The 62,438-nt window shown below is 33.7% G+C and overlaps 3 protein-coding genes across 7 annotated transcripts in view; all 3 read left to right on the top strand.

The window, feature by feature from the left end:
• LOC145620342 (protein-tyrosine sulfotransferase-like) overlaps nucleotides 1-11,052 on the top strand; it is a 15,336-nt gene extending 4,284 nt beyond the window's left edge. For 3 of the 5 annotated variants that reach the window (XM_081675000.1, XM_081674999.1, XM_081675004.1), the window contains 8 exons: nucleotides 1,632-1,769; nucleotides 2,104-2,208; nucleotides 2,329-2,476; nucleotides 8,937-8,986; nucleotides 9,078-9,140; nucleotides 9,245-9,367; nucleotides 9,644-9,769; nucleotides 10,407-11,052. In XM_081675000.1, coding sequence (XP_081531126.1) covers nucleotides 1,632-1,769; nucleotides 2,104-2,208; nucleotides 2,329-2,476; nucleotides 8,937-8,986; nucleotides 9,078-9,140; nucleotides 9,245-9,367; nucleotides 9,644-9,769; nucleotides 10,407-10,562 — 909 coding nt within the window. In that variant the 3' untranslated portion in view covers nucleotides 10,563-11,052. The remainder of the gene's footprint in view (nucleotides 1-1,631; nucleotides 1,770-2,103; nucleotides 2,209-2,328; nucleotides 2,477-8,936; nucleotides 8,987-9,077; nucleotides 9,141-9,244; nucleotides 9,368-9,643; nucleotides 9,770-10,406) is intronic. The other 2 variants (XM_081675001.1, XM_081675002.1) reach the window with 2 other exon arrangements.
• Nucleotides 11,053-28,935: 17,883 nt separating this feature from the next.
• LOC145619101 (uncharacterized) lies at nucleotides 28,936-42,233 on the top strand. Its single transcript, XM_081673702.1, has 19 exons — nucleotides 28,936-29,322; nucleotides 31,026-31,129; nucleotides 31,281-31,367; nucleotides 32,130-32,205; nucleotides 32,298-32,372; nucleotides 32,481-32,534; nucleotides 32,886-32,945; nucleotides 33,038-33,154; nucleotides 34,044-34,138; nucleotides 34,441-34,646; nucleotides 34,931-35,028; nucleotides 36,967-37,070; nucleotides 37,165-37,330; nucleotides 38,249-38,371; nucleotides 38,501-38,583; nucleotides 39,667-39,808; nucleotides 39,918-39,947; nucleotides 40,080-40,150; nucleotides 41,137-42,233. Exons 1-19 carry the CDS (start codon nucleotides 29,284-29,286, stop codon nucleotides 41,948-41,950), a joined length of 2,544 nt encoding a protein of 847 aa, XP_081529828.1. The 5' UTR covers nucleotides 28,936-29,283; the 3' UTR covers nucleotides 41,951-42,233.
• Nucleotides 42,234-44,382: 2,149 nt separating this feature from the next.
• LOC145620281 (double-stranded RNA-binding protein 2-like) lies at nucleotides 44,383-47,951 on the top strand. The gene is made up of 3 exons (XM_081674927.1): nucleotides 44,383-45,040; nucleotides 46,265-46,484; nucleotides 46,721-47,951. Exons 1-3 carry the CDS (start codon nucleotides 44,795-44,797, stop codon nucleotides 47,641-47,643), a joined length of 1,389 nt encoding a protein of 462 aa, XP_081531053.1. The 5' UTR covers nucleotides 44,383-44,794; the 3' UTR covers nucleotides 47,644-47,951.
• Nucleotides 47,952-62,438: the final 14,487 nt, after the last annotated feature.

Genomic DNA, 62,438 nt, shown 5'->3' on the forward strand with positions numbered 1-62,438 from the left:
TGTGGTAGTGATGGCAATACTAGAAATGCTACTCCAAATGAAGCTATTGTAGTGGTGGTGATATAGGTATTGATTGGCTATTACATTTACAATGGCACATGTGAGCCTTTGATGATTTGTTACCAGATCATCTTTTGGCATGTGCTCAAGGATGCCTTGTAAAAGATTATTGGAATGCATTTAAGCTTTGTTCTCCTTTTTCTTTTCCGTCTGTAAAAAATAAATAAGTAAAAACTTTTCTTACTTAGGCCCCGTCCACTTCACCTTATTTTTGCTGAACTGAAATTATTGTTACTGAAACAAAATTATATTTGCTGAACTTAAATTATTTTTACTGAACTGAAATTATTTTTGCTGAATCGAAATTATTTTTACTGATTTTCTATTATAATTCTTCTTTAAGAAATGAATTTTACTGAACTGAACTTATTTTTACTGAACTGAAATTATTTTTACGGAACTTAAATTAATTTTACTGAACTAAACTTATTTCTACTGAACTAAACTTATTTTTACTTAATTCTATTTTTGTTAGGTGAAGTGAACAGGGCCTTAACGTATTTTTGCCTAACTGGACTTGCTTTTGCTTAAGTTTATCAATTTGCTTAACTTAATTTTGCTGAATTTATATTAAACTTAATTATCTTTGCTAGTACTTGTATTAATAAATTAGAGGAGAAAATAACCTTAGTAAAAATCAGTAATTTATAAAATAACCTATTTTAGTTGTCCATTGATATTTTGATTTGGTATATTATCATCTCCTTAAGCTTTTATCATGCATACTCCCAATCATGCTGTCTTCCTAGTGTCCACTATGCCTGCCACGGCAACCACTTTATTTATCTCACTATATAAGTATCTTGTTAGAAACATAAAGTGTTTGGTTGGGTGTTAAACATTTTCTTTTATTTGGTAACTAAGGGGATGGAAAGCAATATTCCCAAAGGTGGAAATCAATTTCCTTTTGTAAGTAATTAACACATTTTCTACTCTACTCCTTGTCTTTCTTATTCTCTCCTCCCATCCATCCTCTCCCTTTTACTTCCATTTTACTTTTCTCCATAACTTTTCTGGTATGCTACCAAACAAAGGAAATCTAGTTTCCAATAGTGCTTTCCCTTGAAAAATATCTTCCATGGAAGCCATTTCCCATTGAACCAAATGGAGCTAGAGGTAGGATTGGTGGACACTTAGACCATGTGATATGTTGATAATTCCTGTATGTTTGCTTTTATATAATGATATTCGCACATTGTTACTCCTCACTATCATCTTCTCTCTCTTACATTTTCTCCATTTATTTGTAGTTTGTGTTATGATTGCTGCTAGACATACAAGTGCATAATGCCTCAATTTTATGGCAAAATTGGTGTATTCTCATATAGCATGTTTGAGAAGTTACAAAGTTTGTAGACTATGTATCCTTGTATGCATTCTTGGAAACTAGATCATAGCAGTGGTCTTGAATTTATTTTTTTTTTTTGGTAATTTTCTAATTGTTGAAGTTAATGATATTGTTTTCAAATGCTTCATAAAGTTGGGATTTGTGCCTGATTGGGATCCTAGAATGTTTAGATTTAGATGCTCAACTCAAAACTCTTGATATTATTGTTTGTTTACATGGACAGAGAGATGCTAGGCTGAGGCAGAATCTAAATCATTTTAGTACAGACTCTTACAATATGGAAGACTTTGCTATGCCGCTGCTTCAATACATCAATGATCCAATTGCTTTGGATATCGTTCACAATGGGGCCACTTTTCAGGTATCTCTGCTTGGTTCTTCTTAATCAGCATTGTTCTTTTGTACAGTCGCTATACTGCTCTTTAAAAATGCGAAAGCTATAAGCCTCATTCTTTGATCTGATGGTTCGTTGGATCAGAGGTGGTTCAGTTTAACAGGCTATGCTCATTTACATCCATTTATTTAAATCTGAAAGACAGTGCAATTTTAAGGTTTTTCAGGGTGCAATGATATCTTACTATTGGATTGCTGACCTGTTTATGTTGCCATGGCTGTGTACAATTTTGGGATCTGCCTGTTCTTCTGACTTCATATTCTTGTTGACATGTTAAAATTTTCTCTACAATTGGCTGCAGGTTGCTGGACTAACAAATAATTCTAATTTAGCGGAGTCACATGAAGTGCGTACTTGTGTTCAGAAGTATCATTCTCTGGGGGATTCTGTGCTTGATGTGGCAAAGGTAGCATGGTTTCTTTGCTCTTGGATGTTTTGCTGACACATATACCCTAGAGTTTGCACCTGGTGCAGCCTTATATGCTCCCTTTATTATTCTTTTTCTTTTTTTTTTCAAATATTTCAGAGGAGGTTGGACAATATGTTATATGTTGGATTGACTGAAGACCACAAAGGATCTGCAACAACATTTGCACATGTAGTTGGTGCACAAGTCATTTCTCAGTTGGTAGGATCAAATTCTAGCATGGACCATCAAGCTAATAATATAACAGGTCAGCTGTAGAGAAATTTTTCAGTATTGATGAATATTTTATGATCATGATCAGAAGGTGGATTAGTTGTGGCAGGGGGTGCCTAGTTGGTAATTCTCTTAACCAGGCCAATTAATTATCTAACCAACCATGAAAAGTTTATATTTTATACAAGTATTTAAGTCAGTTCCTCTATAATCAGGCCCAACCCTTAGCCGGTGCGGCCTGCGCAACCGCTCAGGGCCTAATATTTCTTGGGGCCCCAAATTAATACAATATATACAATTTGTTTTGATATAAATGTAGTACAACTGTTGTATCTCAGTGGTAAATGGCTAAATGTTGAGACCTTTGTTCGGCTGGTACATGTTTCAATTCCCACTGATTTATTTCTTTTTAGATACTCCCTTTATTTTTAAATATGTGCCCTAATTTTCATTTTAGAAGGTTTAGATACCCCCTCTATCTTTAAATATGTGCTCTAATTTTTTTTCGGCCTTTTTTAAAAAATATTTTAATACTTTTTTCTCCAGTCCCCGACTCAATTACAAAAAAAAATTATTTTCCATTCTCTCTCTCTTCTCTACAATAACCTATTAATACTTTTATAGTTTCTTTTTTTGTTTTCAGCATGTTTCGCTTGAATATCAAGTTAATTCTAAACCTTTGTGAAAATCAAGTGGAGCACTTATTAAACGCGGGAGTATTATACATTTTATTAAAATTAAAAAAAGGCCCTAATTTTATCTTAACTACACAGGGCCTCTGTAGTAGTTGGGACTAAACATGGGCACGGGCCGTGCCCGTGCCGCCGCGGGCCGTGCCTGGCCGTGCCGGGGTGGTGACCGTGCCGTGCCGTGCCGTGTCGGTTCTACGGCGGGCCGTGCCGTGCCGTGCCGGCAATTGGCACACCCCGGCCCACGGCACGGCACGGCCCACGTGCCTAACGGGCCGTGCCGTGCCGTGCCGCGGGCCAAACCGTGCCTCTTGATATTTTTATTTTTTTTTTTTAAAAAAAAAAATGTTAAAAAAAACGAATTAAAAATAAAAATGCATATAATAAAAAAAAAAAAAAACACGAGTGCGATAATCCGAAAACATAAAAAATTGAAGAATAACTTATTTTATTATATGACGGTAGCCGGTACGAATGTACGATAATTCAATAATACAAAATTACAAAATAAGTAATGATAATTAAAAATCGTACAATAGTGTATGAATATTGAATAACTTCATTTATTATACGGAATACGAAGTTCGATAATACAAAAAGAATACAATATTGTATAATGTAAATATGTAATCATGTAATTATTATTGGTCGTCTTCGTCTTCGCCTTCGTCTTCATCTTCGTCTTCGTCTCCTAGAGGTTCAAGGTCATCCGCCAATTGAGTGGATTGAGAAGTATGAGAACTAAAAGAAGTCGACGTTCCTTCATCGTCGTTGTTTTGTGCATAAGTACGATCTTGAGAACGTGTTTCGGCATCCAACCAATCCTTGAAGCAAACACACATTTCAAGTGTTTCGGGTTTTAGTCTTGTTCTTCTATCGTCTAGAACTCTTCCAGACGCACTAAAAGCTCTTTCGGAAGCAACGGAGGAGACTTGGATAGCAAAAATATCACGAGCCATTGCCGACAAAATTGGATGTTTCACGGCTTGTGATTTCCACCAATCGAGGATGTCGAGGCCAAACTTCTCTTCGTCGTCCATGCCTTTCATGAAGTCGTAACTTAAGTACATTTGCAACTCCGAAACATCGCTTTGTGTTCTCCTAGATGATGATGATTCTGTACCTGAATACTTAGACATCAAGTTAGCAGCTTGTGCAAATAAACCTTTGGCCCGTTTACTTACATTTTTGGATGTTTGAGAAGGGGCAAATCGAGACACGGTTCCATATTTACTTTCATAAACATTATATAAATTAAAAAACTCATCCGTCACCTTATTTTTAAAAGTTTCAACATCATCTTCAAAATTCATGTTACTATAATAAATATCAATTAATAAAAAGGTGCCATCATATTTTTGTCTAGGATCTAAAATAGAAGCAAAAATATAAATCTTAGGAATATCGGTGTAATATTTACGCCATTTATCCTCCATGGATGGAAGATATCCACGATAAACGTGTTGTGATCGGTGTTCCGCAAAAAGTTGTGCAAGTAAACATGCATTGCTAAGAAAAGAATGAGCACAAGGATTATATACAGAAGAAAAACAATGTGTCATACCATATAGTAATTGTAAAAACTGCATATATTTTTCACAATTAGCCCAATCATCTTCAAGTAAAGCATTTTGTGGATATTTCATATTATAAAAAAGTATTAAATGAACCTTGTACTCGATTGCCCGACTCAACATTTCATAGGTGGAGTTCCACCTAGTTGGACAATCCGGTGCTATTTTTATGGTTTTTATCCGTTGTTGCCTGCAAAAACCTTTCCATTCTTGATATCTCATGTTAGAGCTATTAATAGTGCAAATAGCATTCCTTATTTTGTGATAAAATGGACCAATTGCTTGTGTTCCATCCTTCACACACAAGTTAAGAACATGACAAATGCATCTAACATGAAGTGCTTCTCCATCTAATACTAAATCGGTTAATTGGGGTTTAACCAAATTCGCACTATATGTCATAGAAGTTGCGTTATCGAAAGTCATAGACATGATTTTATCCCTAAGACTATATGCATCAATAGCTTCCATTAAATGATGTGAAATGTTAAGACCGGTATGAGGGTATTCAAGCATTTTGAAATGAATGATGCGTTTTTGTAACATCCACTCATTATCTAACCAATGACAAGTAACACATAAATAGTGAAGTCCGTACCCACCATCCCATGCATCGGCGGTTAAAGAAACTCTACAAGGAAGATTAGCTAATTCATTTACTAATTTCAATTTGTACTCTAGATAAGTCTTCATGGCAGCAGATCGAACGGTTTTTCGGGACATTTTTTTGTGTTTTGGTTGTAGTGCTCGGTTAATATAGTTGTTGAAGGCATCATTTTCGGCGAAAAGAAAAGGTTGTTCTGCATGTACAAGCATTCTCCCAAGTTCATCCCTATCTCTCTCGTAATTGTAAATGAAACCTTGTGGATGGAATTGAGAAATTTTAGGTTGGGTTGGATCACTAGATGGTCCACCACATTTTTTTGTATGCCTAGTAAGGTGTCCCGTCCCTCCCTTGGTATCGGCCGAGAAAATTTTACCACAAGTCCGATACTTGCATTTTTTTCCATCTTTACTTAATTGATAATGTACCCAACATCCACTCTTTCTTTTGGTTTGAGCAAAATCCTCTTCGGTACACCACTCTAATATGTTAGGATTATGGGTGGATGGTTCACTCGACCCGGAAGCTTGTGTTTGGCTACCTTGGGAAGGAGGAGGAGGAGGAAAAGGAAATTCATATTGTTGAAATTGGGTTTGTTGAAATTGGGTCCAAGGAGCCATATCATCCATTTGTTCTTGCCCTCCCGTGTTTTGGGGATGAAAGAAAGGGGTGGAAGTGTTTGGAAAGGGCATGTTAGGAGAGGGAAAGGGCATGTTAGGGGGGGGCATAGACATTGAAGTGTTTGGGTTTGGTGATTCCCTACGTGTTGACTTGGCTTTTCTAGAGGAGGAGGAAACGTTCGGGTTTGATGCCATGATTAATTAATAATAATAACACAACTAACAATAACAAAGTAACAATTAACAACAATGAGATCAATGAGAATTAATTAGTAAGTAGTTTTTATATAAATTAAATTTTCAAAAATAATTATAATAATAGTAGATTACTTGGATCAATGAGATCCCAGGTAGGAGAGGTTAGGAGCGACGTTGTCCAGAGCCCAAATCCCGCCTTAGACAGATTTCAACAATCCAAATAACCCACAATTAAAATAGAAAGTAGTTTTTATATAATTAAGTAGTTCCAATAATAATAATAATAATAATAATAATAATAATAATAATAATAATAATAATAATAATAATAATAATAATAATAATAATAATAATAATAATAATAATAATAATAATAATAATAATGATAATAAATTAATAATAATAACAATAATAGTAACAATAACAATAACAATAACAAATTAAAATAAAGTTGAGTTAGATCTTACAATGACGCTTCAATGCTTTCCCAAATTTATAATTTCCCGAATTTTTAATTTCCCGAATGTAAATATAACAATTTTTTTTTTTTTTTTTTTTTTTTTTTTTGGTAGTAGACTAGTACAAGTAATAATAGTAAAAATGTAAAATTTATAAGAGAGTAGGAATTTTTTTTTTCTTTTCACAAAAGAGAGGAAGATTGTATGTTTTTTAGGAATTTGAGAATTGAGAATTTGGGAGTAAGAAAATTAGAGAATAAGAGAGAAGAGATGAGTTGATGAATTGTGAAAATTTTGGAGGAAAATATGAGGTATTTATAGGGGATTTGGGTGGGAAATGGGGTGGAAAATATGGCCGTTTATAGCTGTTGGAAAACGGCCATAAACGGCCATATTCCAACGGCTAGTGGCACGGGCCGTGCCGTGCCGTGCCGTGCCGTGCCGTGCCTGGCCGTGCCGGGCCGTGCCTGGCCGTGCCTGGCCGTGCCGGGCCGTGCCACGTGCCGTGCCGGCGGGTCGTGCCGGCGTGCCGGCCCACGTGCCGGCCACCGTGCCGCCCGCCGTGCCACGGGCCGTGCCCGTGCCGGTCCCAAAAAAGTTGTTCACGGCACGGCCCACGGCACGCCGGCGTGCCGCCGTGCCGTGCCGGCCACCGTGCCCGTGCCGGGCCGTGCCGGAGTCGTGCCGGGCCCGTGCCGCCCGCGTGCCGGCACGGCCCGTGCCCATCTTTAGTTGGGACATTACATGTCATCTTCCAACTTCAATGCTTTTGGCTTCTATAAGTCCTCTTCTACACAATCTCATTTGTTTGTCCCTGTTGCCAATGTAGAATTATGCCTTTACATTTTCAGCTTTCTACCAGCTAAACTGTAAGTGAGAGATGCTTTCAGAATTAAACTATCTTTTAAAATTATGAACCTCATCTTTGTCCCTATATAAAACTACATTTCCTTGTGTTAATTTTGCTCTGCATCATAAACCAACAGAAGGAGCTATATCTAGGAATACTTAATTTTTATCACTTTAAGTTAGTTGGGTAACGCTTTTATATCTAAAGGGAAAGTGCCCAGAATGAAACCAGAGAGAGGCCAGAATTTTTATCACTAATTAATATGGTTCTGGAGTTTAACCAAATAGAGGGCGGACTTAGTGACTTACTGTGATTGGCACACAGGCCAGAGGAAGCATAGAAAGTGGTAAAATCCTTGAGCATTAACATAATTAAAGGTATATCCCTTTGAGCACAGGATTTTAGTCGACTTAATAATAAATTGAGTTAGGTGTTGTGGTGTTATACTGTTTACTGTTATATGGGACTATAGTAAATTAGTAAGTACTAATTATCTTTATAAAATATGATTTTGGCATTTCGGGAACTCTTTTTTAATAAACCTCAAAAGGATGAAATTTCTCTTAACTCAGCTGCCAGGTGGCTGATTCCCTGCCAACTTGATCCTCTAGAGGAATGACGGGTTTACGCCATCAGAAAATGTTGGTTCCCTTTTGAGTTTTTGAGTCGCTAATTGCAAATTAAAAATATTTCAAGTTGGGGAAAGTTTTTCCTTTCACCATGATCCAAGATAAATTTGAAACTGGATCTGGAGCTTATTTCCTATTCGTTAGGAAGAGGGGGGGGGGGGGGTTGGGAGGGACAACAACGCTCCAAATTTTTTTGAAGTGTTCCAAAGTTTTTGGATCTGTCTCACCATTTGTTTTCTAAATCAATTTTATAAAAATTTATTTATTTATTTATTTATTTATTTATTTTATATTAGTATACTAAGTGTCGCCATGCTCCAAGATGCATTTGAAACTGGTTTTGGAGCATATTTACTATCTCAACATTTGTTTTCTAAACCAGTATTTTCTTATTAGTATACTAACAGTGTGTTTGGATAGGGAAAGGGGAAGGAAAAGAAGGGGAGGGAGGGGAAGGATGGGAAGGGGAGGGAAGAACAATGAGTTTTCCTTCCAAGTCTCTCCATTGTTAAAGATCAATTTCTTACAATTTAATCCTTCCATTTCTCTCCCCTCCAATTCCTTTCCTTCCTCATTTGTTATCCAAATGAAAGATAATCCATACTTCCAATTATTTTCCCTTCCTTTCCCTCCATTTCCTTCGATCCAAACAAAGTGTAATATACAGTAAGATAGTCAATGTCTCAATGATATTAATTGTTGAAGTTGTGGGTTGGCAAACATGGAAGTCAAAATTGAACCTAAAAATAGGAACAATGACTTTGATAGAATGCAAGTGTAAACTCAATTCCAAGTTATTATCTACCTAATATGTAATATTAGGAGTCTGATGCATCAAAAGGATTGATTTTGACACTTCAAAAATTCTGCAGAACTAAGCTATTCACATGCAGCGTCTGAATCTCAACATGGTCAACACTTGGTTAGTTGTAATGCTGTTTTTAGTACTTCCATTTAAGAGCATATGCAATAGTTTTCTCAATTTGTCATGTATCATGCTGCCTGCTCTACAGAGCATTTCTATTGATGAAAGCCCGAGCAACATACCAAATGCGGATGGGGAGTTTAGAAAAAGTGTAAGCATTATAAGATTGATCTCTTTGATGATTTGATTGTCCTAAATCATTTACATCCTATTTCTATCTTGAAGCATGTAACTGACTGTGTTTAAGCCATTTAGGAAATGACTGTTGAAAAACTTATGGGAACGTACGAATCATGCATTGGTAATTTGAGGAAGTCGCAGTCACAACGGCGAATCACTTCTTTGAAAATAATTTCCCCTGTGAACTATACAAAAGAGGTGTGTGACAGTTGTAAGAAGGTCATAACAAAGTTTGTTAAGCCTTGTGAGCATTTTGGTTTATGTTGTTTGTAAACATTTTACTTGGGCAAAAAATACGGAGTAGTTTTTTTTTTTTTTTTTAATGATCATTTTTGCAATCCTGTAGGATCATAGGAAGACGAGGATTAACTGCTCTTACTTTCAATTTTATCTTGAGCAATCATATTTTGTAGATTACCAATGTGGGTAGTAGACAGTAGGTGTTCACTGACACTCTGGAGTCTTACATTACAGGCACGTCGTCAGGTGCCAGAATCAGTTATTGAGCAGATAATTTCACTGAATAGACTTGATATGGAGCTTTACAAGTATGCTCAAAAACTCTTTGCCGGGCAACATGAGCAGACTGTGCAGAAGTTGGTGAGTGCTGTAATCTGAGCCTCTTATTCTCCAAATTATAAAATTTTGCCCAAGAATACTAATTAGAAGAGACACAATCATGTTGCCTATATTCGTTTTTGAAATTTGTTATTTTCAGTCAGTTAGAACCAAAACCAATTCTTTTCCAGAATGTTCAAGGTGTATTTTTCCACGTCTTCTAATTTCTACCTTTCTTTTTTATGCCCAATCCTTAATTTCATCCTCTGGCAAGCTGCCATTTGCTTTTGATGATTCTTGCCTTTGCTTAAGCATTTTCTTGAGAGTCTCAGCTCCTCCATTATCCTGTCTCCTGTGGCCTTTGGACTTCGAAGTAATATGATGATGTTGATTAACATCTTTAATGACGGTTCAAAAGCTGTTTTATTTTCTTTTTTTGTTCTAGGGGATCTAAGAGCAGTCCTTTTTTTTACCTAAAGGCGGGGGATTGAATGTTGATTTGTAGATCAGCAATTCTACCCTGATAAAACTTCACTTTGTTGACAAATATATTGATATCGGCGATTCATTGGTCAAGTTGTTGCATAAATGCATTTAAATATTCCGTATGAGTTTTGCTAATGTAAGCTTTGTTAATTGCAAGTTTAAAATAACCATACTCTGTTCTAACAAAATGTAGCTCAAGTTGCAGGAAAGACAAAACAGCATCCTGATGAACTCATTTACGGCTCCACCATGGGAAAATATCTCGTTAATGATGGCTGTTGTTTTGGTGATTGTTGCTATATCAATATTTGTAAATGCTAGAAGAAGAATGTCTAAAGTTAAAATATGATGGAAACGCGATCATAGATTTTTATAAAGGTTTATAGCGAAAGGAACGGCTACCACCCTACAGTGCATCACCTGATCAAATCACTTGACGTGCTGGGAATTCGTCAATTTCGAAGGGATGGCAATTATGAACGCTGCTATTGATTTGCACAGCAACAGAGACTATAGTTGTTTAGGTGGCCTTGATTCTTACTGCTCAATTTTTCTGCCACTTTATCACCGCAAATATAAGGATATCTTTGTGGCTAATGCTGGCAAATTCTTTACTTCTCAAAATCTATTTGAGAGATTTCAAGATTACCAAGTTAAGACACAATAGAGTTTCTTTGTTTGTCTATAGAATTTGGCAACCAATTTTAGGCGTAGATGGTACTTTTCTCTCGTTTAGATGATTTGCAGTTAATCACATAGAATATCAAAAAATGTATTTTTCTACATGTATAACAATTTTTCACCTTTTATTCTCGTCAACATATTAAAAAAAGAACTATGATTCTATATTTCTATCTTGATGGATTCATCTCTTTTTCTTGTTTCTAGATATTTAGACTTTTTCAGAAAGGATGTCATATTTTTTTATGATTTTTGCAAATAAATAAATTGAGAATCGCCAAAAAGCAAATAGGAAAAAAGTACTGCATTGGTTTTCTAAGTACCCACAAGTGCTAGTCATAATCTATTGATATCGTGCATTTGATAAATTTAGGTGATAGATTATGTTTATGTTAATATTAGGTGCTAAGTCTTACTTTATGTAAGAGAGTCATAATTTTTGTAGTCGTTGAGGTGAGATTTATAGGTGGTTTGATAACTTAAAAATGGATTTTAGTATTACAGTATCAATTAACTATGAGATTTGTGTAATTATTTCAAAAAAAAAACTATGAGATTTGTGTAATTATTTCAACAAAAGTGTGGTTAGTCCAAAAGTGATGAAACGGGGTTTAGTGCATTTATTTACCCAATGGCATATGTGAGCGTGTGTTACGAAAAAGGTGAAAGCTTGGGAATACCTAGTAAATTTTACAAAACAGGAATTCAAATCACTCAAATTCACAACATCAGCATTATAACACGAAGTATTTAAGCAGGTATGACAGTAAGTGAAAATCAGAGGCAAAGTAACGAGTATTGAATGATTACAAGTTTTAGACAATCACATGTCTTAGAATGTATTTGACAATCACATAACTAGACTGCTTTGGCAATTTATTTGTTAACCAAATACAGTCAGTAACCATTTATACTTTTGGTTTTACAATCAGTAAAGAGCAATTCATTTCATACTTGACAGCTCCATCAGCCTGCATTAAGAATACCGAAAACATGAGCCATCTACTCAGCGTTATAAGGTAGCAAGTGTTAATAAAAGCAACTACATAGATTACAAGTGAATTCAGAGTTCATAATCCTAGAGTTCAGCCTTTTTCTTATAAAAATTGCTACCAAAATTAAATTCACATATCTAATTGATATTGGTTTGATGAGTAATAGACTCTAAATTCGTAGCATTGATGAATGGATTGACCCCAAAAAACTCAAAAACTCTCTCCTTTTAGTCCCCATAATCTCCAGGTTTCCAAAAAAAAACCCGCGCAATCACCAAAAGTCCCTTACATATGGAGGTAGCCCTCTCACTTAATAACTCTACTCAAAGAACCTAGGCTTAACACCATAAGATGACACCTTTAGCCACTCCTCCCAAATAATTGTTCCTGTTAGATAATTAATCTCACATTGGACCATATATCCAAAGAGGAACAAAGAATCAACTACAACACACCCTCTCACAAGGACGCGACACACTAAATGTGTATAAGCTCAATAGCACTCCGTATTTGTTAACACAGAAAACTGAGTACCGATTGCAAGGGATTAGGATCACTGAGAAAGCTATATCGAGTTTCGTATACATTAACATAACTCTTCATCTATAATTCTATATTGCAAAACAAACAATTTACATTGCTCACAACTTGCTGGCAAACCCTATATTTAAATCCTTCAAGACAAACAGCCGATAAGTTAGGGTTTATGCTACTTTCCGGCCTCCTTATCCAATTTAATTTTTCGATTTTTTTTTTTTTTTTTTTTTTTTTTTTTTTTTTTTTTTTTGTTTAGGGAGCCACAAGGGCTGAGAATCGATCTCAGAATCTCCTGCAACCGGGAGTTGAAGCTCTAAGCCTCTAACCACTTGAGCTATCCCTCACTCTCAATTTAATTTTTCAATTTCAAAGTATTATAAGATCAATAACCAACAAAAATCCAACCAAAATAGCAGACCCTAATAATTTTTACCAATCACAACAAACAAAAAAAACAAAACCCATAATTCCAAACCAAAAATTTCCATAACATAACAATCAAAGTTAACAAAAATTCAAATTATCAATCAAATATTCATAATTCGCAAAAATCACTCACAAAATAACATAAAAAACCAATCAAAATACAGAAAATTAAAAGAAAAAAGCGAAAAGAGAAAGAATCAAAACCATGAAGAAGAAGATCAATTGTAGTAGAGCTCAAGACCCATTCCATCATGAATCTCGTAATCCTCAAGAGTAATATGATCCTTGTAAATTGTATACCACTTCTGAATTCGGATCTTTTCAGCGCGAGTACCAGTTTGAGCAGCAACAAGCTTCTTCAAGTCTCCAATGGTGTCATCTTTGTTGCACTTCACTCGAACTTTCTTCCCTAACCTATCGTTCAACACCACCTCAATCATCTTTCCTACTTTGCACGATCTAATTCTTCAATTGAATTGGGGAATTTTTCTTCAGGAAACCCTAGAATTGTTGATTAAGGGGTTGTTGGGTTTTTATATTTTTATACCGTTGAAAATTATACGTACGGGTTATTCTAGAATCTTGGAAATTCTTGGTAAATTTCACGCGACTTAAGAAGGTCGGCGCATGATTTTAGATTTTATTTATTTATGGAAATTTTGAAAAATGCCACTATCGAATGTTGTCATTTGTATATTCTCACCTCCACATTTTAATTTATTTATTTTATTTTTTATTTTTTATTTTTTATTTTTTTACGCAAGTTATTGGGTGCGGACAACCCTGCACCCAAGTGTTATGTACCATTTTGCTTTCTCTTTCTCTCCCCTTCTTCTCTTTCTTTCTCTTTCTCACTCCTATGCTCCTCCTCCATTCTAAATCAAATTAAAATTAGAAATTCACATCAATTACATAAACAACAATTAATTCAAAGGGGGTATTGATTTGAAATTTGCTATTGAATCAAAATTGAGGATTTGCTATGTCTGAAAGTAAATGACGGATGCGGGTTGGCTGCGGCTGAGCTCCGACGTGGTGGTCGGTGGAGGTTGTGGCAGGAAGAAGAAAGTGTGTGATTGGTTGCTTTGGTGGTGGGTGGGGCTGCGACAGGAAGGTGTCATGGTGGTTGTGTTGGTGGTGATAGGATTAGAAGACAGACAGAAATCTTGAGCTCTTGGCTTATACTCCCTCCGTCCCCTTTTGATAGTCCTTTATGGGCAAATTATAGTCCTAAAATGTTCACCTAATTTGTTTTTTCCAACAACCAGTAATATTAATTTTTTACCAAAATTCCCTCCAACTCGCAACAATACTTGTGCAAATATAATTTTCTCATGTAAATTTTGTTTTCTCATGTACTTTTATTACTTTCTCTCTCTACTTTTTTGCATACCCAATATCAATTTACTTTTTCAATGAACTTTTACTATTCTTATTTGTGTTTATTAATTCCCGTTAAAAATGCCCATAAGGGACTATCAAAAGGGGAGAGAGGGAATATGTTTTGTGAATACAAAGAGAGAAATAGATGAAGTGTGGGAAAGAGGAGAGAGAATGAAATATTGTACCTATTTTGTACATAAGGTAATACAAGTAGTATATAAGCTAATTGATATTTCATATCAGTCGATATTAAAGACACTAAATAAAAACGTATCATCCATCAAACAACTTATCAGCCAATAAAAAATACATATAAGCAAACAAAGAGTATATCAGCCAACAAAAGGTACTTATCAGCCCACATAAGGAACATATCAGCCAACAAATGAAGCGTATCAGCCAACAAAATAAAGTATGAAATTAGCAAACAAAATCAACATGTAAGTCAACAAAATAAACATATCAGCCAATAAAATAAAACATATAAGCCAGCAATTAAAATATACATATCTTTCTCCAAAAAAAAATATACATATCAGCCAACAAAATAAATATATCAGCCAACTAAAGAAACATATAAGACAAATGATGTCTGATATCAGCCAACAGAAGGAACCTATCAAAAAAAATTTAAAAATATATTAGCCAACAAAGAATATATAAGCCAACACAAAAAAACATATCATCCAACAACTGAAACATATCAGCTAGCACATAAAACATATCAGTCAACAAGCTAAGTAAAACATATCAGTTAAGTCATCCGCACAGAAATTTGCGTACGGGCATCCGCACGCAATACGGTCTCTTAAATCAAAGCTTCCTGCATTCAATTTTTATCGATTCGAATCAAGTATGAATGTATGATGATTTTCCCCAATTTCCTTTGTCAATTGTTAGAATTTGAAAAGTTAGGGTTTCAATTTAGTTCTTCGTAAATGTTGCCAATTCATCATCTCGTGCTTTAATTGGGTATGAGAAAAACTGATGAATATGATAAGATGAAAAGGAAGATGTTGACTGAAAAATATGTTGTAACACTCTAGAAATTTCTTCCATTTGAAATACCTATTTTGCTCTTTTTGAAATACGAAATAGGAGAATCTAAGTTTTTGACCGCCACCATGAAAACGGCTAAGGCACACAGCAGAAGACTATCTTTTTTTCTTTCTTTCTTTCTTTCTTTTTTTTTTTTTTTTTTTTTTGACAGAGACTATCTTTATACTAGTAGAATAAAGCAATTGGGAAGAGGTTCAAAACCCCCAATGGGAAGTGGTTTTGAACTGCTTGAGCTTAGGGGCTTCCCATTATCCATTTAAATGGGAAGCAGTTTGAACCGCTTTCCGTTACTGTAATCCCCCGTATTTTTAAATATATTATAAATGAAATTTTATTTTATTTATAATATTTATTTGTAGTTCCCCCCTACTAGTCTACTAGACCAATTATAAACGAAATAATGGATGAAGAATAATGTCATTTGATCAACTTTTGATCATAGAAATTTCCAATCAATTTCTTATATTCAATCATATTGAAGATAAGATTTTCTATTGGACTTCTATACTTGTCTTTTAGAGGATTTGTACCTCCCATCTCATTATATCCTTGAAACACTTTTCAAAATGAAGATGTGTTGCATTTTACTCAAACATTTTGAATGAAACCAACCTTTGACATGTGACATGGGTTTCTAAAACTTGTTTTTAGAACAAACTTAGCAAAATTGGAATATAGGTTTAAGGATTATCTTTTAAACTTTTGAGAACATTTCTCAACTTTATTTTCAATCGAGGAGATTATATATTTAAATAAAATTAGAACAAAATATTACTTATAAATAAACGCAAAATTCAATTATGTTAAATAAAATTTAAAGTACCATAAGTGAATTAATTTGGTAACTTTAAAACACTTCATTCAATTTAAGTGATCCCAACATGAATTAAGTGATTCCAAGACCCTTTATTTGTGCAATAATTGACCGTACTTTACCATCAACCATTACCAAGGTGAGTAAACTCTTTACTGATTACAACTCTTGTAACTCTTGGTTGAATAATGAACCATCACATGTTTAATTATTACCCTTTGCTTCAAGGTTCTAAACTCTTAAAGTAATATTGTTGAGTATAACCAATTAAAATTGTAAAACTTGATTTACCCTTACTCTCCCAAGATATAAAATGACACCCAGCTTTGGCATGACCTATCATAAATATCAAAGGTTTAATGGGTTTTTAATTGGAAAAGCAACCTCAATATTACCGGAACCTAGATTTATTATGTTTGTGATTATTTAGTGAACTCTAGCGCATCATCACAAGCATCAATAAAACTAGCATGCACAAAATACTGAATGCATAAATAAACAAGACATAGCATGACCCCTAATCCTAAGAAAACTAATAAAGTAAATGCTCCCATTTGAATCTTTATGGATCTCATCCACCTTACTCCTTTGGGCCTTCACTTCATTGGCTTCTTGGATTAACTGCAACCTTTAATTCTATTCTATATACTACTTAAATAAAATAAAATAAAATCACAAAAATACTTTATCTGTACGTAGACCGTACTTAAATAACAAAAATACATCACGATGCGTAGATCGTATTTAGTAATCTACTGGGCCATACTAGTCATTATATAGCAACATAATATCATATAATATAAAATTGCCACATAATAAACCACTTATCATGCTTTCCTAAACTACACCATCGAATGTTCATAATTAAGGAAACATGGCACCTAAATATCTCATATTTTAATCAAAATACTGCAATTTGATAATATCATATACGAAGTATTATTCATGAACATCAATAAAGTATCATATATTTTAAATAAGGCATGAGATAGAATCAAATCTTATTTTAATCTTAAATGATAAATTATATTTATCCTTAAAGATTATCCTAACAAAATTAGAAGATTCTATCCTAATTACTAGACAATCACAAAATTTAAATCAATTACCTAACTAATTATGGATAATCATATTACCAAGTCAATCTTTATCTTTTGGAATCTTGCTCAACAATCCTTAAAATATTCAAAGATTAAAACAAATTTTAAAATTTGAAATTATCTTTAACTCTTTAAAATTATTTTAGATAAAATCATATTTTATCTAAAATAAAATAAAACAAATAATTTTAATAATATTTTTTTTTTTGAAAAGCAGGGGCTGACCATGACCGAGCTTGCTGCCCAGCCAGGTCATTGCCGATGCCGCAGCCAGGTTCATAGCCCAGCCACCACGACCAAGCTTAAACCCAGCCTCAAAGCCAGGCCACAAGCCCAGCCACGCAGGGCAGTAGCTAGGATGTGCAACATTTGTACATCTAGCCACCACCACTGCAGCCCCAAAAACACTTGAGTTGTTCATCCGTGACTGAGCACTCCGTCCGGCCACCACTGCAGCTCCTGCCGCAGCCAGGACGAAACCTTGTCGTAGCTATGCCTAGCGCGGCAGCCTGTGCCAGCCACGCCAGCCAGGGCAGCATCTTCGTACTGAACCTCCCTTAGCTCCGCTTTCACTGCTGCCTTCCGCCCCACCTGACCACTAGAGCGACCACCGTGGCCCACCAGCAGGTGGTTCTGCTACCCAGCCATGGCTGCTCCCTCTCAAATCTTGATTTATTTTTTTTTAAGTTAAATCAATTTCACAACTTGTAAACTTAATTTAGTGATCTAATTAATTAAACATAAACACTTTTATGCCTAATTAAAATAAAATTAATCCAAAATCTCTATTTCAATTAATTTAGGGCTTTCATATAATTTAATCTATAATTCACATAAAACCCTTTTACGTAAATTAATTAATCAAACACAGTATTTTATGAATGAATAATTAAAATTGATCAAATTATATAAATTAATTACTTAAAATTCGAAAATTATTAGCATTTATTGTACATCAAATTTAATTTTCAAAAATATTTGGGGCTTAGGGTTTTGCTTAAGAAAAATTAAGCAATTTAAATCACATCTAAACAATTCCTAAATCTCCATTTAAAATAAATATTGAACCATAATTAGATAATTCTCCCTCTTAGGGCCTGTTCACATTTACTTAATTTCAATTCAATTCAGTTCAGTTTAGCTCTAATCAGTTAAATTCAGTTTAGATCAACTCCAATCAGTTCAATTTAGTTCAGTTCAGTTGAGCTCCTAATTTCCTTCTCTCATAAAATATTTGTTTCAGCTCAGTTCAGTTCAGTTCTGCTCCAATCAGTTCAGTTCAGTTCTGCTCCAATTAGTTCAGTTTAGCTTAGTTTCAGTAAATGTGAACAGGCCCTTAATTGATTAAAATTTGTGGACAGCAAAGAATTATGATCAATAGCGTAAATGTAAGAGGCTAACTGATAGCACTACAGGGTTTTAGGTACTATAATGCGGAATTTCACGAATCATATTCGTTTGCACCTAAACAGGATCTACAAGCAAAACACATAAAGAATCACATAATACATACCTTTGACGTGCAATTTCCACGTTGCTATCGACTACCAATTAGGGAGATAATAGAGCCCCAAGTGTTGCTCCTCTACTTAGTCCACGAGATTCGAATGAGCCGTCCACCAATACTAGATTGGTCGAGTGAAGGAGGAAAACCACGATCACCGCGTTTGCGGACAACCGGCCACCACCACGAACCACCACCATCGTGCACACACCACCGGCGCACACCAGGGAGGACGAACGAGAGTGAGAGAGAGTTGTGAAGGGTTAACTAGTGTTTGCTAATAATTAGGTTTGATCAATGATCACTGAATGTTATGTTTAACTCTAGGCACCTAGTCTATTTATAATCATATTATAATTAGACTAGGAAGCAAGCCCAATCCACCTAAACTCTTCCATATGGCCGGCCACCTAGAGGGAGAAGGTCCATCATGGGCCTCTTCCTCTAATGCTCAATTTAGGCCCTTTGTGTGACCTTATAGGATCCATTCAATTGGGCTTTAGCCTATTTTACTAGCCCAAAGATCGTAAGTACTTTAGCTGTGGTAATACGATGACCCAACAGAACAAACTTAATTATCTCCATAATCTGATCCAATAGATATCTAGTAATTGCACTTGACGAAGACATAAATCCTTCAGAAATAACTAATATTCAAAGCATTAAACCACATCATAGTCCTATGGAAACTAAGCATAATTCGCTCTTCACTCATGCCCATCATGAATATATATGTTTCATCACCTGAAAAGCTCCTCTACACTTGTCCCCACTACTCGCCATTATAAATGAGTCATCGTAGGGCCAAGATAAGACAAAGCCAAACAAACATACAACACCAATCAGCAAAGCTGAGTACTAAGCATAAGCATAAGCAGTAAAACACACTAATATGCTTTCATCGTATCATCACACAACTTATTTCGTTGCACATGTTTACAAGCATACAACCTACACAATAACCAACTATTATACCACTATAACATTTATTTAGTATGATTACGCATTGAACGGGTTTCCCGACCCCTTAACCTGCCCCAATAAAGGAGTACTAACAGGAGCTAACCGCCAGTATAGAGATCCACTCGTAATAATAAAAAGGAATATACAACGTCCTGTACACCCAATGGAAGTTATGGTCAAATATAAAGTCGAAACTCCCCCCATATGTTCATACTCAAGGTATATACGTTTCAAGAGTTTTGGTGCGTAATCTCTTTCACTTTATGTTGCTTTATATATTATTAGACTTGGTGATGACTCTCAAACCATAACACAATCAATCATTATAATCATTCAAGCAATCAAACATACCAATTTAATCTAGTGTATAATTAGTGACCACATAATCTTTAAATGTTGAACCCTTTTTAATCTACCTCATCAGTGTTAAAGACACCTTAAACGCATAATGTGCCATAAATCCTATCCCTCAGTTTTAGAAACACTTTAAGTGCATTAAGGCACCAATATATAATACTACGTATAATTCTCGTGTACATAGACACTTAAATAGCTCCAACCTCATGCTCTTAGCATCAATAAAATTTATATGAATCATAATAAAATATCTTTTTAATATTCCAAATCAAATTAAACATTTAGTTTAATTAAACATGTTATCAATCATGCCAATATTAAAAGTATGGTTCATATTCCACATGTCAATATAATTAATTCCAATCATCAATTCACCACAATTAATTCATGATTCACAAATCATTCATCAACATCAATCCAATCAACAACTCTAATCAATACCTATCATGATACTACCTTGGAATCAACTAATCAAAGCCTAGCATGCTTCTACATACTCAAATAATTACCAAGTACTTGAACGCACGTTCCTTTAATACGATCTCAAAATCGACATGACTACACGAAATCACTCACTTGGAATTCTCCTACAACCCAAATTTACAAAGAGACATTAATACCTTTCCAATATAAATTTCCAGCAATATATTGATACTTTAAATCACTTATAAACCTTTTAAAATAAGCTGAAAATTATTTAAAATCCTTACTTTTATTCCCCATTAATGGTTAATTAAAAATCCTTAAAAAAAACATGATTATAGTTTATATACAAAAATTTCAACTTTATTAAATTCTTTAAAATTGTTGTAATTGTGTTTTAAAACACTTACGTATTTCAATACTTTAAATCACCCATGATCAATTCCTTTCAATATATAATACTTTAGAAACCTAGGGTTTGTGGGGTTTTTTAATTCAAAACCAAATTTGAAATTTTATGTACATCATACTTATAATCAGACACCATAAAACCATCACACAACTCAAAATCAACAATTAATTAAAGGCTAGATTAGGATTTAAAACAAAAGATTTTTTTTGTTCGAACCCGCACAGCCCCGATACCACAGTAGGGTTGCTGCCGCGCTCGCCCTCTAGTGGTGTTGTTGCTATCGCCTGCGTTTGCTGGTGGGTGCGGTGGCACACAGGCGCTGTGTGGTGGTGGTGGACGGCGTGTAGTGTGAAGAAAATAAGGGAATGGGGGAAATTAAAGGGGAGAGAAAACAAGAGGAGAGAGAGAGTTACCTTTGGGTATTCTCCACCTTTGGCAAAGTTCAATTTGCCCATGTGATGGGTATTTATAATCTCTCTCAAAACCCCCTACTTAAATTCCCTTCTTACTCCTTTATAATCTCTCTTCTACTCAAACTTTTATTTTGACTTTCCTTTTGTAATACCCGAATATTTTAAGATTTTATAAAATATATTTTATGTCTAAAATATGAAATTATCAATTTTTTTATACTCTATTTTTTTTTGTTATCTTATATAAACTATTTTGAAACCCTAATAATTATCTAAATTACTTATGTAATGTATATATAAACCTTTATTTCGCTGCACACTTCATTTGCCGTACGAGTGTCCTCACAAGGTTGGTTGCAAGATGATTTTACATCTGATTCCACTTCTTAGTTTTCTAAAAGCAATTATCAATTACCTAACCTTATGTTTTCCTTTTTTTTTTTTAATTATTGGGTAACTTTGTTTCCTTTTATTCGGATCAAGCATACTCGATGACTTTTTGTTCCCCAAATCCAACAATGTCCCTTGCTCGTATGTAATATATTTGATGTTTCGATTTGAAAGGTAATCACACGATCTCAATTAATTTTGTGATTTGTTTGGTTACAAATTGTTAGTATTAATTATTGTACTTTGTATTGTTATGTTTAAATTTTATACTTTGTGAATTATATATGATCATGATTTATATGTATATGATTAGTATGTGGTATTATGTGATTTAATTGTCGAATTGATTGATTGTGTTATTTCCAGGGTTTTAATGTTGTCTCTATTTGGAGTATTGTTTTATCGAGGTTTTAGGGTTGTTAATGCAGACACTAGTAGAATAAACTAAATGGGAAGCCCCAAATGGCAAGCGGTTATTGAATTTCGCTTCCAATAACACCAAAAAAAAAAAAAAAAAAAAACTGAAAAAGCAAATGACAAGCGGTTTTGGGGTGAACCGCTTGCCAAAATGTAAATGGCAAGCGGTTTGAACATTGAACCGCTTGCCATTTACATTTTGGTAAGCGGTTCACCCAAATACCGCTTGCCATTCCTTTAAAAAAAAACCTACCTTCACATTCTCACGCCTCCTCTATTTCTCACTCTCTCTCCTCTCATATCAGAATTTATCACTCCTCTCCATTTCTCACCTCTTTCACTCTCTCACGCCTCCCTCCCTCTCAGTCTCCTCTCTCCATTTCTCAAGCCTCCCCTCATTTTCGAGCAAAAATATAATCCGAAGCAAAAATCGAGCTTTTTCAAGTTGCTTGGTGGTGGTAGTGATAGGAGTACATGCGAACCAAATTCGAACCCTAATTTCAAGTAAAAATCGGGGTTATACCCAAATTAATGGTTTTATGGTCAAGTTCGACCATAAAAACTCTAGATCTAGGGTTTTTATGGTCGAATTTGGCCTTATATAACCAATTTCGAGGCTAAATATGGTGGATTGTGTTGGAATTCTAGGTAAGTTATTGTTTTAATTTTGTTTTTGAATTTTTTGTGGTTGGTGGTGGTGGTTTTAGTCGTGGGTTTTGTGGTGGTTGCGGGTTTTGTGGTGGTTGTGGGTTTTGTGGGTTTTAAAAATCGGGGTTGTAGTCGTGGGTTTTGTGGTGGTTGTATTAGCGGGTTTAATTTCCAGATCTAAGGGTTTTCGTGGGATTGGTTGTTGTGTTGGTGGTCTTGGTTTTCGTGGGTTGGTGGTGGTGGTCGTGGACATGGTTTTCGCGAGATTGTTGGTGGTCGTGGGTTGGTGGTGGTGGTCGTAGTTGTGGGTATGCCGAGTTGGTGGTGGTAGTGGTATTGGTGGATTTTAATTAATTTCAAATTTCACGAACTATTTGCATGTATAAATTTTTTGAGCTATTTTTTTTAATTGTTCCAGGTGGCGTCAGTTGAGGTGGTGGGCTGGTGGCGTCGATTGTGGTGGTGGCGATGGCAGTCCGTGTGGTTGATTGTGGTGGCAGTTTATTTCTTTGTATTAATTTTTTTGAATATGTTTTTTTTTTATGAACATGTAATATTACAACAATTAATTAATAAAAATATTAAATTTTTTATATATATTTTGATTGTTTATCAATTTAAGTGAAAAAAACCCAAAATTTTTTTTTTTTTTTTTTATTTTTTATAGCCCAAATGGGCAGCGGTTTGGCGCCAAAACCGCTGCCCTTTCTCTTCAAATGGCAAGCGGTTCTGAACCGCTTGCCATTTAAATAGACATTGGCAAGCCCCCCAAGAGGGAGCGGTTCAAAACCGCTTGCCATTGGGGGGTTTGAACCGCTTGCCATTTTGTTTTTTCTACTAGTGAGAGTATTATTTTTGGGTTGAGAAATAATTAATTTTGGGTACTAGTATTAGCCCTGTAAGAGTTGAGATATTTATGAATAGAATTGTCGTGTAATTTGGGTACTCGTGCCATTATTGAGATACTATGTATTAGTTTGTGAATGGTTATTTGATCAATGTATGAGATCAAAGGTTGAGAGTGATTATTTTGTTATTGGTTTGAGGCTCGGCGTTATAGACCTTAGTCCTTGGCATGTTTGGTAATGAGATAATGATCATGAGTTAAGAATGAGGTACAATCTTTATTATTTATTTTTCAATGGTCCCCTACAGTGGGAATTGGCCCGTATGTGGTCTGGTTCAAGGTGTTTTCTAATTATTGGGAGTATTCAAGTTTTTTTTTATACTTGTTGGTTTATTATTCGAATTACTCATGTCCAAGGCTAGGAATAGAACAAAGAGTGTGGCACACTTATTGGCTAGATGAGTTAATTGAGCAAATTATCGTATTATTATATTTGAGGATTACTTTCGGAGTATGGAGTTAATTTTACCCTTGAGTTTGGTATACTTGTGAATGTAGTTTCGGGCTACATTGCTAAGTGAGCTAGTTGTATTGAATATTATATATATTGTTTAATTATATTTTGATAAGTGATGATTACTCAGCTTTTTGCTGACGTGTGTGTGTTTGTTGTTTTGTTGTGCTACTTGTGTTTGCGGCCATGTTTTTTTTTATGGTGGCCCTGCGACGATCTATTTTGGAATTTGTCCTTAATGGTGAGCAGTCAAGATTGTTTAAGTAGGTTGATCAAGTGATCGTAGCTAAAGGAGCTCAAGTGTTTCAATTAGTGTTTTTATATCGAGCTTGTAAAGTTGTATAAATAGCTCACCTAGATTTGTTGGGTTGTAATTATTGGGATTTTGTAAGCCTTAACACTTGACAGGTTGTCGAGTGTGGCGGTAATACCTCCGATTTAGGTGTATGCTTCCGCAATTGTATTTAAAGGTTGTTTATTTTTCCTTCATTTATTGTTCATTATTAGCTAGTAAATCGGGGGTGTTACACCTTTAATAGCATTGACTTTAAAATAATTATGCCCAAAAGTTTTTAAATTATAAATTAAAGTCATCCTAAAATAAATAAATTAGACATTTCATTAAAATAAAACTCTTTAAATAAATATAACCTCTTAAATAAGTCATTTCAACTCGTTTAAATACTTTAAGAAATACTTATTTAAATTAAAATATGTATAAAAATACGGGGTATTACATAAGTTGGTCCTATGTGAAAGGAAATGACCAATTTAAGATGCAACTTCTTGTATGTATATTTGTTTGTACAAAATTACGTTGGGGGAAACTAGATTTCTAGAGTAATTGGGATGTTCATGGTCATGGCTATTTATACTCACTCTAGCTTGTTTCACTATCAAGTGGTTTATCTTTAACCAAAACAGAGGGCGTGATTGACACAGCATCCGCCAAATTTTCTTTCCCTATTACACTTGAAACAACACCACTAAAAACCCCTGCTCCCTCGACCTTTAGTCACATACACCTTTTATATGATTATTTTGAAAAATCTCTACTCATTTCCCTTAATGGCAATCCTATAAGAGATCTTTCCTTTCAATCCTTGTGATACATTTCTTTCCTTAAACAATTCTCTAGTTTCTCAATTAACATAGAATTATTATTACAAACTAGGCAATTCAATCCACAGTGCTTGGGATTTCCTCCGACACATCAGTATCAATTATCATATTTTTTTTGACGGGAAATCAATTATCATATTGTGTTCCTTATTAGTATCCATTATAATATTCTCCAACCCCAATTTAATCGCCTATATTATTAGGAAATCCCTTTTGTCAGCACTCAAATCTGATCCAATTTCCATAGTAGGATTCCTTTCAAAATTACTTTACACATAATATGTTACATTCATACCCTTTCCATTTTATTATTGGTTTCTATACTTTCCTCTACCTCTAAAATTTCAAATCTTAAACCTCCCGGCGATTGATTTTTTTATTTACTCGGTTGTGCTTGTGCCACGAAGATTTATGTTTCCTTTTGTTTTCCCAGGTTAGCTTATTGCCCACTGCCTTCACCACTAGTCGATTTAGCATGTTACAACTGCTATGTATTCGTTTCTCTTGTCCTCCCCTAGTGCCTCACTGTTGCTTACAAACGAGATGCATTACTAACATTCATGAACCATAAACAAACAAATAAAATAAAAAAGATCGAAGCAAATATTCAATATATACATATATATGTATATATATATATATACATATATATGTATATATTCATATATAACCAAGATATTATTTTAAAAATAACAACAAGAATATTCATAAACAGACAATAGTTTTTACTAATACGCAGTTCATCGGTTCTCTATCTTAACTTTTCCACCTCAACATCTCGTATGTCGATCTCATCAGTCACACTATCTTGTAATTTTACAGATTCACTTAGCTAATTACATTAAAATAAAGAAAAAATTTACACTAATGGCCTCAACTATTGACAATTAAAAGAAAAAACCTATTTAATCAATTGTTAAACATATAAAATAATTTCATTGTAAGGGACAGAAGATTTACCCCTTTTCATGAGACTTTTATTCAGATTCTTTAGATCTAACCACTGCAATAACAGTAAAGTTAACATATTATTTTAAATTAAAGGTGCAATTTTAAGATTAAGATCTATCTATCAAATTATACAAGTAATTTACCTTTTGAAGCGCATCAATATTCTTCTTTTGTAGCCTTTTCACTCGTGATAAGAAATGCATTACTTTATTAGTGCAAATTAAGATACAAATCTGTATAACTCTTGTACAGATTTGTATCTTAATTTGCACTAATAAAGTAATGCATTTCTTAAACTTAATTTGCTTATAAAATGGGTATTTATACTCTCTCTCAAAACCCTCCTGACTAAATTTTCCTTTTTACCCTCAATAATTCATATTCCCATTCAATCTGGCATTTGACTTTCTTTAAAACTCCACTGACTTTAAAACTTTCTTTTATAAGTTAAACATGCCCCAAAGCTTCTAAATAATAAATTAAAATAATTACACATGAATAAAACTTAATTACAATTAGAAATCTATACTCTATACTAAAGTAATCACCAGGGTTATCCCTTAATTACACATGTCGCATTCACAACAAAAATTTTCCCGCCCAAAATTGTTTACTTTTTTTTCTTTAAAAAATAATTTGATAAAAATGCAATGAATAAAACTTACAATAATTTATCAAAATATTTAAAATAATTTAGCTAACAAGAGAGTTTTAAGTGTAGAAATTAATGAATTCAAAATTTTTTTTTAAAAAAAATTGTTATATATAAGTCAGTTCATTTAAACTAACTCTATTTATTTTATTATTTTTAAGTCTTATAATTATGAACCTGTGCATTTGCACAGGGCAAAAACTAGTAATAAATTAAAATAATTCCAAAATAAATAAATAGATAAATAAAAATGGATTTTTAATTAACATAAACCTTTTTAAATTATTAAAGTCTTATAAATAATTCATTTTGAATTACTTAAATACTTCATAAAATAATGTTTTAAATGAATATACGTATAAATACACAGGATATTACATAAGATAGCTATCACTAATCATCCATGGACCTTGAGTTATCACAAAGTCATAATCTTCCATTGAAGTAAATCTGGCCACATAAAACTATAAAAGGCACACCCTAAAATCCGTCAAGGCTACCTCTTTTTTAGTCGCTTCAGTTGCCAACGAGATTTCATACGTCGCATGAGGACAACATATCCTAATTTCTTATCAAATAATTTGATAATCAAGGACCATTTCCACAGGCGGCTTCACTGTCATTTTTACTCCTTAGTCAACAGAATCAGCGGACACCCTTCATCCTCTGAATCACATTTATGCCTGGTCATCATTCGACACATCGTCCTCTTCTTTTCTAGCGGAAGTCAGGATCTTTGGATTTCCTCGTTATCCTGCCATCGTACTATACGAAATAGCAAGTTTCTCCACTCTTGAAGCAGCCTCATTTTCGCCAATATCCATCTCATCCATATCATCTTCTACCCTCACATTAGTAGGTTGCACTGCCCATTTGGCTTATTTATTATTAAATCGGCGTAGCACATTCGCCTTTTCTGAGGAGAGTTCATTTTCTCTATGTCCTCTCGTTTTCTCTTTTAACATAATAACCAACAAATGATATTGTGTTGAAATTCTCACTTGACACTCCATTGGTAGGATAATAAAAAAAAAAAAGTCATTTTAGATGTCGAAAGACCGGCCAATTGTGGTATTATTTTTGATAAATTTTCATTTAAATACGACCATGTATGTTAATCTATGTTACCCACTTTGTAACATATAGAAAGGTCTTTTGTTATAAAAAAATTTACCAAAATGGAGGTGAAATAACTATTTCAAAACACATTAAAAGGGAACATGGAACTTGAAAAAAAAAGTTTCTAAGTATTGAGTGATACTACTCAAATATTTAACCAACTAATCTATTTATAAAATCCCACTTATTTTAATTCTAAGAGTTAGATTTTCATATAATATGATGCATAGTAGATATCAATGAACCTACTTGGCAAATTATCAGAAGAATAACATAGATTTTATACCTTAAAGATAAATGGTCAGTTTGGGTATTTGATCATTCGTAAAATTAGTTGTAGTACCTAAAACAAACAGATCCTTTTGGCATCATTGTGCTTTTAAGTTTTTAGTTTTTAATTTTGAAAGTCATTTGATATATTTCATAAAAAGAATTTTAAAAAATTGGACAAAATTATTAGAATCATCATTATTTTTTTTTTTTTGGAATAGGAATCATCATTATTTTGAAAACTAAGAACAAAAACAATTCAAACTCACTTTTTGTGATTTTTTGTTTAAAAAAAAAACAGAAAACTAAAAAAAAAAACAAAAAAAGCTCTAAATTTTCAAGGGTTTTCATGTTATCGATTTGATCATATTAAAGATTATTTTGCACTCTTTATTATCTAAATGGCTACATATTCAATAATTAATAATCAAATCACAAATTCATGATTATCGAATTCTAAACCCCCTTCTATATAGAAAGATAATTGAAATCCAAAATTTAAAATCATATGTAATAATCCTTACATTAAACCAACTTAAATAGTTAATATTTCACCCAAAATTTTCAAAAGTTAGTTTTTCCCCTAACTACTCATGATCCATATACTATAAATTTCATGTTGACAAACCAAATTCTTTTAATAATTATTTATATAATATAAAAAAAAACCTACCACATTATATAATGTCATTTTCAATTTCCTCATTACACACTCTCTTGTAAAATCTGGTCTAAATTATACATTTTGTACTTTTGCGCACCACACCACACCACACCACACCACACCCACATCAAATTCCGCCCTCTTCTTCCTCCTTCCTCAGCTCTGCTTTCCTCCATCTTCAACAAAATCTAGGGTTTTTCTCTTTCTCTCTCTACTTTCTCTCTCCTCCCTTTCACTCGATCACCTCCCAAATCTCCCCTTTTCTTCTCCTACCTTTTTCCCCCCTTTTCCCTCTTTCAATTTCTGGGGTTTTCACTAGATCTGTCCGCCATTTTTGCGCACCTTCAAGTTCCGAGCTTTTTGGGTTTTCTCTCTTTGTCTTCCCCCTTTTACTGGGTCATTCTTCGTCATGTTTTGGAAGCTCACTGCCTTGTCTGCTTCGTCGCCGGTATGTTTGTTAACTTGCTTTCTAATTTTGAATCCGGGTTTGGGTTTTTTTTAGCTTGTTGTTCTGGAATCGTATCTAATTTTTGATCTGTTGGGTTTAATTTGTGTTGTTATTTGTGGTTTATGCTGTATTAGATGTGTTTGGGATTTGTTGAAATGTTCAAAGTTCAATGATTGATGATTTTTGGATGGGAGTTGAACTGTTAGATTCGGGTTTCGAAAGTTTTTCTGGGATTTGTAATTGTGGTTGAATGAGTTGAGGAAGATTTAGCTTGATTTTAGCTCTTGGGGTTCTATCTTTACTCGATTATTTGAATGAGTTAGATCAAATCTTCCGAATTCCTTCCGAATTGGACCTATGCCGTCGACGTTATTCCTAGGATGTGATCATTTGAGACATGTTGTGGGTGAGGAAGTTGCTGAACAAATCCCACATCCTTTTGCCCTTGATTATCCTTGTATTCATGCTGCTCAAATGAATGTTGCTGAACAAATCCCAAATTTTTTTTCCCCTTAATTGCCCTTGTATAAGCCCTGTTGAAATGAATGTTCAGAGACGTGCGATGTTACTTTAGAAACTGAATAATTGCCATATTCATTTTAGTTTTTAGAGGCAAAACCAATTGAATTAGTCTGTATTGCATGTTTTAGCAATCAGCAAGGTGGGCACAATAAAACATTATCTCACAATTTGTGTTAATGCTCTCCTATGACGACAATATATTACAATTTATTCCACAGCCTTTTTATGTGCGAACCAAGCGTTTCTAGATTGCTGAAGTAACGCTGAAAACTTTCAGCTCTTGTGTTTCATCTTTTTTCTGAAATTTTTAAAGATTCAGTTGAGTGAAATCCAATCTTGGTCAGGTGAAGAGGTCTAAATTATATGGTGTACATCTGCTGAATTAATCTAATGAATCAGACTGAGTTTTTTGATTCCTAGGAGGGGATACTGCATTCTTCTTTTTCTTTTGTTGTTGTAACTTCTCCCTTCATCCCTTTTTTTTTTGCCCCTTTTTCTTATTTGAAATGTTTTTCTTTCACTTTTCTCTTGAGTTGGAAACAATACTCGGCCACCATTTTTTTCTCTACTATATTGTGTGCACAAAATCTTGTGCAAATTTCTATGAGTTAAGTAAATAGGGATAGAGGGAATATTATTTTTTGACTAAACTAGAATGTTAGTTTGGTATATATTTGCTTGTGTACAACAGTAAAATATACAAGAAGTGAACAAGTTGTAATGGAATCCTGGAAATTGTGGTAAGTTTTCATTTTTAGAAGTAAAGGTAGAAGGGAAAAGGGAGAAGGGGATTCCCTTTTCCTGTGGAAATCATCTTGGTCTTGTACTTCCAGGGTGTACTTTTTATGTACTTTTGCTTGAATAAATATCAATTAACTCTCTTGTAGAATTCTATCACATCTTAAAAGAATTGCTTATAATCTTAAAAAAGAAATTAAAATGCAATGTGCCCCTCAGAAATTAGTAGGGTCTTTGCATCGAGAGTTCCATTATGACATTCTTTTATATTGTTAAGAGAAATACTTTATACGCTGGTGCCTTGGTAATTAATAATGGTTTGGGTCAGTGATAAATTGGAATGATTTTTTTATTATAGTTGCCTAAAGAACTTAGTATTTAATCTGATTTACTCACTGCTTCAGGTTGTTGACGCATGACCTTTTTTATTTTACTTTGTTTAGGTTGATGCAATATTAGACAAGGACAACTTCACTTTGGAAGAGCTATTGGATGAAGAAGAAATAATCCAAGAATGCAAAGCTTTGAACAGTCGCTTGATTAACTTGTAATTGATTCTTTTCGGAGTGATGTTTGTTATTTCCTTTATTGTTTCCATCTACCTTTTTAATTAATATTCAAGTTTGTCCCTGGTCAATTTGTGGAGATCCTACGTGTTTCTGTTTTTTTAATCTTTTTGATTTGTAAAATTCCTCCAGCTTACGGGACAGAGCTCAGGTGGAGCAGCTTTTACGCTATGTTGTAGAAGAACCTCCAGAGGATGCTGACAGCAAACGCACCTTCAAGTAAAACACCTTTTAATCTTAACTGCATTTTTATATGAATTGGTTGATAGCTGTTTTATGTGGCACTATAGTTTAATTTATTGTGTGAATTTGACTACTTGATGTTCCAGTTTAGCTTTTTTTCCTTAGAGGCTTTGATCCTTTGAATAAATAGGTGAATTAATCATTCTACAGTCACTAACTTTGGAGGAGTAAAGGAAGCTATTGGTTTCCAAATTCAAATTTCCTTTTCAGATGTTTATCTTGTTTGTTTGAACTAGCTGTTACTGTAGCTAATTTAGAGAGCTAATTTAGAGTTGTTGCCTGTAACTTCAACTGAAGTTCCTTTGATAATTGATATCTCCTTTTCTTGCCTTTTGACTTTTAAAGTTGCTCGATCAACTTTCTTGAACTTCTTAAATTATATTACTGCAAGAAATGCAGCCCTATATTGCAAGTGAAACTTGATGTCTACCATTGTTGAGCGGAAGTACTTTGAGGGTATGACAAACTGATTTTGAATGAATGCTGTGCAATGCTTGATTGAAAAGTTTTAAAAGGCTAATTTGGGTAGCTGAGGTATAAGCTGATACTTGATAGTTATTTCTAGGGAGGCTTTTTGGTAATTCTTTGAGCCTCTGACAATTGTTGTTTTTGGATGAACGATGTGCAATGCCAACTCTCATTGCATGGTTTGATCCTTAAAAATTCCATATGCTGTGTTATAATGGCCCATCTGAAAACTCATGAAGTTTTGTATTATGGTGTTGCTTGGTATTGTAGGTTCCCATTTGTGGCTTCAGAGGTTTTTACATGTGAAATTGATGTCATTTTGAGGACATTAGTGGAAGAGGAGGAGGTATGGTTTCTGTTTATTCATCATGGTATTACCTTTCTGGCTTTCCCAAAAAAGAATCTAGCACATTTATCTTTATTTCTGATACTTTTCAGATGATGGATTTTCTCTTCTCATTTTTGGAACCCAACCGACCTCATAGCGCCTTGCTTGCTGGGTATTTCAGCAAAGTATGCCCTTTTTTTTGGTTAAATTTTTTCAACGTAATGATTTTTTGCTGGTGCTGCTTTACTGTTTCTGCTGGAAGCTGATGTTTTGGTTCCATTTTGGCATTATAGGTTGTTGTGTGTCTCATGTTGAGGAAGACAGTCCCACTCATGAACTATGTGCAAGTAAGTGCTCACTTACTCACATCTCTCTCTTTTTCAAACCCCAAAATAGAGCCTGTAGATTCAATCAAACGTCGAAGAGGTCTTTGATGACTTGTTTAACCTCGGAGGTGTTCAAGTGTTGCGTCTTGCATCGTCCATGCCTTGCTTAAATTACGTTTTTATGTGGTTGGGGATTGTTGCTAATGTGGCAATAATCTAAAATTATAATGTCATCAGCCTGCAATATTTTCCTGTACTTACCTTCCCTCTTACAGAAATGTCCTGTTTTAAAAAAGATAACAGTGGGCCTCATTTTTTTTTTCCCCATAGGCTCGTCACTTGTTTTAAACTGTACGTTTTTTGGTTCAACAGGCTCACCAAGATGTTTTCCAGCAGCTGGTTGATTTGATTGGAATTACATCCATAATGGAGGTCAGTTACTCTGATAGTTTTGGTCCCTCAGTCAATTAATGATCATTGTTTGTTCTTAGTGGGCGTTGTGCTGGTTATTGTTTTCTGGACAGGTCTTAGTTCGACTTGTAGGTGCTGATGATCATGTTTACCCTAATTACATGGATGTCATGAGGTGGTTAGCTGACAGTAATTTGCTGGAGATGATAGTTGATAAATTGAGTCCTTCTGTAAGTGTAACTTGTGCTCTTGTTCTCCTGTTCTCCTATATTGTATTCCTTTCTAAACTTTTTCTTAGTTTTTCATGCAAAAAATTTAATGTCTGAAGTGTGTATGGTACTAAATGAGGATGGGAGAGTACAAATCTGTTTCAAGAGTGGTGGTGGAATGAGCGAGGTTATGAGGATGAGCCTTTTGTGTTTTTAAAAACTATGTGTTTGGATAAAGGCTGGTCTCATGCTTAAATGCTCGTAAAAGCCATATTTTGACTATTCCCTACATTGCATATCAGCAAGAAAAACAGGGAGACATTTGGGATATAGAAAGGAGTTGGAGGCAAGAACTATGTACAAAGGAATCACACTTATTGGACAATTTTCACCGATTAGAATTTCTTTCTACCCCATACTCCCAAGAACCACTCGCTGCTTAATGATAGTAGATCAAATTCAAACCCACAAGAGGATTGTTTTTCTTTTATTCCTATTAATGACAGATTTTTTCTTACATGAGACGAGCTAAGTTTATGATACCAAATAGGCTGAAAAGGGGTACTAAGTCCCAAAGAAATCTAGCCTTTTCATATCCGTGTAGAGACTGTTTTTTTACCTGGATTTTCTTTATTTGAACTTGTAAGACTTTAGATACACCTATTTGTACTCAGAACTAATTAGCTGCTAATAATCTTGGTAGCTCTTTTCAAGACTTGCCTAAACTTATCAGCTTTTTATCTTTAGTTATTTTAACCTTATCTTAATTTTGTTATTTCTAAAACTGTTTTTTAACGGAAAAAGAACAAGGCCATAGTCTGTAGTAGTTACAGTGTATTGCGTTCTCCTTTTGTTTGATCCCCTTTTGCTGATGGTTTCTTTTTTCCTTTGTTCTTGTTCAATGAGTCAGTGCCCATCAGAGGTACAAGCTAATGCAGCAGAAACTCTGTGTGCTATTACTCGGAATATGGGCTCGCCTCTTGCAGCAAAACTTTCCAGTCCCAGGTTTGTAGATCTAAAACATCACTTTATTGTATACTTATTTATGCTTGCTATGCCCTCCATCCCTAAATAGATTTCACTCTTGGTTTTTGCATGGAGATTAAGGATAATGGATATAAAGGTAAACAGTAAAAGAAAGTGTAGGGACGATGTAGAGTGGAAAAGAAAGAGAATTTACTTGGAAAGGCAGTTTGAAATGTGTGGGACATTCGTTGAAGGCAAGTGCGAAATCTTTCTAGGGATGGAGGTAGAAATTGTTTATAAACTACAAACTAGTAACTGAAGGTAATTCTTGTTATATGCAGTTTTGTTGAAAGGATCTTTGCTCATGCGCTTGAAGACTCCTCAACCAAGTCTGGTCTAGTACATTCCTTGTCTGTATGTATATCTTTACTGGATCCAAGAAGATCGACATCTTCTTTGTTGTACCATTCTCTACGAGGCCAACATATGTACGAGGCGCCTATTGCTGTAAATCCTGATACTGTGAGCGCAATGATACCTAGACTAGGTTAGTTTGAAACTCTATATCTATCATTGCTATATGTAAATGTTCTACTGCTATGTTATCTTGTCAAATCTTTTATTGGATTAATTGATTAGAGGTCCTTTCATACGTGGTGTCCTTGTATTATTATTTTCTTTGTGTTTTCTTTGCCTTTGCATCAGGTTTCTGTGTGTTTGTTCTCTTTTGTTTGCTATATCAGTGTGCTAAAGCTATTGGTGCCTCTTTTTTAATTGATAATTATGTGCCACTCACTTATTAAAAGTTATTTATTTATTTGTGTTCCACAGGTGATTTGCTAATGCTTTTGAATGTGACATCTGATGAGAAGATTCTACCCACACCATATGGTTTTCTAAGACCACCTCTAGGAAAACATCGGCTCAAGGTCTATTTCTCTCTGGCTTGCTCTGCGATGGGTACTGTTCTCTGTGATGTTTCAGTTCCCTTATATAATCACATCCAAAACATCATCTTGACATTCTCAATTTTTATTTTCTTTTGGGTGTAGAAATAACATAAAATTACCTGAATAATAAAATAAACTTGAAAAAGGATATCTGGAAAGTTTAGTATGGCACTACTTCGATTTGGTGCCTGATGTGGCCCATTCTAGTCTGATGTAGAATTGAGAGTATGTTGTACTCAGGTGTTTGAGCATAAGGTCCTATCACACCATATCTATTTTTCATCTATTGCATGGTGATTGAAATACATGGCAAATTTTCTAACTAATGCCACACAGTGATAGGGGTACTGTGTCTTTCTAGTTATTTCAAGATAAATTGGTGATTTATTTAATTACCTGAGCAACACTACAATTTGATATCAAGGACAAGGATCCCTTCAAGTACGAGGTTAAACAAGGCCATGCAATCATGGTGTGCACCAGATGAAGATAATCCTGAATAAGGCCAGAGATGTGACATCAGATATTCTAACTAAAATACCTGCAAAGTGGCCAACTTGCAAATATCTGAAGAGCCTTTGAGATTTGAATCCCTATGCAAAGTGTGATCTTTTAATTTAAAAGATTTCCAGTCGTATTTTCATCTAGGAAATCACCATGAAATTGTGGGAACATTCTTGGATTAAATCCTTTTTTTTTTTTTTTTTTTTTTTTTTTTGGGTATGTATTGACAAGGACCTTAATCTCTATTTCTTGATTAGGGAGGGTAGTGCTTCTTTCAAGAGCTTTTCACTTTCCGCTTTAGAAGGAACATTTGGTGCTTGGAAGTGGGCAGCTGGTGTTAGAAAATGCTTTCCTTTGGTTATCCTAATCAATTTGGTATCAAATAGTTTGGTCTAGGAACTAATGGTCTTGCAGAAGAGTTAGGTTTCCGTCAAATGGTTTATTTGGATACACACTCACACTGATGACAAACTGTAGTTCTTTCGGCCATATTAAGTGCATTTTCTCTTGCAGATCTGTCTGAATGTCACTTTATTGATTTGAACACAATGTTCAGTTTTATCTTCTGCATTTCTTTTTTACCATTGACATTATATGTTATACTTCTTCCACTCTTTTTTTGTGGACATGTTGTGACTTTTAACACAATTCATAAACTCTACTTTGACCAGCTTTTATGATTTATAATTATGCTGAAACAATAGTCAACTGGGATCTTGTTAAAATTATCTCATTGTATATTTTCATGATATTAACTTTTTATATATTTAGTTATGAATGATATTTTCGTTGGCTATTGTGGTATAAGAAACGTGTCAACAAAGTAGGAATGAAGGAAGTATATTACTAATTTGAATGTTATAATTGTCATGTATGATTTCAAAGGTGTAGATTTGTGCATACATACCCAGTGTTTTTTTTTATTTCCTTTTCTATGGAGAATAAAGATAGTCACAAGGGGGATCGGAAATATGTTTTCTTTTTCTCTTGTGTAGATCCATTGCTCCTTTTAACTTCAGCGTTACAAAATTATTATTTTTTGCTTATTTGTTCAATATATATTGTTGAGAAACTGACCTTAATGTATTAATAATACATGATAATGGAAGAAAAGACGAAATGCGCCTCTAAGCTTTATGATGTCGATGTTCACTATTATGTCCATGAGTTTCCCTCACTTTTGACTCATTTCATTTGCTCTTCAATTTAGAAGGTGGGGTACATGCGTGCTTAGTGGGTTGAACCCATATCTTTCTATTGAGATATGGGTGCTAAAGTGTTGCCCAGCCTCACTGAATATTTGCTGATATGATTTCTTTTTATATTGGTGAATTTTTTTTTTCTTACAATCTTGCGCATGGAATTCATAGCTCTCAATTGATATATCTGTCTTGATTGTTATGCCTTCCCCAGATTGTTGAGTTCATTGCTGTTCTGTTGAAAGCTGGCAACCAAGCTGCAGAAGAGGAATTGGTGAACTCTGGAACCATCAAAAGAGTCTTAGATCTCTTTTTTGAGTGAGTTGCTGGTGCTCTATATTGTCCAAATTGATTGCTGTTCAAATATATTTTGTATCTATTGATGTTGATGTGGATATAATTGACATTTCAGGTACCCATACAATAATGCATTACATCATCATGTTGAAAGCATAATATCATCCTGCTTGGAGAGCCGGAATGATACTGTTATTGATCATCTTTTCAAAGTTTGTGATTTGATCAGAAAGATTCTTGATGCTGATAAGCATCCTATGCTTTCTAGTAATCGTGAACTGGTAAATCGACAGTGCCTTTTGCTTTCTTCAAACTTAATGATGCCAATGTTATGACTTACGATAGTTCAAGTAAAATCTCCTTGTATGTAGTGAAATAGGTGTTTTCTATAGGATGCTCATTTTTTTAGAAACCAAGTTGCTAACCAAGTGAATAAACAACTATAACATGGCCAAGGAGGTGTAACATGGCTAGATCTCAATATGAATTCAATTGCTGCTCACCATTTACTTTTTGCTCTGTTGTAGACTTTTTCCTTAGCAGTGTAATCTGTTATTAGATACATAGATCAATGTACAAATCTTTAGTGTGTGAGACTCATGTATTTAGTGAGATGTCTGAAAGTTACAACCAACAAATTAATATATCACCCTAGAATTAAAAAAAAAATGTCACACTGATCTCACAGCTATTAGCAGAGTGTATCATACTCTTGGACATGATTTTGCGTAGAGCATTGTGGTCATATGCTTTTTGGAAGATCTGTAAATTTCCTACCATCAGATATTGTTGACTTTTAAGTATCATGTGTCTCCGTACAAGCGATTGCTTCTTCCCTTAGATCTGGTGACAGAATTGACAAATAACCTTTTAATAATCAGGATAAAATGGGTCCACCATGTGTTGCTTGAATATGTGGAGGTATATTCATCTCTCAAACGTTCTGCATCCAAGATTACCACTGTTTTGGTTGAACTCTTTCATGTTTTTAGAATTTAGATTATAGGAACTTCTAACACAAAGTAAAGTGTAATCAGCCTATTTGCTTTTTTTGGTTTTGTTTTGTGTTTGTGTTGTGGATTTTTTGTTTTTTGGGCGGTGGGGGATTAGTATAGGGGAAGCTTTAGCATATCAAAAAATATTATAGAAAGCTGTGGTATCTTTTGGTTGATGTTCTTTGTGCAACATCACTATTGCAGCCAACAGTACCTGCTGTTGATAAGAAGCCGCCAAGGGTTGGTAATGTGGGACATATAACTCGAATTGCTAACAAAATTGTACAACTTGGACAAGGCAACAGAAGCATTCAAACATATATTCAGGTGCATATAGTATTTGAGGTCTTCAAACTCAGAAGTTTATTGATGCTTACTTTTTTAGGCATGTCCTGTTTATTTTTCAATTGTTTGACTTTTTTGTTGACCTTTTTTTCCTGTATATCTGGATTGTAGGAAACTGGTGAATGGAATGAATGGCATGCTTCAGTTTTGCAGGAAAGAAACGTGTTAGAAAATGTCTACCGTTGGGCTTGTGGGTATGTGTTTAAATCATGTCTGAGATTGCTGTTGCTATAAATTATCTCATTTAATATTTTATATAGCATTATTTTTCGGTTTTTTATTACCACGAGGTGACGATAGTTTGTGGTATGCCACTTGATTTGATGTTAAGCTGATGTTACTTAATGCCTTACATTGTCCTTTTGCTTTCCCCTTAGTCTTAAGAGGATCTTTTTATAAACATGTCTCAATGGTCATTGACATTATTAAGGGTTATTTAGTGGCGTTGTGGTAAATAGCATATAAGCTCTATGCTTCTCTCCGTATATGCTAATCTTGGAGCAAATTTGTCGACATGTTGGTATTTGTAGTTATCAATGGCTTGTGCCTGTTCATTCATGCATGTATGTGTTTTTATCATCTAGCAAGGCAAACTGCAGCATTTTCAAAGAGAATTTTACTTCTCAAATTATCATGCATTTAGAGCTACACAAATTAAAAGGCGAGGATGCAATCATGTACATGCTTTCTCATCTTCATGTAAGTTTTTTGAGGGTACTTCTTACTCACATACACCTAAAATTTAACTCAGTATGCAAATTGAGAACTTAAAAAAGTAGAGCTGGCCAATTATGATTCAGCCTATCCTCATACATGATACACCTATTCTGAAAATTCCCTTAATCTAATGGACCAGTATAAGATAGTTAATTACCCATCTCATACTATAGCTGTTAAAATACTTTCAGCACTTGTTATTAATGTGAATTTAAGAAAACGTCTCTAGATGTGCAGCTAATGATTCTCTCTTATCCTATTGTAGTTGAGCAAGAGAACATGTCGATTTTAACTCCATTCCAGAGAAGTATGGTCGTATTAGTCATTTCTGTAGACACTGAACTTTGTAGCTTCTGGTCATCTATCCCCCCCCCCCCCACCAAGTATACTGTCATCCATGTTTTGAAAAAAGAATGGAATAATTCTTATGCATTGATTTGATATGGGTGTGATGAAATTGCTAGCATGTGTTCCTTATGGTCGCTGTCATAGCGATTTTGTATTCTTAGCAACTACATACATGAATTGACTCTAACTCATTTTTACCCCACTACATGCAGGCGTCCAACTGCATTGCATGACAGAACAAGGGATAGTGATGACGATGACCTTCACGATAGAGACTATGATGTTGCTGCATTAGCTAATAACCTTAGTCAGGCTTTTAGACCTGATTTGTTCGGGAATGAGGGTGCTGAAGAGGTATAGGGCTGCTTTGGCATTTTGTCTGGGTTATGCTGCATAGTTTATACCATCTGCACCTTCTTTTTAAAAAAAACTTAGTAATATGTTGTTATCTTTGTTGTTGCAGGACAATGGGGCTGTTGATCGGGATGACGAGGTATTAGAATAACATCTTGCTTTGTGAAAAAGAGAAACACTAGAAAAGCGGCAAAGACCATCTTGAAATAGGGGAATATATTTGCCAAATTAATCTTCTCTAGCTTATAGCTTTCTTTATGCCTATTTGCAGGATGTCTACTTTGATGATGAATCTGCTGAAGTTGTTATATCTTCATTGCGTCTTGGTGATGACCAAGGAAGGTATGATTTTTCAGTAATGTGGTTTTAGCTTACATTAACCCACCTATGCTGTCAAATCATATTCTTGTTAACATTATAATGTTTTTTGTGACAGTAATATCAGTGTTAGGTTTCAATGTGGTTTAGTGTAACATCTTGGGGGTGCCTACAACTCTGTTTCACTTTATATATTAGATTTTTTTTTTTTGGGTGGTTTAGTGTAACATCTTGGGGGTGCCTACAACTCTGTTTTCACTTTATATATTAGATTTTTTTTTTTTGGGTGACTTATTTCATCTTTTAAGGTTTCTTGTGTTGTTAGCATCTTAATTCAGTTTTGTGTATTTAGTCACAGGAAGCTATTAGATAGTAAGTGTAAAGTTTGGCTTTTGGCATCATCATTTAATGATATTATCAATATCAACATTGTTCCTGCTATTTTTGGGACCTGTGGGCTGGATTTACATGTTTGTCCCTGTAAAGGTGCTGTTTCCAATTGACCACTGATTCAATACACAAACACTTTTCACTAAACAATTCATGAGCACATGAAGTCAACTTTAGTCTACAATATAATAATGATGCAATGGCCACTTATAGTATTGTTATAAATGTTAATTAACAAAGTTGAACTGTTTAACTAAACTATTAGAGAAGATAACTGATGAAACATAAACACTATATTCATATTTTTTTCACTTTGATTCTACTCTCTCCATTCCCAATAAAAAGTTCAATTTCCCTGTTGTACACATATTTAAAAGCTGAGTAAAACTAAGATTATAGCCTATAGGGTTTGGTTAACTAAAGGTGAATATAAAATACAAAATTAGTGGGATTCGGTTGATTAAAAGTGAATAAATATAGAAGATAGTGGGGTTTAATTGATTAAATGCTCTTCGGTTGTTTGTTGTTTTAGCTCTTCCTGAAATCCACGTATGGATTTAGATTTGGGTATGTATTTAGAAGCATGAGATTGAAATCTTATATGTTTTTGTCTACTGCAGTTTGTTCACAAATTCAAATTGGTTTACATTTAAAGACGAGCGAACTGATGACACACCAGTGAGTACCTCTCTATCTGATGCAATGGATGATATCAATTTGAACGGAATTGTAAATGGTGGGAACAGCAGCAGTGATGACGAGGTTGTTGTCGGTGAGGATGAAGAGTTGGCTGATGCTAAAGACTCCACCAGTGGCACATCCAGCTCTGAGCAGAGTGATATGCATGTATGTGGAAAAAATCCAGTTGATGACGAAGAGAGTAAGATTTGCAAGGTGGACCCTTCCCTTGGGGCAGCACCTGTTGTATCTGATAGTTCTGATACTAAGGATCAAATTGCAGAAAGGCCTGCACCAGATTGGGTGAATTGGGGTGAAACATCAGGTTTGTTGGTTGATGGATCGAGTACCAACCCATTTGTTGATCAAGTGCACCCTGTTAGTGATTGCAATGTGGATGAGGTGGTGATACCTAACAAAAGCTCTGAAAATGGGGAAGTCACACTGCCAAATGGCACTTCAAGAGTTGATGACTGCAGGGAAGCATCAGTTAATGGTGATTTAAGTCAAAAACATTCTGCAGCTCCCTCATTGTTTGAAGAGGATGTAGAGTTTGTTGGTGTTGAACCTGAAGGTACGGAGAAGGCAATGGAACAGGCACTAAAGGAAGGAATAGTTGGTGAAGCAGGGCCTTTGAAGAAAAGTGCTGTACCATCAAAAGTATCGGAGGAGAAGCCTGATGAAGGTGCACCAGGGACAGAGTTCAATGATGCAAATTACTGGAGGGTTGAACAGGAGGTTTCTGTTCTTGAGTGAAGCTAGCTGATTTATCAGCATATGAAGCTAAGCTTGTTCTAGTGCTGCCGATCCCCCTTTCCAAAATGGCAAATGCGTTTAAGCCAAACTTATGTACAGTATGTATTTGGCTTTTCTTTGTGGAGGATCAAATGATAATTTATCCACTGCTTAATTTTGTTTTTTCTCATTGCATATGTTCTGTCCATTATTCAAGCTGTGTTGATGTTTTGGCATATTTAGTTCTTTTTACCAATATTTCTTTCTGGTCCAGAAAAATCTGTTAAGGATTGAATTTCCAATATGAGATCAAAACTCAAGACATAAATTGTAGTCTTATCATAGTATTAATGGAGGGGACCTCCATTTATCCGGTTTTGTGCAGATTTTTTTCCTGTCAAACTTTCCACAGTTTTGCGGGGAAGGTTGTTGGTTTTGACATGAATTTTGTATTTATTAACTTGCAATAATGTTAGCATTGGATGCAGATGTATTTTGCTATTCTGGTCTGCGGTTTGTTACTGTTTTCCAGGTGTTCGATTGGAATTATGTGCACTGGCTGAGGGAAGTGAATGTTTCTTCACGAATTTTTGGTAATTTTCTTCATTCTGCACTTACAAAACGACTGTGGAACTGCTGGCTTTATCTTAGTCTTTCTGCCATTGCACCCATAGGTCTCAGGAGTTTGCTACCTATTGATTATTGCAAGGCTGAAATTCGTATGCATTGAGGGCTTTGCTAAACTTATGGAGCGTAATATTTTTTACTTATCTCAAATGTAGTCAGAAATATGTGATTTTGGTGCATGTATAGGCAAGTTTTGAGATCATAGTTCCTTGTGTTGAAGCAGCGAGCAATTTTTCTGATAATTGGTATTTAACGTAAGTCACTTTCTGGGTGATTCCAATATCTTTAAGTATAAGTTGATTTTATTCGAGTTTTAGATACTACGTAAAATTATTAATTGTTTCAATTCGGTTGTCATAATAATCTTGCAATTGCAACTAAGCTTCTTTTTGACAACAGTTGAGGTGATTCCCACCCCCCAGTCCCCCACCACCTTGTTGGATAAGTCCCTTTGTTTTGCACCTTTGGTTGTCCCGTTAGTAGAATCTAGCAACATTTTTAACAAATAATTGTTGGCGATGTCTTGCTTTGATCTTATCTTGACTTTAATTACATCGGTTTAAGTCAAATATCATATTTCGTGATAATGTTAAGTTTCTCATTATTTTTGATAGATTTTAAGCACAAGCTGAAATATTGTTGACCTGAATTGTCATCCATGTTTTAAGTGTTTAACTCATGTAATTGTCAACCCTTAAATTGTTTAAAAAGTAATTTCGACTCACCTAATCGAGTTTACTTTTACGCAGTAAGTCAAAAGAGGGTCATAATTTTATAGGGTCAACAGCAGGTTGGGCCAATGCGGGTCGCGGGTTAATAATGGGCTGGCCAACAAATTATTAATTTAAAATAAATATTGGACAAAGTTATTAAGTACATATGAATATGAAAATATGAATGTAATTTATTTTTTTTTTTTTTTTTTTTTACATTATCTATTTTCTTTATGTATTAAATTAGACAAACTTTTTGGCCCTATATTGACCTTACCCAATAAGATTCTTGTCCATTGAGCGCCCTATAAGCTTGACCCTAACTGTATTATCATTGGGGTACCCTATCTAATAACCAGGTCTATAAGTACCTAAATCCAAAATAATCCTAGTATTGAACTCAAAAGTAATACGAACCAAACATGACGATAAACACAAAATTTTCTCCAAAATTGAATTGATTCTACTTAGAATCAAGCCGAACGAAACCCATTTCGAACAAAAAAGAATATACAATCATACCCCATTCATCCTTACAATAGAACTTAAACGAGAAATTAATTAACTCGACATGTATTAATCCAAAAAATTTGAACACCCGATTTGACCGAGTTGATTCATTACAAGAATGATTTTATTTATTTCTTAATAATTTAAACATCCTTGGAAACGAATAAAGAAGACGTTGGATGCCTAAAGATCCAGCAAAAAGGAGTATCACTAGCTCTCATGTTCTCACTCAACCATTGACATTTGACAATTCTCCCCCTCAACTAGCCTCATGTAAAGTACAATCCAAGCACTATAATTAAATTAAACAATAATATGACCAAATCACCAACAAAATTTAAAAAAATTTAAAATTATTATTCTTTTATTTTTAAAAAAAGTAATATGAAAAAGGACAGAAAAATCCAAGAAGAAAGATGCAGTGATACACAACCATGCAAACACCAACACCATAACAACAACAACAATTACAACGTTCTGTTGACTCCTTCTATATCCATTTATACAATTATACTTCATTTTTATTTTTATTAATTTCCCTTTTTTTCAAAAATTAAATAAAAATAAAATTAATGAATAAAATTAAATTCCATCTCCCAACTCTCCCCTAATTAATAACTCAATTTCTCTCTCATAATTTTTTATTTTTCTAATTTTCTCTCTCTATCATTCACTTTCTCTCTCATCACTTCACCCCCCACTCACCTCCACTTCACTACCCAACAAACCTCCTTTTTCTTCTTCTTCTTCTTCTTCTTCCTCCTTCTTCCCCTTCTTCTTCCTCCTCCCACCCCACAAAAACCCGACCCGAACCCGACCCATTCAACCCAAACCCACCTCCATTTTCACCCTCCTTCAAAAACCCTAAAACCCCACCTCCTCGATCTCACCCTCCATTGCCAAAACCCCCGATTCTGCTGCCGACAATCTCCGGCGGCGAACACGGTGGTTCTGGGTATTTTCCGGCGGAATCAACGGCGGCTGTGTTGTCGGAGAAGAAGAGAAACATACGAGGATGTATAAGAACCAGCTGCAAGAGCTGGCACAGAGGAGCTGCTTTAACTTACCCTCGTATACTTGCATTCGAGAAGGTCCCGATCACGCGCCTAGGTTTAAGGCCATCGTTAACTTCAATGGCGAAAGCTTTGAGTCTCCTCAGTATTGTTCTACTCTTCGTCAAGCTGAACACGCCGCCGCCGAAGTTGCGCTCAATTCTCTCTCCTCTCGCGGTCCTTCTCACTCTCTCGCCGCCAGAATCCTGGTTCGTTTCTCTCTCTTCTCTTCTACAATCTTCCTGATCTCCTCAATTTTGTGGGAATGTTGTTTGATTTTCTTCCAATTTTGCCCTAATTTTTGGGGAGAGATAAAGGGGTTTTTTATTTTTAATTTTTTTTAATTGTGAATTCTGGGTAAATGTTGATCAAACCTGGGATTTTTTGAATTGTGATTTAATAATTCAAATGTTGCAGAAGACTAATTAAATTTCTGGAAATTGATTTCAGGTTGGTTTTTTGTAGTGTATTTATTATTATTAATTTTATTTTTGCTTGTTTTGGGTATGTATGTTGATCAACCCCTTTATTAACTCATGAACTAAATGTGGTAAGGTAATTAAAATTGGAATTTAAAATTTAATTATTTGCAATATGTATTGTGATGGGATTGTGTAAAAGAGGGGTTTTTGCTTGGAATTTTCTTGGAATGTATGAAGTTTTAGCATGTGAATTAAGGTGGAAAATTTGTAAACTCGAGGTAATGAGGAAGTCTAGATAGTTCTTTGCTTAATTAGTAATTCAGCTTGGATTGATTAACCGTCTAATGTAGTTGCATTAGGTGGGTTGGCTACTGTCATTAGTGGTCCTTACTGCTTTCATTTCATAACTTCTCAGTTTACGACAGCTATTGTGGATTAGCGGCCGTGATCATATTACTACAAATTTGAGCTTAATGTGTTTAGCCACAAAATGTGTATAATGCTGTGATGAATTGTTGTTTATGATTGCATTCGTTTGAGATGATAATTATGTCTACATATGTAGAGTTCTTGTATCCTTAATTTGTGGTATTTCGGATGCCTTTGGTGGGTGGAAGGCAAAATGTACGACCTTTTCATGAATTGCAAAGAGAAGTAATTGAAGGCCTGGAACAAATCGAACAATTTACATATTAGTGTAGTCACATGCAGCTCCCCAATTGTTGATAGTTGGTAAAGTTGCAAACTGTTTTGTTTCCCTTCTCCCCTTTAGTTTGCTTCTCTACAATGTGCAATCATGCTGGGGACCCGCTTTGTACATGGATATTATGAGGGGATCATTCTGCTCTAAGTTGTTGTCATTGTTGGATTTTCTAAGGATGAAGTCCGTCTTCTGTTCTTTTGCAAAGTATCTTCAGTGCTACTTAAAAAAATATGATCTTTTGCAGTCTAATGAATTAGCTCAATATGGGGTTCTGAGACTGATTAATTTGTATTCTTTTTGAAATTTAGGATGAGACAGGGGTTTACAAAAACCTTTTACAAGAAATTTCACAAAGAGTTGGAGCCCCATTGCCACACTACACAACTTACAGATCAGGCCTAGGGCACCAACCTGTTTTCACTGGTAAAGTAGAACTTGCTGGTATCATATTCACAGGGGAGCCAGCCAAAAATAAAAAACAGGCAGAGAAAAATGCAGCTTTGGCTGCTTGGCAATCTCTAAAACAATGTAAGTAATTTCATTTGTTTTCATTTAATCATGAGACATCGAATTTGAAACGTTCCTTCACACTGTGAGTTGCATGGGTAATTTAGTTCTTGCATCAATTTCATTTTTTGATCTCACTAAACCAGGCTCTGATTTAGCAACATGACATAAACCCTTTTTAAGTATAAGGTGGTCTTTGTATACGAAGAGGTTGTTCTAAGTTGGCTATAAGTATTAATTTAGTGTCATCTGAACAGTGGCACAACAGTCGGGGAGCTCATCATCATCATCAGAGCATGAAAACAGTGACGAACTTGAGCAGGTGACTATAGCCCGAGCGTTGTTGAGTTACCGGCTGAGGGAGAGGATGACAACTGCATCAAGTAAACCCTTACCATTCCCCCAAACATTCCCAATCCAGAATCCAAGACCTTCAAGTCCACAGCGTCGTCCAGTGACAGCTTCCAAGATTCTTCCGCTCATCTGCCCTAAGAAGACACCACCTCGAGTCCGACCCTTGTCATTTTCTTTATCTGATAATATGGTCCCATCATCCCAGTCCCAGATTCCAGAATCCCGAGGAGCTCAGTCCCAGAGATTCTTAGGCATGGGGGCACCTCCATACATTCCAATACGCCATGTGCGATCACCGTGCCATGGTATTGCACAGCCAGTGACTATTAGGAATTCTGTGCCTTGTTACTCTGCACCACCCATTCCCCGATCATCAGCTGCAGCTCCTCCGGTAATGAGAACAGCTCCACCTGTGCGCATTGCACCACCAGTATGCATCAGGCAAAGTATTCCTGTTTTCTCTGCTCCACCATGTCCAAAGGAGAACCCATCAACTGTTCCTCTTCCGGAGTCTAACAAAGCTTTAGATAAAGTAGAAGCAGTTCAGGAATCAGCTGAAAGAGAATCTCAAGAATCTACAAAATCTGATCCGATTGTGAAACCTCTTCCCCCATCCACTTTGTGTCCTACTGTGACAAGGGCTTCCCCTGTTCGAATTGCACCGCCTGTCTGTATTAGACAGGCTAATCCTGTTTGTGCTGCCCCACCACCTGAAAAGGGTAGTCCCCCATCATCAATGGAGCCAAGAGATCCTGTTAAGGAGGCGGCTTGTGAAGAAGAAACTCAAAATTCAGCAGTAGAGAAGTTGAAACAGCTCAAACTCTGAAAAATGCTTGTAAGGAGGAATGTAGATCTCTAGGAGTATCACATCAGGGAGTATGATTTTGGTTCTGGTTTTTGATCTTTGGTTGTCGATGCCATCTTGTATGAATGTCCACCCCCCTTTTCTGTCTCTTTTTTTCCCTCCCCTTTTAGTTTTATTGTATTTCAGTTGGCATATCATCGATGTTTCTCTATAGCTATATCCCTTGAAACCAGTATATTAGTAACTTAGTGTTAAATTGGCTCAGCAGCTGAGTATCAAAAATGGTTTACCATATTGTTTGAGGTGGTGCTTTTACAATTTTGTCAGCATTTCTGTGCAGCGTGGTCTTTCTAGTGTCCTAAACACAGCTAAGATTATGCAGTGTTGTTCATGTTATTGATTTTTTTTTATAATTACAACCTTGTAGACGTCCTCGTGGACAGAACAAGACCTATGTGTGCCTCAGGTCTGCGTATCAGTAATCCCATTGGTCATAAACCGCAGGAGAGAGTTCTAGTCGCATCCCACATCTTGCTCAGGGCTGTGCTCAATCAGCCGTGCATGGCGTCTACTACAATACCACACAGCCTCTTCCGGGGTTGCTACAAAAGAACTGATTTCGCTCACATGCCCTTTCGCTGTTGGCCCCTGTTACCAGTCTATCAGTTACAATGTTAGCGTAAACTGCTCCCTCTTTTTGATAGTGGAAGGCTCACTTACTCTGCAGAATGCAAATTTATGCTTGGCTCTAGAAGGAAAAGGTGAAGGGAAATGATTGATTTACTACCTTTTTTCCGTTAAGAGGCATGAGTAGATTATGAATGCTTAGAACAGGGCCTCACTTTATGCTTTTAGAAGGTAGTGAAAAAAAATTAAAATTATTATATACTTTATGGAGTTTATGAATTATGATACTTGTTTGTTGTCCCCTTAGGTTTTTCATGAATAATTGGCCTCTCAGAAGTCATAACCTTTTGACATAATTGGGATAATTATGCTGGGACATAGGGTTTTTTAAAGTTGTGTGGAGGTTGACAATTTACTGTAACCCACCATAAATCAAATTCAATCCAAATTTAAAAAAAATAAATAAAGATAAATAAATAAATAAATAAAATTAAGCTGTTGGAATTACTTTTATTAATTATTTTTATAATTTCATAGGGTCTTTGGCTCGTGGACATATATTAAGAGAATTAGGTACACATTTTTAATTTCATTCCATATGGATCTTGCTAACCGACGTTCTGTGGTATAAATCTGGTAATGCATATCATAATCACACGTTGATAAAATACTACTCCGTAATTGTGTTTTCGAAGGTCCAATTTGAATTGGGCCTTGTAAAATTGGATCCGATTAAGAATTTGTTTTGAAACATTGAAATGGATTTACTTATCTACCAAAATTTCAATCCAAATTAGAAGATGGTGGTTTGATCCAAACCAAAATCAAAATAAAATTATTACGTTGTTTTTTATCCTTATGTTTGTTAAATGATGATATACAAAATTAACTTACAAATTGTCCACAATCTTAAACATTTTTTTGATACCTTTATTAATTATAGTGGAGAGTCTTCTTGTGGGGAGTAGGAGACTCTGTGGTCTCATTAGTGTAGTTGTTCGATCTCCCTTATGAAATTATTGTATGTTAAGATGAGTAATTAAGTTTCTCATTTTTTTTTTCTTGTAATCACTTTGTTAGTAAAAGTAAATAAAAAAATTGTACATGATCAATGATCATCAAATTTTCAAATACGTTTAAATGAATCAAATGAAAATCATCCTCACAAGTCAATGAATCATAACCATAACAAATAATTAGACCATTTCTCTAAAAAGTGGTATTAGCGATATGTGCAAGAAATATACAACTGACACTTACAACAATTATAATTTTAATGAAATAAATATATTTCTGATTAGGTATTGTTGATTTTGATTTTCTTTAAAAAAAAAAATGAAGAAAACAATCACAAAAAGACCAAAGCCCTTATCCGAGCGAGGTCCAATCGGCTTTGTAAGACTGTAACCCGTTTGACTTTCACCTTCTCCTTTGTAATGAAAAGGTAAAGCAAATCATGTTGAGATAGATTAGATAGTAACATCTCAACTCCTAATTGGCATTGACGGTGTAACCTCATCAATGGTATGTGGAATTAACTTTTTGTAACCATAAAACACTTGCAAAAAAAAACATGCAACCAATATGGTAATGGTAAACCAACAAAGTTTTTTTTTTTTTTTTTTTTTTTTTTTTTTGAAACGAACATGATAAACCAAAAAAATATTGGCTCACTTAATAAGGTTCTTATCTCATATCCTAGAGATATGGGATTTGAATCAAACCTATCAAGTGAGGGTACTTGAGAGTAGGGATTTCCTTATTACCCTTTCTTCGCTCTACTCCCAAGTGTGTGACCTATAAATATTGGACCAAAAAAATCATGAGGGTTGAAATCTAATGTGGTCATGATCCTCCTTAACAAAAAAAATAAAAAATAAATAAAATAAAAATAAAATAAAATAAAAATAATAATAATAATAATAATAATAATAATAATAAATAAATAAATAAACTATTGTAATGGTGCAAGAATATCAGACGACCTTTGTCAATGTAGTATATGCTCATGGTAGAAAATTAACATCCTTATCTTAAAATTACATTTTTACTAAAAAATTACTAAAGTAGAGAAGAAAATACAGTAGCATCTTTTTTTTTTTTTTTTTTTTTTTTTTTTTTTTTTTTTTTTTAAGAAACATCAATGAATCATGTTTGAAATTAGACAGAGTTGATACTAATCATTTTTTATTGAATGCAAATTCATCAAATCTTTCAAATGATGTAGCATTTTTACAAGGTTGAAAGACAAAGAATTCAGAAGTCAGAAGATCTTAAACGTAACTAGCAAAAGAAGTCTTAACATATTGCATATTTACGTAAAAAATATATAAACAATTACTTCGTATATCTTTTTAATATTCAAAGTTTGTTAGATAATAATTAAGGTTTAACATTTATCATTATACCATATGCAATAATGAATGAGATAATTGAGTAATCAGTATAGGTTGACTTATTAAAGTTTGATTATCACTAGTCTTACAGACTCTTACTTGCACAAAGTGGAGGGTTGATAAGTTGCATATATATTTATATATAAGAACACAAATGTCGTTACTCTAGTTACCCCATCCGTTTCTTAATGATGTTTCCGTTTGTATAAATCAATGCAAGTATTTGCAAATATTTGACCGCAAATATCTTTAATTTGATCTTATATATACTAGCAAAAATTATAAAAACTAGATGTTAACAATGTATTCATCAAGACGAATCCAACTAGAGTAATTAAGTTTCTCATTTTTGAACATTTTCGAGCATATTTTAACATTTCTCATTCATGAAGTATAATAATATCTTATATATACTAGCAAAAATTATAAAAGCTAGATGTTAACAATGTATTCATCAAGACGAATCAAACTAGAGTAATTAAGTTTCTCATTTTTGAACATTTTCGAGCATATTTTAACATTTCTCATAATAATAATAATAATAATAATAATAATGTTCAAATATGCTCGGCTCGGCTCTGCTCGGCTCTGCTATCCTGAAATCTGCTCTACTCTGCCCAGAAGCTCAAAAAAACAGGGCCTAAGTTATACTCCGTATTATAGTATACACATTTGGGGAAGGTCAAACCTATATCGGAGTTATTACCTCTACACATCACGACACTATACAACAGTTATCACCTCCACATATGACACAATATCAAGTGATAAGGTAAAATTAATCCAAAAATTACAACCCGAATAACAATAAAGTGATGTACTTAAACTTAAGATATTAGGTGTTTGAGGGTTACGACAATTTTGAACATCATCCAATACCAGAAAACAAAATAAGAAACATGCAAAGAGAAAGTCTATAACTTATAAGTTATAATGTGAAAATGTGAAGTATGTACTAAGGCATAAGGATGAATAAAAAGTGCACGTACTTGTCAATTTTCAGTTAGAATATTTTCCCCCAAAAAATTTAATTAGGGGTTTATAAGTTTACTAGGTTAGAATTCATGCGATGTACGGTTTATATAAAACCTATTTGTAATTTGTACATGTTAAAAAAATGACTATTATACATGAATATAAATAAGTAACATACATACAAAAAATATTTGTAATTTTAAAATTTTTTATTTTTATTAAAATTATAATATAGTATCATACCTGTTTACAACGAATAATACATTTTTGAGGGCTACAATGTATAATACATAGTTTAATATAAGAGGTCATTTATTAGTTAGCTATTTGAATTTATTTCAATAATTTCATACAATAGATTGCTAGTTGTAGTGTAGAAACTTCTAATATACTGTACTTAAATTTCAAAAATATTAAATATGATAGCTCCACAAAAAAAATAAAATAAAAATAAAAATAAAAATAAATAAATAAATTAAGTAAATAAAAAAATAAAAAATGACATCATCATTGCATTTAGGCTTGAAAATTTTTATTAAGAAAGCGACATATGGGCAGTGGTGATGTTAACATACTCTGTTTTACTAATAGTTAATAGAAAGGGGTATTCATTAATTGGATTAAAACCGAAACTCAATCCAATTCAAATCGAAATATTAATTCAAATCATATCTAAACTTTAAATCGGATTGGATCAGATGGAATTGAAAGTTTCTAAAAAAAAATTCAGATTTTGGGATGAGATCGGATTGACCTTGTTTGGATCCAAAAAATCGAAATAACTGAAATATACATGAAACCCTGAGTTTACAAAGAAAGATTGTTTATACTACCTCCGCTTCTGAAAGTTCGACTCACTTACTATTTATGTGGTCAAACTAAAATAACTTTGACCACATTTTTTTATTCATACGATAGATATAAATTAGCACTCATGTGAGATCTTATTAGATTCTCCTTAATGTAAATTCTTCAAATTAGTATTAGTCATGTGAAACTATATTTTTAGTTACATTAATATTAATCATGTAAATTAAAATTATATTTTCAATACTTGTATTAACCATGTACAACTATGTTGTCAAGATTTGAATTTTATTATTGCATTTTTATTTTTACAATTGCATTAAGCCGTAAAAATTTGCATGCAACGTCTTTAAATTTGGATTTTCATGTCATATCCAAATAACCGAATTTTAATTCGGATTGGATTAGCTTGAATAGGATTTGAAGAGAAATTTGGATCGGATTAGATTCGAAAATCAAAAACTGGATTTTAGTTCAAATTGGATATGATTAACCTAAATCCAAATCTAAAACTAAACGGACACCCCTAATTTTTTTATATCCAAGTCGTCTTCACTACAATATTTTTATACCTACTTTACCATTATTTATATATATACATTCAAGTAAAATATTATTCCAAATCTTCCACATCTTTTATATTAAGAAAAAAACTAATTTCAATGTAATGCAATCTTTCCCTCCCAAAGTCAAATATCTTTTTGCAATTACATATACAAAAGTTTTTAGGCAAATACATTATTAAAAAGATATTCACAATTTTAATATAAATTTTGTATTTTTAGTTTCATCAGATGATAATTTGTTAATAATCTAACCCAAAAATGACAATACCCAACTACATGGGTCAAAACTAGAAATTCCTTCAGGTCTAACCCCATGATATGAGCCTCAGCAACCACGCCGACCTCCATTTTTCATAGCTAGAATCACCGCCATCTCTATTGTTACCATTTCTGTTGCCATGATATGAGCCTAGGCCACCATGCCCACACCCACACCCTTGTCCTTGTCCTCGTCCTCGTCCTCGTCCTTGTCCACGGCGCCCTCGTCCACGTGCACCGCCCCATCCTTCATTTGGCCTTGGAGCTCCACTAGGATGCGTATTGCGGCCTCCATTTCTATCATTCCAACCTGTTATACAACCTTAAATGTACTATCTAGAAATTTTACAAAGTATATGGACCATTATCATACTTTTTGTAAGAGATTGATTTATAAAAAAATTGTTGAATTATAAATTATTGTAAATCTGTATAAAATATGATTAAATTGTGTGTTACACGGGACTTATGTGGATATTTTAAGTCCTACTCCACTTAATAAAACATTAAATTCTTTAGATAAAGAAGAAAGAAAACTTTGTCTGTTTTGTTTTCCATTTTTTTTTTCTTAAAAACAAATAATTATCAATTTTTTTTTTCATTTATTAGCTCATTATAAGATAATAGAGGTAAATAATGCTTTGTTATTTTGAGTTGTATTGCTCTACTTCGTTAGTATTATACAAGTATTATACAGGTTATTTGGTCAGTACTACAGAGATTACTCGGTTAGCGTTGTATAAGTTATTTGTTTTTTTTTCCAAACGGTTACATAGTGTGGTCAGGCGCACACAAAACGCACAATTATTAAATTTTTTTTTTACAAGTTATGTATACACTATTTTGCTTTATCTGTTTTCATAGATTTTTTTAATTTTTTAAATTTAGTTTAGGCTACTATTTGTCTATTTGTGTTGTTATTCAATTTCTTTCCATAGTGTATCGCAAAAGTTTTGCAAAATAAAGAAGTAGTGGGCCCAAGTCTCCACTTCAACGACACTAACACAAATCAAAGCCCATGTCAGCGTTCTATAGTCTTACGCAAGACAGACAGGGCCCACTAATAAGAGCATGATTGGACAGAAATGGGCCCCAAGTATGGCCCAAAATTTGGTGGGCCACAGTTACGAAATCACTGCCTTAATATTCCTTCCCTATGACAAAAGCAATGTGATCAAACTGTTATAGCCAATTTAAGAGCATGAAGAAAGAAAATTAGAAAAAGCAACTTAAAATAAATAAAAAAGAAAAAAGTGTGAAGAATAATATGGAGACAAAAGGCGACAAAGTGTAAGAATGTTAATCCCAATCACATAGTATAAAGTTACATACATATAACATATTCCCTCATTTGACTTTGTTGTTGATAATCATCATTCTTTGATTGTACTAAATCAAACATGCTTATATTTAGAAATTCTAGCATATGCTCAATCCATACACTATCTTCCCTTCGTTTTCCTTTACTTTTTACATGAGATTCATGATTTATAATAAATGTTCTTATTGGTGAAGTGTATACTATTCTTAAGATATTCATAAAATTGCATCTTCAAAATAGCATTTTCTTTATCTTCCTAATTAATGTAGCAACAGAAAGCAAAGAGTATAGAGAATTATGTAATTTACAAGTATTTTTCAACTTAGGGCTTGTTGGTTCACCTCATTTTTTGCTTATCTGAACTTATCTGATCTGGTCTGGTCTGATCTGATCTGGTCTGATTGTTTAATTTGACCAAACTTTGACGTTAGATGTACGATAATCTATAAGGAAAAAATATATCAAGTGGGAGTCTTGTTAGATTCATAATAATGTGTATTTTATTTATATGTAATTTTCATAATTTTTTTCATTACGAAATTAAAAGTATATAGCGATAAAAAACTGCACATAAAACGATGATCTGATCTGAACTTATTTTTTCTGATCATATGTGGTCTGAACTTATTTTTTCTAATCTGATCTGATCTGAACTTATTTTTCTGAAATAAGTGAAAATAAGGTGAACTAAACAAGGCCTTAATGTGTGTTATGTTCACCTAATAATATATATCAATATTATGCCCTTTAATATTGGGTAATAATATTTGTAGTCGTCATTTCAATATTGTTACTGGTGCCTCTTTTATTACTATGCTCTTCATAATGGTCTTACACTAGCCCGATCCCATAATACAAGTATTTCTTATAGGTTCGTTCATTGAAGGAGATAATTACTTATTATCAATATTTTGCAAGGAAAGGTCAGCTGAAAAATATGAGGGAGATCGACGCTTCGTCTCTTCTTTATGGAGTCATGTCATATTTATAAGAGAAAACAATAGAGCATCAGATTGTGTTGCTTCCTTGTTGCAAGTTCGCCTTATATTGATTCATTCTTAAATAGTAACTGTTTTTTTTTTATAACTCATGATGATAAGTTAGAACGTAGCATTGAAAGAAGTTTGTCCTAATATCTTGTGTACCTTTTCATTTGTACAATAAAATGGTTTGCCTTTAGTGGGGGTGTTTGATGTATAAATTGTCAATGGAGGCTTTAGATTGGAAAATCATCGAGGAAGTGGAAGTTTATGTCCCATGTTTGTTTTGTGGGAATTAAAAGAGGCCGAAAATTGTAAATAGGATTGAGATTGGGAATAAATGGGTATATTGTCATGAATATATTATCAATGAGGTGTATATTAGACACGGAAATTAGGAAGAAAGGGAAAAAAACTAATCAATAATTCCTTATTATTATGCAGCTGAATATATTACCCTTGTCGAAACAATAATTCCTTATTATCTCTAATCATACTCTTAACTATCATCTTAAAGGCGTAATTGACCTTATAGAATGTCTAGACTTGAACCTAGACCGGTGCTCTAATCATACTCTTAATTACCATTTTAAAGACGTAATTGATCATCCTATAGCATGTCTAGACTTGAACCTACACCGATGTATCCGAACTCAAGTCCACACCAGTCTAAATTAGAATTATTCAAATTTTAATCAATGGCCCTCGATTTTTTGAATTCTAGTTCTAGGCATAGTCTGATCCATTTCGATTTTAGTTTTGCACTGGAGCACAATCCTAAATATAAGAGTATAAGATTAGCTAGTAAAATCATGTGCAATACAAATAATACAATGTCTTTCTTTTTTTTCTCCCTTCCTTTTGACTTAAGAAATTTTTAGTGCATTGTCTTCATACATGTGTTGATGCAACATACATATGGCAGTGCCAAAACAATGGACGTAATGCAAAAGCAAACATTTGTATTTTACAAAGTTAAATAAGTTCAATTATCGCAAAAGGTGGTAAAAATCATCGTCAGTTTTTGTAATTAAAAATTGAACAATCATTGATACAAAAAGATTAGTTTTAACCCTATCTCTAAGACTCTAATAATGCAAGTATTTTTTGCAAAAGAAATTCTAACTAACTCTTTGATTCATTCCATTAAATTCCATAAAGTAGCATGATAATGTATTTTAATTAGTTGTTAAATACTCGATGCAATTAAATTAGTGACCTACCAACTATAGATGGTATTGCTTGCTCCCTTAAATAATTTAATTAATTATCTGTAATTATCAGTCATTGTGCTGCAGTTTCTTACATGTGTAGCACGTGACACTACTTTTCACGCGTGCGATAGCATATGAAAAATACCATTTTGTCAAAATTCACAAATACAGTATACATATAATTTCCTAAATTATGTTTATTCTCTTAGTATAATGGAAATTGTTTTAAGTATACGATATCACAATACTCCTTCCCTCAAAAAAAAAATTTAAAAAAAAAAAAAAAAAATTACAGTTCCTAAAAACATTTTGTCCTGAAAATTATTTTAAGTATACGATATTGCATAGTACTTTTTCTGTCCCTAAAAATATTTTGTCATATTTAACTTTTTGTAGTCATCAAAATGAGTTTTAAAATTGTTTTATCTCCATTTTTATATGTATAAATTAAAAAATACACTATATAAACTAGATTGGATATTAATAAAGTATACAATGGGACAAATTCAACAAAATCACATATAAATATATTATCTCTTATAGATTAAGAATATAACATAGTCAAAGATTTTAAAATTTGACACATATTTGAATTAAGCAAAAAATTAGGATCAAAGGGAGTATAAGTACTTTTCATTTTGGGATCGTTTTTAGAGTTTGAGTCACCTTTGCTTTTTTAAATTTTTATTATCCCACGCTATTTTAATTGCACAATTTATCTTTCTCTTATCTTTATTCACACTACTTTTTTTTAGGCACGCGATGTGTGTGTTATATATTAAGATCTGTTCTCTGTAGCTTAATTTCAGTTCAATTCAGTTTAATTCCTAATTTATCTCTCTCATAAACAGTTTAGTTTAGTTAAGCTCAGATCAGTAAATCAGAACAGACCCTAATTAAAGAAAATTTTACATCATTAGTTTTAAACAATACTTGTATTTAATAATGAGTTAAAAATTAAGATGATCCAATATGTTGAAAAGTTTAAATTAAAATATGAGATATACCAACTAATTGTATGTATGATAATCAATATTAAATAGAATAACGGTGTGTTTGGATTGAAAGAAATGGAGAAAAAGGAAGGAAGGGAATTGGAGGGGAGATAAATGGATGGATTAAATTATAGGAAATTGATCCCTCCAACAATGGAGAGATTTGGAAGGAAAACTCATCATTCTTCCCTCCCCTCCCTTTCTCTCCCCTCCCCTTCTTTTCCTTCCCCTTTCTTTATCCAAACACATATTGTAAAAGCTATTCAATCATATAACCAATATTAACGTTGGATTAATTCGTTATTGCATATATGTAGCTCATAAACATACATAATAAGAGGAGGCTATTTTCAAATATGTAAAGTTTATAAACTTTTATATTTATAATACATTGCTTGAGATATTTAAATTACAATATTGCATCAAAGTATAAATTCCATCAATTCAATTAATACAATATGATTTAGTTATATGATGGATTGATGAGGATAATGGGATAATGCAAGAATGTCTACAATCCTTGGATTTTATCAAATTCAATTTGAATGATTTTGGAGGTTAGTTTATTGAGTAGGGATTTTACTTTACGAGATAGTTATAATATGCATGCAATGTGTGTGTCATAATATGCACGCAATGCCTATGTCATACAATAATGAAAAAAAATTACATCATTATAAGTATGAATTACAACCTAGTATCCAAATTTAACGAGTTAAGAACAGAGATAATCTGATTAAAATAGAATACCAAAAAAAAAGAAGCAACCTTACAAAGTGTATAAAGATACAATTTAGAGTGGAAATTCTAGCACATAAACTACAGGTAAAAATTAAAAATAGTTTTGTATGGAAAACATTCATGAATTAGGTAACAAGCTTTTCGCGAGCCTTCTGTGCCCAATCTTAAAATTCCCTTTTTTATCCGTCCACAAGAGTAAGGTTGACACAAAGGTGATGCTGTCGCGGTTAATAGTGGGATGGTTAATGGTGTTAAATTTCTCGACGATTATGAAAGTTTTTTTTTCGATAAACATGGAAAATATCATATCACTAATATATAAAGTCGTTTCCATTAGTCAAGCCACGAGATATCAACAGTTGACATTTCAACTTTCACAAATTTTTAAAAAAAACCGGTGTTCAATAACATTATTGAATGGCGGATTTTACGGACAAGAAAACTGCCATGGCACGTGCTTCATAATGATTGCCAAAATAAAGAAACAATAGAACTTTCTCTCTCCTCGATTTTCTCTCTTCATTCACTCATTCACTTCAGCTTTCTCTCTCCTCGTTTTTCTCTCTCTAAAAACCAATTAACTGGCGATTTCGAGCGTGTTCTCTCTCCTCCATTGTTACTCTTCATCAACCATTTCAACTAACTTTGTTTTCTTCTGACCTGAATGTCTCTTTCCCTCAGCAGAACACACATAGTTTTTCTCAGTTACTATTTTTGTGTGTTGTTTGAATCTAGTTGTATGTTTTCTTATTGAAAACCCCAGTATAGCAGCATGTTTTTCATACAATTCCAAAATTTCTTCAAAAGTTTCTCTTACCACACCAACAAATGATCCTCTAAGATCTAAACTAGAAGCATCAATTGGATTTGTATCTGTTATTTAATACAAACAAATCAGATAATAACCACATGCAGCATAAAAAAAGGGTAACATTCGTGTGAAAATAGGGTAACTTTTATGCATGAAAAAGGTAACATTTAGGCATTCAAAGGGTTACTTTTTGCATACAATCTGAATTTTCAGCATACAATTTGAGTGTAACATTTGTGCATAAATAGGGTCACTTTTAAACATGAAAAGGGTAACATTTAGGCATTCAAAGGGTTACTTTTTGCATACAATCTGAATTTTCAGCATACAATCTGAGTGTAACATTTGTGCATAAATAGGGTCACTTTTAAGCATGAAAAGGGTAACATTTAGGCATTCAAAGGGTTACTTTTTGCATGCAATCTCAAAAGTTCTGCATTCAATCTGAGGGTAACATTTAGGCATAAGTACGGTCACGTTTATGCATGAAAAGGGTAACAATTATGTATTCAAAGGGTTACTTTTTGCATACAATCTCAAAAATTTATAGAAATTACCTTCAGTTGCATTTGATTTGGTTGTTTGTTCTGAATTTGAATCAATTGATTTATCAGGAACCACTTGATTTTCTGCATTGTGAATAGCGTCTTCTGCATTCTCAATTGCTTCATCTGCATTATCAATTGCTTCATCTGCATTGTCTGGATGGTTGAATATTGGTACGAATTCATCTCCAAAACAATAAGTTTCTTCTTCTTCTATAATCGATCGAGTTAAATCGATTTCAAATTCAGTCTCAATTTGCCTCTGTTTTTGTAGCAATTCGTGAATGAGATTGCTGCAATTTGTTGTATCGAAAGTCGAATTCTCCATTGATGATCGAATTCTGCAATTTGTAAGTTTTCTCACTTTCTTTGTCCTTAATTGATGATCGAATTCTTCTATTTGTGCGTTTTCTCACCTTTTTTCTCCTCGATTGATGATCGATTTCTGCAATTTTTGCGTTTTCTAACCTTTTTTCTCCTCGATTGATGATCGTTTTCTGCAATTTTTGCGATTTCTCACTTTCTCTCTCCTCAATGGATGATCGAGAGCTGCGTTTTCTCACTTTCTCTCTCCTCCATTGTTGTTCAGCGTTTTTTGATTTTTAGGTATGAAATTCCGCGATTTAAAAAAAAAAACAGTAAATATGTTGCACGTGGGAAAAACCCGATGTACAGTAAAAATATTGTACACCGGGTACATGCAAATGGAATTGTTCAACTTTTTTCCAAGTGTCACACCATTAAGACAGCAAATAACCATTAATATGACATGAGAAATATATACGCGAAATTCGGATAAATTTGTATCGTTAGGATAAAATTGTTTTTTTAGTTTTATTTTCAATAAAACTTCTATTATTTCATGAGACATCGACACTGACATTCCAACTTTTTGCCGAGTGTCGTACCACGTTGGCAACAAATAAGCATTAATATCATAATATGACATGATTGATATATAAGCAAAATTTGGATAAGTTTATATTATTAAGATAAAATTGTTTTTTTAGAGTTTTATTCTCAATAAAACTTCAAATATTTCATATGTCTAAAATAAACTATAACTTAAAATAAATATCTTATAAATTTGTTATTTTTACATCATACAATTCGTTTTACAATGTTGTTCAAAACAAGATCTATTCGTGATATATTTAAATCAATTAAAACAAAACATAGATACTTGATATTCCAACTTTTCACCAACTGTCGCTAATCGACAAAAAAGCATTAGTATGATTCTAATAAACCAGCGAAATTCGGAAACGTTTTTAAAATAAAAAGTTATATAAGAGTTTCATTTTTAATAAAATTATAATGAAATGTATGAAGTATAAATAATCATCATTATATTTTAAGTAAATATCTTCTTAATGTAAGTGTTATTTTTACAGCTACTAATGTTGATTTTTTTTTATTTAATTTTACAAATATAATTGTCAAGTGATCATTAATTCATGAGTAGATTGAAATAATATAGATATTATATATATTATTAGTATTGATGACAATTATGATAGAAAAATTATTTATTAGTAGAATGCATATGATGTCAAATAAGCAAAATTTAGATAGAAATTTTAAAAATAGAAAAATTACTATATGTTTTTTTTTACTTATAAACTTATAACATTTCATGTATAAAATAAATTATAAATTAAAAAAAAAATATCTAATAATTGGTTTATTTCTATACATACAATTCGTTTTGAAGAGTTATTTAAAATGAGATACATTGAAATATTTTAATCGATAAAAAAAAGAAGCATAATTTAATAAGATTCTTATATTCTACGTAGTAGTTTATAATAGGAAAATTTCACAAGAATAATCCAACCTTTGCCTCGTTCTCCCAAAATAACCCAACCTTTTGATTAACCCTGAATAATCCTAAGTTTACTACTTATTCTCTCCTAGCAACCCTAGCAGGTCACCCAACCCTTTACTACCAGTTACCATCCACGTGGCACTTTCTTATTGGCCAATTTTTATTTTTAAATTTTTTTTAAAAAAAATCTAAAAACTGAAAAAAAAAAAAATTAAGATTCTCCTTCCCCTTCCTGCTGATTTCTCTCTCCTTTCCCAACCTCCATTATCACCCACCAACACCACTCAACACACCATCCATGACCACCACCAACACCTACCACAACCTTAAACAATCACCACTCAATATAACAACCACGACCAACCCACAACTAATACAATCGCAAACAAACCCACAACATCAACAACTTACAACCACCGACAACCCTCAACAGCGCGCCACGTACAATCAACACCAACCAAAAAATAACTTCTGCTTATTTCAGCCCATAATTGAAGACACATGCCCAATTTAGCCCCAAATTCAATTGAAAGAGAGAGAAGAGAAGAAAAGAAATTTTAAGGTTTGAAGGGAAGGTGTATGTAGTAGAGGAGTTTGATAAGGGAGGGGAATGGGTGACGAAATGTTTCAGGGAGGTGAGGTTGGAATTTCGGGCTGGGTAGATGGGGTTGGGGTTTCGGGGTATGGGTGGGGCTGGTGGTTTCAGCTAGGTGGGGTTGGTGGTTTTGAGTCTGGATAGGAGTGGGGAAAGG

Source organism: Chenopodium album, chromosome 27 (assembly GCF_948465745.1).
Source record: "Chenopodium album chromosome 27, dcCheAlbu1.1, whole genome shotgun sequence".
Lineage (NCBI taxonomy): Eukaryota > Viridiplantae > Streptophyta > Magnoliopsida > Caryophyllales > Amaranthaceae > Chenopodium > Chenopodium album.

Bases quoted from the DNA above. Each gene is read 5' to 3' on its own strand.
- LOC145619101 (XM_081673702.1), top strand. From the start codon at position 29,284: ATGTTTTGGAAGCTCACTGCCTTGTCTGCTTCGTCGCCG. The intron at 35,029-36,966 runs GTCTATTTCTCT...TGCCTTCCCCAG, and splicing joins TAGGAAAACATCGGCTCAAG to ATTGTTGAGTTCATTGCTGT. The intron at 37,331-38,248 runs GTAAATCGACAG...TCACTATTGCAG, and splicing joins TTTCTAGTAATCGTGAACTG to CCAACAGTACCTGCTGTTGA.
- LOC145620281 (XM_081674927.1), top strand. From the start codon at position 44,795: ATGTATAAGAACCAGCTGCAAGAGCTGGCACAGAGGAGCTGCTTTAAC. The intron at 45,041-46,264 runs GTTCGTTTCTCT...TTTGAAATTTAG, and splicing joins CTCTCGCCGCCAGAATCCTG to GATGAGACAGGGGTTTACAA. The intron at 46,485-46,720 runs GTAAGTAATTTC...TCATCTGAACAG, and splicing joins TTGGCAATCTCTAAAACAAT to TGGCACAACAGTCGGGGAGC.